General features: G+C 43.8%; 1 protein-coding gene across 2 annotated transcripts; it reads left to right on the top strand.

The window, feature by feature from the left end:
- Positions 1-3864: 3864 nt before the first annotated feature.
- NLRP13 (NLR family pyrin domain containing 13) lies at positions 3865-45833 on the top strand. 2 transcript variants are annotated; one of them, XM_055237871.1, is made up of 12 exons: positions 3865-4208; positions 11181-11249; positions 11557-11625; positions 12237-12302; positions 23195-24782; positions 25755-25925; positions 28527-28691; positions 31367-31537; positions 34577-34747; positions 38567-38737; positions 41392-41519; positions 45404-45833. In XM_055237871.1, the coding sequence occupies exons 1-12, from the start codon at positions 3890-3892 to the stop codon at positions 45427-45429; spliced, it is 3114 nt and encodes a 1037-aa protein (XP_055093846.1). In that variant the 5' UTR covers positions 3865-3889; the 3' UTR covers positions 45430-45833. The 2 variants fall into 2 exon arrangements, with proteins under 2 accessions (XP_055093846.1, XP_055093845.1); XM_055237870.1 differs by lacking the exon at positions 45404-45833 and having other exon boundaries at positions 41392-41566.
- The last annotated feature ends 5974 nt before the right edge of the window (positions 45834-51807 follow it).

Raw genomic sequence — 51807 nt, forward strand, 5'->3', positions numbered from 1 at the left:
ATGTGCCAATACTATATTTTAATCATAAAGGCTTCATGGTATATTTTAATATCTGCTAGGTTTAGTACCTCCTCATTCCTCCTTTTCAGGATTTTCCAGGCCATTGCTACAAATTCGATTTGTTCAGTTGAATTTTATAATCCACTTCTGCACCTCCAGGTAAAACCTTGATGTATTTGTATTAGAGAGAAGTGATATATTTATGAGGTTGAACTTTCCATGCAAAAACGTGGTATTTATTTAAGGCTCAAGTCCACTTTTGGGTCTTGCAGAAATGTATTTTATAGTTTTTCTTACATAAGTTTTGGATATTTGTGAAGTTTTTAAGTAAGCATTTTATTTTCAATTTTTTTGCTATAGTAAATGGGGGTATTCTTTTCCAGTGTTTTATTTTAGTTTGCATATTTGGAGTCTATTGATTTTTGAATACTTATTTTATTACCTGCTGTATTACCAATTTCTCTTGTTGCTGGTGGGAGTTTTCCCGTGCAGTCTTTTGCGTTGTCCAGGTACGTAGTCAAGTTTGCAAATGTAGTTTTACCTGCTGCTTTCCAATTATTATACCTCTGTCTAATTGCTTTCCAATTGCCAGTTTAAAGCCCGTAACCTGAGTCTAAAGCGAGCTAACATTGTTGATAGAATTGGTTGACGTCTCCAGCAGATTGTTGAATAGCAGCGGGGTTACGACTATTCTCGTCTTGTTTCTGACTTCGGTGGAACACCCTCTGTGTTCACGATGGGATGATGGAAGGAGCATTTCTCCTGCACCTGGAAGAAGACACAGTCCTGTAAGTGGCGGCGACCGTGATTTTAGTGTCTCACGACCTCTTTCTCCCTCTCATCTTTCATTGCCCTGTGCGATCTCCCAGATGGTAGGAGGGGTAATCACAGGCATCACTCACATCTGTGGCTCTTTGCCGACGTGGATGGCTCCATTTACGCCAGGATAGTATGGTTTTTAATTAGAAACGCAGTTCTGCCTCCCAGCCTGAATAATCCTGTGATTATCTAGATCTGGAGGAGAAAAACCAGAGATTGTATGTCACAGCTGAGTCTTGTCGGCTTCTCAACTGACCTCGAGTTGTGCTGGGGAAAGGGAGTGGGAAGAGAGCTATAAACCAGGAGGCCCCAAGACACAGCTAAGAGGAGGCAGACGGACCCGAGGGCTGCTCACGGGTGAGGAGGGGGTGGCAGTGACTACTTCCATGGGGTGTCCCGAATCAGAGCCTCTGGAAACTCATGTGAGATTCAGGGGTTGGTAAGAGACGTCTCCTCTCTCTGTTCTAAGGTTTCATCTTTCTCTGGGATCTTTCCCTCCACTGTATCCTGCCGGTGTTTTCTTAGGAGCAAAAGTTGATTGCACACACTTCCTTCTTTGATTAGGAGCTTTCCACCTCCTCAACCAAGGGGATTCCGCAGTTGTGTGAGACTTTCTAGCTGAATTTCTCTGTTCCTGTATTTTTTTTTCCCTCCAGGGCTTTTGCACTTGCTGTTTTCACTGACCGCTCTACCCCCTAATCCTCTTCCCGCCCTCCTTGGCTCAATCTGATGCATGCTTCAAGTTTGGAGAGATTTCCTTGCGAGTCCTATGTACTTGGCCTACTTGCTGTATAACTTCATGGCACCATGTGGGCCTCATACCCAACATGCTTCATCCTAATTACAGTTGATCCTCTTTGTTTGTGGATTCCATGTCTGTGAATTCATCTACTCGCTAAGATCTGCTGGCAACCCCCAAATCAATATTTGCAGAGCTTTCAAAGTCATTCAGACATGCACAGAGCCAGGGAAAATTCGAGCTGAGGTCAGATAAGGCAGTGCTGGTCAGTCTATTTAGTGCCCTGTTTTTGCATTTTTGGGCTTTTCATTGGTGACTTTGCTGTCTAAATCTCCCCTTGTGTAGTGTGGAAGTTCTGTCTGGTGCTCTACACACAAGAAGGCTGGGATGTGAGTTCTGAAGACAATGCATGTGTTAGATGAGCTTTCAGGCATGAGCTATAGTGTTGGTGGCGGTGGGCTCAATGTTAATGAATCAACAATATGTATTAAATTTGGTGTCCTTAAACAGAGACACATAAAAAGCAAGGTTATGTATTGACTAGTGGATGAAAATGTGACGAGAGGCTCACGGGAACCTAACCCTATAATCTTGGAGGAGTTTGTTGGTGGCTGATGTGATACCTCAGTTCCTATCTTCTTGGTTTAAAAATTTAAACAAGAGACATACAACCAAAGAAGTGCAGCATGGAGTAATTTTTTTTTTTTATTGTTTTGAGACAGTCTTGCTCTTGTTGCTCAGGCTGGAGTGCAGTGGTGCCATCTCGGCTCACTGTAACCTCTGCCTCCCAGGTGCAAGCTATTCTCCTGCCTCAGCCTCCTGAGTAGCTGGGATTACAGGCACCCACCACCGTGCCCAGCTAATTTTTGTATTTTTAGTAGAGGCGGGGTTTCACCATGTTAGCCAGGCTGGTCTCTAACTCCTGACTTCATGTGATCTGCCCGCCTTGGCCTCCTAAAGCTAGGATTACAGGTGTGAGCCACCGCTCCCAGCCCCCTTTCTCAGCTTCTACTGGGTGTTCGATGATAGTTCAATGTCATCTGATTCTCAAATAAGCTTTTCCCCTAGTCTTTATCCTCCCTGCTAATACCTGAAAGGGTTTTTCTCCACGATGTTTCAAGTTTTCCCCTGTGTGCCCTTCCCCATCTTTTCTCCAACAATTTCTGGAGTAGTCCAGTAAATTTGGGCTGCCAGGGTAGTTCCTAACATACATCTCTTCTGGAGATTTCTCTTTGGGAGACATTGCGGGGGGGTCACACACCAGTAGCTTCAAGCATAGAGTTTTGGGCCAGACATGGTGGCTCACACCTGCAATCTCAGCATTTTGGGAGGCCAAGGCCAGTGTGCACCTGTAGTCCCAGCTACTCGGACGCTGAGGCAAGAAAATTACTTGAACCTGGGAGGCGAAGACTGCAGTGAGCCGAGATCCAGCCATTGCACTCCAGCCTGGGCAATGAGAGCGAAACTCCATCACAAAAATACAGTCTTTTGTTCTGCTGTCTTTCTGTTGCCTTCAATGCTACCTGGTATTTTGAGATGACCCAGCATACGTGCTGGACCAGGTTCTACGGGGGAATCGTGGCAGATCTGTCTCAATCACCGTTAGCTGCCTGGTGGCCAAAATCATGATGGGCGGAACCTTCTATTTTCTCCGTTACCCCTTCTCCCTGATTAGTTCCCCCGTTCCCATCTCTCAGACGTCTTTGATCTTTACTGTGACTAATTCACTTCAATGTTCTTCTTATTCACATTTCAGGTGAACCCTCTGAATGTGAGTTGGTAAGTACCATCAGGCACCTGATGATCCAGGTTGCCAGAGAAAATACCCAGTAGAGGCCGGGCGCAGCGGCTCACGCCTGTAATCCCAGCACTTTGGGAGGCCGAGGCAGGCGGATCACAAGGTCAGGAGATCGAGACCATCCTGGCTAACACGGTGAAACCCCGTCTCTACTAAAAATACAAAAAAAAATTATCTGGGCGTGGTGGCGGGCGCCTGTAGTCCCGGCTACTCAGGAGGCTGAGGCAGGAGAATGGCGTGAACCCGGGAGGTGGAGTTTGCAGTGAGCCGAGATTGTGCCACTGCACTCCAGCCTGGGGGACAGAGTGAGACTCTGTCTCATAAAAACAACAAGAAAAAACAACAAAAAGATGTACTAACACAAGTAGCAGGAAGTACTGTGAAGTGAAAATACTCAAATGTGTAGGCAAGACAGTGAGAGGAGGTGATATTTATGGCTTATGATTTCAACTCTCTCCTTTTCCATAGGTCCCAAGTGTCCTGTGGATGTAGGAGTCCTTCGCTGAAGTGAGAAATTGCACGTGTTGGGCAAGATGAACTTTTCTGTAACCACCTGTGCCGGTGGTGATACTATCCAAGGGCTTCTGCCTTACCTGATGGCCCTGGATCAGTATCAGCTAGAGGAATTCAAGCTTTGCTTGGAACCCCGGCAGCTGATGGACTTCTGGTCGGCCCCCCAGGGGCACTTCCCATGTATCCCCTGGGCAAACTTGAGAGCTGCCGACCCCTTGAATCTGTCCTTTCTTTTGGACGAACACTTCCCAAAAGGTCAGGCATGGAAAGTGGTCCTCGGCATCTTCCAGACGATGAATCTGACCTCACTGTGTGAGAAAGTTACAGCCAAGATGAAAGGTGAGAGTCCTCAAGAAGGAAGGCGGGAGGGCTGCTTGGTACTCCTGAGAGCAAGGAGGTAGCCGCCGGGTTTTCATGGGGTCATTCCACACTGCCAATCTCCCCCTACAAATCCTCCTTGATAAGCTATGACAGTATGATGTTTAGAGGCATCAAGGCTATAAAGATTTAGTGCTTTAGCCTGGGAAGCAGTAGCAAAGGCAAGAAAGGGAATTGGAAGAGGCACATTCAGTTATGTTATAAGCCTTTTTCTTTTTTTTTTTTCTTTTTCTTTTTCTTTTTTTTTTTTGAGACTGAGTCTCCACTCTGTCACCCAGGCTGGAGTGCAGTGGTGCGATCTAAGGTCACTGTAACCTCTGCCTCCCGGGTTGAAGCGATTCTCCTGCCTCAGCCTCCTGAGTAGCTGGGACTACAGGTACCCACCACCATGCCCGGCTGATTTTTTTTGTATTTTTAGTAGAGATGGGGTTTCACTGTGTTAGCCAGGATGGTCTCAATCTCCTGACCTCGTGATCTGCTCGCCTCGGCCTCCCAAAGCACTGGGGTTACAGGCGTGAGCCACTGCGTCCAGCCCAGGCTTCTTTCAAAAATGCAAATTTGTCCCAATGCGATTGTTGTAGTGGGGAACGGTTTGAGTGCAGCACAAATTTCATGTTAGCTCATGCATGGTTTTGTCCAAGAGAAACACTAAGAAACCACAACAATCCCCCCCCCCCACGCCACCCCCCAACCCACCAACCCTGCACTCAGCTGAGCAGAGCCATGTAGGATTGTACACAATGCACACAGGCATATACCTCAAACATCTACCCGCTTCCTCAGTACGAGCCTTGCCCATTCTACACTTTCTGTCTGATTTCACATCATTGTTCTTCCACTTCACAAAAACTCACAAGCTGTAACACTTCCCATGTTCACAAGCAAAGTTCATGTTTTACTCAAGATAAAGTTTCATGCCACATCTTCTGTGGCATTGCAAGACCTACTGAGGTGTTGCAGGGCCGATTGTGGTGCTGTAGGATTGTGCAGTGTTTATTGTGGTAATAAAGTGTTTTGTAATTAATCAGCAAGTACAAAACTGTGCTGTTTAAGCTTCTGCTTAAAATTATATATATATAATTTTAATATATATAACTTATATATTATATATAAAATTATATGTAATATATAAATATATAATTATATATAACTTATATTTTATATATATAATCACTGATTCTATTTCTCATAAGCCCTGTGGTTTTAGTGCACCATTTAATCTGCTGTGGTGAGTTTTCAGAATGCATATGTCACTTTATAGCAGAACTGACTGCCTATGAGATCTGTTGAAAATAATCATGTTTCCTGGTGCCTGTTATAAACCAGACATTGATTATTATTATTATTATTATTTTGAGATGGAGTTTTGCTCTTGTCACCCAAGCTGGAGTGCAATGGTGTGATCTTGGCTCACTGCACCCTCCGCCTCCCTGGTTCAAGGGATTCTCCTGCCTCAACCTCCCAAGTAGCTGGGACTACAGGCACCCGCCACCATGCCTGGCTAATTTTTGTATTTTTAGTAGAGATGCGGTTTTGCCATGTTGGCCAGGCTGGTCTCGAACTCCTGACCGCAGGTGATCTGCCCACCTCAGCCTCCCAAAATTCTGGGATTACAGGTGTGAGCCACCGTGCCTGGTCATAAACCAGGCATTTATCTTAATGCTGTCTATGCATTTGTACTGATTCTTCACTATATTTATAAGAAGGAGGTCCTATTTGTATTTTACAGAGAAGGAAACTGATGCACAGACAGCTTAAGTAAATTTCCCAAGGTCACAGAGCTGGTGATCAGGAGAGCTGGGACATGAGCCCAGGCAGTGTGTCTCCAAAGGCTCTGTGCTTGACCATATACAGCTTCTCCTACCCCTAAATGAGTGAGTTCTAAGGAAGGAGAGTGGACAATACTGAGTCTTCCATATCAGAACCCTGGACACGGGGCATTCGGAGTCATCAAGTTCGGGCTTTGTGTATCTTCTGGTGAAAAGGAGGATGGGATGGAGACTAGAACGCCACTCCACCCTTTTTCCCTGTCCTTCTCTCATTTTTAAAGCCCCCAGATACCCTTGATTGGAATAGGCAGATGTAAAGCATAAAACTAGGGAATGCAATTTAGAATTCTTTTTTTTTTTTACTGTCTTAATTTTTTTTTTCTCAAAGAACCAACTTTAGGCTTTATTGATTTGTCTCTATTGCATGCTTTGTATTGCATTGATTTCTGATTTTATCTTTATTATTTTCCTCTTTCTACTTTTATTTTTTAGGGTACACGTGCAGAACATGCAGGTTTGTTACGTAGGTATACATATGCCATTGTGGTTTGCTGCACCCATCAACCCATTATGTACATTAGGTATTTCTCCTAATCCTATCCCTCCACTAGCCCCCCACCCACCGACAGGCCCAGTGGGTGATGTTCCCCTCCCTGTGTCCATGTGTTCTCATTGTCCAGCTCCCACCTATGAGTGAGAACATGCAGTGTTTGGTTTTCTGTTCCTGTGTTAATTTGCTGAGAATGATGGTTTCCAGCTTCATCTAGTCCCTGCAAAGGACATGAACTCATCCTTTTTTATGGCTGCATGGTATTCCATGGTGTATATGTGCCACATTTTCTTTATCCAGTCTATCATTGATGGGCATTTGGGTTGGTTCCAAGTCTTTGCTATTGTGAACAGTGCCGCAATAAACATACGTGTGCATGTGTCTTTATAGTAGAATGATTTATAATCCTTTGGGTATATACCCAGTAATGGGATGGCTGGGTCAAATGGTATTTCTAGTTCTAGATCCTTGAGGAATCGCCACACTGACTTCCACAATGGTTGAAATAGTTTACAGTCCCACCAACAGTGTAAAAGTGTTCCTATTTCTCCACATCCTCTCCAGCGCCTGTTGTTTCCTGACTTTTTAATGATCGCCATTCTAACTGGCGTGAGATGGTATCTCATTGTGGTTTTGATTTGCATTTCTCTAATGACCAGTGATGATCTTTTTTTCATATGTTTGTTGGCTGCATAAATGTCTTCTTTTGAGGAGTGTCTGTTCATACACTTTGCCCACTTTTTGATGGGGTTGTTTTTTTTTCTTGTAAATTTAAGTTCTTTGTAGATTCTGGGTATTAGCCCTTTGTCAGATGGATAGATAGCAAAAATTTTCTCCCATTCTGCAGGTTGCCTGTACACTCTGACAGTTTCTTTTGTTGTGCAGAAGCTATTTAGTTTAATTAGATCCCATTTGTCCATTTTGGCTTTTGTTGCCGTTGCTTTTGGTGTTTTAATCATGAACAAAGGATATCAGAGATTGAAAATAGAGATTTAGAACTCTTAAATTCTGTTTCCAACCGAATATCTCTCTTTATAGAGACCTGGAGAGAGGAATTAGCACAGAGGAGAATGCTTTCAAAGGAAGAACTTTCTTGTTGCTGATTTTTGAAAATATAAACTTAAAAGTTTTTGGATACATAGTAGGTGTATATATTTATGGGGTACATGAGATATTTTGATACTGGCATGCATTGCGTAATAGTCACAGGGGTAAATGGAGTGTCCATCACTTCGTGCATTTATCCTGTTTCTTGTCACTGATGTTCTTAAAATTTAAACTTAAATTTTAAAAATTCTGGATATATAGTAGTTGGATATATTTATGGGGTACATGTGATATTTGGATACAGGCAAGCAATGCATCATAACCACATCAGGGTAGATGTGTGCCCCTCCCCTCAAGCATTTATCCTTTGTTTCTTGTTGCTGACTTCAAATGGCAGCATAAACTTCCTGCCTGAAGGCTGCAGGGCCAGGCGGGGCACATCACAGGAGCACATCGAAGGACTCTGTTTCGCTGGCCCTTGTCTGGTTCCTACTTTCTAAAGGCATGGGGCACGTGGAAGATACCTCTCAAGTAGGAGAAAGCCCTGGGTCGCATCCACCTCACCAGCCATGCAGGGGACGATAAAAGCTCAGCAGGTGGATCAGGTGGTTCTTAGTGCCCTGTTAGCCCTGTCGTCTAGGAAACTGTACCATGAGTATCTCTGTACTTGACCAGTGCTGTGGGATATGCATTTGAGAGTGAGTTTGCGGACGCACGTGTGTATACAAAGACCCACGTGTTGTCTTTTGGGGATTATTGGCTTACGGGCTCAGGTTCTAGAGTCAGGATGCCTGGATTTAAAGGCTAGTTCCATCTGACAACTGTAACCTTGGACAAGTGATTTTAATACAGGGCCACAATTCTTTCTTAAACTGGGGTCACTGTTCCACCCTCTATATTTCTAGGGTGAAATGCTTAAAAGGCACTGGGCACAGAGTAGGAACTCGCGTGTCAGTCGATCTTTGGGGTGGTTTTTTATCTGAAAGCATCACTTGCCCTGGTGGTTTATGGATGATTGTTTAAGCATGGTGCCTGGCCAGCAGTATCAGAGATGGGAGAGTGTCACCTCACTACACACACTCCCTCTACCCCACCCAAGGATATGTCTGCAAATTTGCAGTGGAAGAAGCTATTTCAGGCTTCCATAGGTGTACAAATGGAAGTCAGAATTGGGAATTTTTTTTAAGGAATTAGACTTTATTTCATAGACAAAAGAGAATAATCAAAGGCAAATGTGTCATACAGTTTTTACTTTTTTTTTTTCCCCAGATGGAGTCTCGCTCTGTTGCCCAGGCTGGAGTGCAGTGGCATGATCTTGGCTCACTGCAACCTCTGCCTCCTGGGTTCAAGCAATTCTTCTGCCTCAGCCTCCCTAGTAGCTGGGACTACAGGCGCCCACCACCACACCCAGCTAATTTTTGTATTTTTATTAGAGACGGGGTTTCCACATGCTGGACAGGCTGGTCCCAAACTCCTGACCTTGTGATCTGCCCGCCTCAGCCTCTCAAAGTGCTGGGAGTACAGGTGTGAGCCAATGTGCTGGGCTGGTTTTTACCTTTTATACTGAAATCTATTCTCTCTTTGGGGTTGGTTTTTTTTTTTCTCCTGTATAAGGTGTAAAGTTGAGGTTGCTATCCCTTTTCTTTTTATGTTTTCCACCTATAGATATCCGCTGGCTCCAGCACCATTTGTTGAAAAGAGCTCTTTTTCTAGTGAATTGCTTCTGCATCTTTGTCAAAAATCATTTGACCATGCGTGGGTAGAATTCATACTTTTCAGTTATTTCATTATATACATAAAAGTTTAAAATTATATTCTTCATGCATTGCATTTTTACTTATGTAGGAATCATTTCCCAGTAAAGCATTTTTTTTGGGGGGACCCTTAAGACAAGGCCAAACTTTCCCCCACCACCCTCCACACGGGCAGTGAGGTTTAACATGCAATGGGAACAGGGACCACATTGACTTAAGTGCATATCTATGTGTAAATCACCAGTGTTCCCTACATTCAGGGGTTGCTAGGATTAGGATAAAGGCACCACTAAGTAAGTCTATGGAGCCTGAGGGAGTAACGTTGGGTGTAGGAAGGGTAGGCTGGTTACCTAAAACATGCTCCTCTGGCATTTAAAACATTCTCAGATTAGTGTGCCTCACCAGAGAATGGAGGAATGCCTAGGCCTGGTGAGTGGCCGATGGAACTTCCATATGCCTGTTCTTCGCTCTTCCTTCATGTCCTTGCAAAGTTCCCTAAGTATGAGGGAGAATAAGCAAAAACTTACTAATTTTTAACCTTTGTTTTCTCTTTGAAGCCATGTACTAGTCCTGCTTTTCTGACAGGTGGTCCCAGCTAAATCTAGAGTCTTAAATTTAATCTATGAAGATCCAGATGGTGATGCCTGATACTTGACAGTAAAGCTATAACCTGGAAGGCTCACATCATTGGATTCGTTTGCAACAGAGGAATGCCACATGTCAAACAGTTGGCTTTTGGATAAACAGAGCCAGAGAAGAGGGGAAAATGGTCTACTTTTCCTCTGCTTGGGCTATGCCTAGGAAAAGGTCCCACTCCAGTTCCCTGCTTCCAGGAGGGTTAGAATTCAGGACAGACTTCAGCTTGAAGTATGTGGACGTAGGGCTCAGACTCCACAGGTAGGGTCTGTGGAGCTTCAGAGAGCTGGGATTATTTGGCCTAGGCTAACATGTGTGGAGAATGATGAGTTCTTGTTCTTTGAAGGAACATGGAACATCTGGAGGAAGTGCAGGACTCAGCTTGCTAACCAGAACAAGCCATGTAAACAGTGACAAGCAATGGAGTTGTAAATATTAGAGCCATATCTCTTTAGATGCAAATCCCTTACAAGGTATTGTCCCATAGCAGCTATGTACTACACAGTAAAATGAGTTTGGCCACTGTGAGTCATAGAAGAGGTCTTCTAGCTCATGAGGAAGGGGACATTCAGAGTGGTGATGTGCAGCAAATTGAGGGACTTGGTTTGAACCCAATTCTTGGTGCTTTTATTCCTATGGTATTCTACTCCAAAGATATTAGAGTGGCTTCTCTGTGTGGGGTACTGTTCTACACAGTTGGGATGAATCCGTGAACAGACTAGCCATCTCCCTAGACAGGAAATGGACATAATGTATAAATCACATGGTGTGTTAAAAGGTGACAAGTGCAAACAGAGGATAAGGCAGATGGGAAGAGGCTAAGGTATGTGATTAAAGATATAGGTGGTAGTCATGATTAGGCTTATCAGGTACCATTGTGGAGGTAAGATTTCAGCAGAGCCTTGAGAGTGAGCTAAGCAGATGTCTGGGAATCCAGGCAGTGGGGAGGGCTGGAGCCAAGGCCCTGAGGCAGGAATGTGCTTAGCGTGTGCTGCGGACTTTCCAGAGTGCACACTGCATCTTCAGTTGGGCTAATGGAGCTTGAGAAAACTGGAGGAATCAGACCATTAAACTCCAGTTTGTCATAGAAGGAGTTGGTTCTGCTGAGAGCTTCCATTATTGCTGGTCCATTTTCAGTCTGGGTATTCTCATATGTCATCATCACTGTTTATTTCAGAGAATGTGCAGACCCAAGAGCTGCAAGATCCAACCCAAGAAGATGTAGAGATGCTAGAAGCAGCAGCAGGTGTGTACACTACTTTAAGTTGATAATGGACAGGTTGCTTGATGGAGCACTCAGTCACTGGTCCATATCCACTGCCTACTCTGAAATTTCTTGAGTTTATAGTGCATAAAAAATTAAAAACTTTCCAACTAATTATTTCAGTGTTGCTTGTTAAATAATAACTTACTGTAAACTGGGCATACTGATTCCTCCAGTCTCTTCAATCCCGTTTGCTGTAGAAAAAGTTGGTTCTACTGGGAGCTTCCATTATTGCTGGCCCATTTTCACTCTGGGGTATTTTCCATATCATCATCAACGTTTATTTCAGGGAACATGCAGACCCAGGGATGCCAAGATCCAAACCAGGAAGAACTAGAGGAGCTAGAAGAAGAAACAGGTGTGTACATTACTTTGTCAATAATTGACAGGTTGCTTGATGGAGCACTCATTTCATTGGTCCACATTTGCTGCCTACGCTGAAATTTCTTGAATTTATGGTACATAAAAAAATTAAAAACTCTTTCCATCTAGTTCTTCCAGTATTTCTTATTAAATAATAACTTATGGCTGAGTAGAGCGGCTCATATCTGTAATTCCAGCACTTTGGGAGGCCGAGGTGGGCAGATCACTTGAAGTTAAGAGTTTGAGACCAGCCTGGCCAACATGGTGAAACCCCATCTCTACTAAAAATCCAAAAATCAGCCAGGCCTGGTGGTGTGTGCCTGTAATCCCAGCTACTCAGGAGGCTGAGGCAGGAGAATCTCTTGAACCCAGGAGGCAAATGTTGCAGTGAGCCAAGATGGTACCACTGCACTCTAGCGTGGGTGACAGAGTGAGACTCCATCTCTTAAAAATAAATAAAAAATATAAACTGGGCATTCTGATTCCTCCAGTCTCTTCACTCTCAAGTTTGCCATAGAAAGAGTTGGTTCTACTGAGAGCCTTTATCATTGTGGCCCATTTTCAGTCTGGGGTATTTTCCTATCTCATCGTCACTGTTTATTTCAGGGAATGTACAGGCCCAGGAATGCCAAGATCCAAACCAAGAAGAACCAGAGATGCTAGAAGAAGCAGGTGTGTACCCTATGTTGATAATGGACAGGTTGCTCAACGAGCATTGATTTTACTAGGTCCAGAGTACAGTTGCCTCCTACTGACATTTTCTTCAATTTATGTTATGCAAGAAATTAAAAGCTCTTCCCGACTGGTTCTTCCAGTACAATTTATTGAAAAATGCCAGGTCCAACCCGCAGACCCTGGCTGGACAACGGATGAAAAAATGCACTCAGACACAGATATCCAGTGAAAGAGCAGGCTAGGGGACTAGGCTGCCCACAGACACTGAGGAGGGTGCTGTGAAGAGTCAGCAGCTGCTGCCCTGACAAGCCGGCACTGCGGGCATTTATTTAGAACAGATTTAATGACAGAGGCCTTGAGTCAACACACTTGTGGGCAATTCACATGGTTGTGCCCCTTCCACCCCCTACTCCTGCGCCTGGGTGATGAAAGGCAAGGTTTCTGGAGACATGATAAACAAGCTATTCAGATAAACTCCCTTGCATTCTTCTGTTCCTACTTCTTGGCCTTTGCCCCAGGGTAAGAACCACGCCTTCAGCTCATTCTTTCCTGAAGCTTTGCAACCCCCTCTCGCCCGGCCTTCCAAGAAGGTTTGTGTTTTTCCTACAACTTCTCCCATCACCCTGACTGATCTCCTACAGAAAAATAGGTTACTATAAATGGGATTCTCTGTTTTTCCTGTAGGTTCTCACACACTGGTGTCTGCTTCTGGACTTGGTGCTTTTGTTAAATAACTGATACTGAGATTACCTTTTAACAGGTGAATTAATAGGCATCTGTAGTTTTTGTACCAGTGGCCCTATGGAGACTTTCACACAGAGAAAGTAAAACATACATTCTAGTTCTAAGTTTAGTTTTATCAAAGAAGTACATGTGCATGTATACAAGCCCCAAAGAGTCACAGGGATATAGAGCTTGTAATGCAAAGCGTGAATCCTCCCAGCCAGCTCTTGAGGTCTGCTCTACAGAGACATCTACCCACTACTCTTGGGGGCTACTTCTGATATTTGTTTCTATGGTCGTAAGTGATTAATATTTCCTGCTATTTCTTAGTTTTCCGATTGGTTATCTACTGACTTCTTGTCATAGTGTAGGTATCTCTCTTCCCTTCTATCTTCCCATAACATTGTAATTTCTCCTGTGTGTAGCAGCATCAACATCCTGTGTTCAGTATCCTGGGCATATAAATTGATGCTGAGTCTTGCGATGAAGGTTGTATGCTACAGTAGTTTCCTAGGGCCGCAGTTAACCAATTGTATGACAAACTGGATAGCTTAAAACAACTCTGCTGGGCACAATGGCTCACGCCTATAATCTCAGCACTTTGGGAGGTTGAGGTGGGTGGATCATGAGTTCAAGAGATCAAGAGCATCCTGGCCAACATGGTGAAACCCTGTCTCTACTAAAAATACAAAAATTAGCTGGGCATGGTGGTGTGTGCCTGTAGCCCCAGCTACTTGGGAGGCTGAGGCAGGAGAATTGCTTGAACCTGGGAGGCAGAGGTTGCAGTGAGCCAAGATCGTGCCACTGCACTCAAGCCTGGTGACAGAGCAAGACTCCACCTCAAAAAACAATAAAAAAAAAAACCTCTTTGAGAGACAGGCCAAATGATATGGTTTGGCTGTGTCCTCACCCAAATCTCATCTTGAATTGTAGCTCCTGTAATTCCCATGTGTCATGGGAGGGACCTGGTGGGAGGTAACTGATTCATGGGGTGGGTCTTTCCCTGGCTGTTTTCATGACAGTGAGTAAGTCTCCTGAGATCTGATGGTTTTATAAAGGGGAGTTCCCCTGCACACGCCCTCTCACCTCCCACCACGTAAGTCGTGTCTTTGCTCCTGCTTTGCCTTCTGCCATGATTGCGAGGCGTCCCTAGCCATGTGGAACTGTGAGTCCATCAAACTTCTTTTTCTTTATAAATTACCCAGTCTTGGGTATGTCTTTACTAGCACCATGAGAACAGACTAATATACCAATTAACTGAAATCAACGTGTCAGTAGAAAGGCTCTAGGGGAAGATCTGTTCTGGTCTCTTCCAGCTCTGGTGGCTGCCAGTATTTCTTGGGTTGTGGCCTCATGACTCTCATCTCCACCTCTGTGGCCTCATTGCCACCTGCTATGTCTTTTCCTCTGGGTGTCTGTGCCTCATCTCCCTCTGCTCCTACTTTAGGATGATATGTGCAATTGTATTAGCCCCCCAGATAATCCAGGATAAGTTCCTCTTCTCCAGATCCTTAACTTAATCACTTTTTCTGGGATCATATCAGGTAATATTTATTATTCTTTTGCCATATACCTTTGAATGGATATGTCATGGTTTATATTTAACCTTTTCCTGTTGTCAGAAATCTAGGCTTCCAGCTTTTTAAAAAACATTAAACAATACTTTGATAAATGTCCATATCATATTGTGCATATCCACAAATATTTCTGTAGAAGACATTCTTAAACTAGGACTCCTAGACAAAAAGATATATATATAATCTAAAGTTTGTAGTCAAATTGATCCTCTAAAATGCTGTAACAAAATGTCATCCACTATGATATTGTGGGTGTCTTTTTCCTTCCAAGTATCAATAAAAACTCTTCCAAATATTTGCCAAATTAACAGAAATACTATCTTGACTCAATATGTGGTTTGCATTCCATTTTGTTACACAGATATATTGTGTAGTGGTAAAGTCTGAGCTTTTGGTGGAGCCATCACCTGAATAGTCTACATTGTACCTATTGAAGGAATTTCTCGTCCCTCAACCCCCTCCTACCTTTCCACCCTTCTGACGTCTATTATTCTGCTCTATACGTAGATATCTACACATTATTTAGTTCCGACTTATAAGTAAGAACATGCGGTATTTGTTATTCTGTGTCAGACTTATTTCACTTAAGATAATGGCCTCCAGTTCTATCCATATTGCTGTAAGATATATTATCTTTTATGAGTAGTATTCCTGGGTGTGTATATATACGTATACATAAATACATACATACATACACACCACATTTTCTTCAGTCATCCATTAACGGACACTTAGGTTGATTCCATATCTTTGCTATTGTGAATACTGCTGCAATAAGCACAGGAGTGCAGGTATCTTTATGATATGATTTTTTTCTCTTAGAGTAGATACCCAATAGTGAGATTGTTGGATCAAATAGTAGTTCTATTTTTAGTTCTTTGAGAAATCTAATATTTTCATAGATTTTGTACTAATTTACTTTCACACCAACAGTGTACAAGTGTTTCATTTTCTGAATCCTTGCCAACATTTGGGTTTTTTGACTGTGGCTTTAATTTGCATTTCTCTGCCTAGTGGTAATGAGTGTTTTTTTTTTTTTTTTTTTTTTTACGTTTCTTGACTACTTGTGTGTCTTCTTTTAAAAAATGTCTGCTTATGTCCTTTCTCCATTTTTTAATGGGATTATGTTGTTTAAATTGAGTTCCTTGTAGGTTCTGGATATTAGCCCTTTGAATGTATACTTTGTAAATATTTTCTCCTATCCTGCAGGTTATCTGTTCACTTGATGGTACTTCTTTTGCTGTGTAGAAACTTCTTAATTAAGTCACATCAGTTTATTTTTGTTTTTCTTGTGTTTGCTTTTGAGGTCTTAGTCATGAATTCTTTGCCAAGGCAATGTCCATAAAACTTTTCCCTACATTTTCTCCTAGGATTTTTACAGTTTCGGGTCTTACATTTAAATCTCTATTTCATCTTGAGTTAGCTTTTGAATATGGTGAGAGACAGGGTCCAGTTTTATTCTTCTGCATATGGCTAGCCAGTTTTCCCAGCACCATTTATTGAATAGAGTGCCCTTTCCCCAGTGTGTGTTTTTATTGACTTTGCAGAAGATCAGCTAACTGTAGGTATGTAGCTTTATTTCTGGCCTCTCTATTCTGTTACATTGATCTATATGTTTATTTTTGTACTAGTACCATGCTGTTTTGTTTACTATATCCTGGTGGTATAATTTGAAGTCAAGTAATGTGATGCATACAGATTTGTCCTTTTTGCTTCCAATTGTTTTGGCTATTAGGGCTCTTTCTTGGTTCCATATTAATTTTAGGATTGTTCTCTCTAATTCTGTGAAATATGTTGCTGGGAGTTTGATAGGAATTGCATTGAATCGATATATTGGAAAGTATGGTCATCTTAATGACATTTTTTCTTCTGATCCATGAGCATTACTTGTGTCATCTATAATTTCTTAAGTTTTTTGTAGTTTTCCTTGTGGAGATCTTTCACCTCTTTGGTTGAATATATTCCTTAGGTGTTTTTTTTAAGCTATTGTAAATGGATTGCCTTCTTAATTTGGTTCTCAGCTTGATCATTATGGAGTATAGAAAGGCTACTGATATTTGTACATTGCTTTATTTTAATACTAAGACTTTATGAATTCATTTATCAAATCTAGGAGCCTTTTGGAGGAGTCTTTAGAGTTTTCTAGATATAAGATCATATCATCAACAGATAATTTGGCTTCTTTCTTTACAATTTAGATATCTTTTATTTCTTTCTCTTGCCTGATTGCTCTGGCTATGACTAGCCAGTACTGTGTTGAATAGGAGTGGTGAAAGTGGGCATCCTTGTCTTGTTCCAGTTCTTGGGGAGAATGCTTTCAACTTTTTCCCATTCAGTATAATGTGGGCTGTGGATTTGTCATATATGGCTTTTATTAATTTGACATATGTTCCTTTGAAGCTTAGTTTGTTGAGGGTTTTTATCATGAAGGGATGCTGAATTTTATGAAATGCTTCTATGCATCTATGGAGATGATCATATAGTTTTTGTTTTTAATTCTGTTTATGTGGTGAATCACACTTATTGATTTGTGAGTGTTGAACCATCCTCGTATTCCTGGGTTAAAACCCACTTGGTCATGGCATATTATCTTTTTTACGTGTTCTTAGATCGTTTTTCTGGTATTTTGTTGAAGAGTTTTGCACCTATGTTCATCAGGGATAGTGGTCTTTTTGTGTCCTTGTTGAGCTTTGGCATCAGGATGATACTGGCTTAATAAAAGGAATTAGAGAGCACTCCCTCCTCTTGCACTTCTTTTTCTGCAACAGTTTCAGTAGGATTGGTGCCAGTTCTTTTTTGTATGTCTTGTAGAATTTGGTTGTGAAATACATCTGGTACTGGGATTTTTTTGTTATTAATTTTTTTAAATTACTGATTCACTCACACCTTGTCGTTGATCTGTTCAGGATTTATATTTGTTCCTGATTCAATCTTGGTAGGTTGTATGTTCCCAGAAATTTATCTGTTTCTTCTTGGGTTTTTAGTTAGTGAGTATAGAGTTGTCCATAGTAGTCTCTGATCGTCTGTATTTCTGTGGTCTCAGTTGTAATGTTTCCTTTTTAATTTCTGATTGTTTGTTTGAATCTTCTCTTCTTTCATTAGTTAGTATAGCTAGCCATCTATCAATCTTGTTTATTTTTTAAGGTAACCAACCTTTGGTTCTATTGATCCTTTGTATTGTTATTTTGGTCTCTAGTTCTGCTCTGATTTGTTATTTTTCTTCTAGCTTTGGGTTTGATTTGTTCTTATTCTTTTTCCTTGAGTTGCATTGTTAGGTTGTTAATTTGTGATTTTTTTTTAAATGTAAGCATTTAATGCTATAAACTTTTTTTTTTTTTTTTGCTGTATCACAGGTTTGATATGTTGTGTCTCCATTTTCATTAGTTTCAAAAAACTTAATTTCTGTCATAATTTTGTCATTGGCCTGAAGATTGTTTAGGAGCAGTTGTTTAATTTCTGTGCATTTGCATAGTTTCAGGAGTTTCTCTTGAGATTGATTTTAGTTTTATTTCACTGTAGACTGAGAAGATACTTGATATAATTTCAATTTTTAAAAAATTTATTGAGCCTTGTTTTGTAGCCTAACATATGGTCTATTTCAAGGAATGCTCCATGCACTGATGAGAAGAACGTATATTCTGCAGTTGTTGAGTAGAAGGTTCTGTAAATGTGTGTTAGGTTAATTTGGTCTAAAGTCCAATTTAAGTTCAGACTTCCTTTGTTGATTTTCTGTCTTGATGATCTGTCTAGTACTGTCAGTGGGGTGTTGAAGTCTCCCACTATTATTGTTTGCTGTCTTTAGGTCTAATAATATTTGTTTTATTTATTTATTTATTTATTTTGAGACAGAGTCTTGCTCTGTTGCCCAGGCTGGAGTGCAGTGGTGCAATCTCGGCTCACTGCAAGCTCCGCTTCCCGGGTTCACACCATTCTCCTGCCTCAGCCTCCCGAGTAGCTGGGACTAGAGGCGCCCACCATCATGCCCGGCTAATTTTTTGTATTTTTAGTAGAGACGGGGTTTCACCGTGTTAGCCAGGATGGTCTCGATCTCCTGACCTCGTGATCCGCCTGCTCGGCCTCCCAAAGTGCTGGGATTACAGGCATGAGCCACCGCACCCCCCAATATTTGTTTTATGAATCTAGGTACTCTGGTGTGGATGTATATATATTTAGGATTATTATATCTTGCTGAATTGATCCCTTTATCATTATATAATAACCTTCTTTGCCTTTTTTTAAACTGTTGCTGGTTGAAAGTCTTTCAACTAATATAAGTATAGCTACTCCAGTTTGCTTTTTGTGAAGCAAAGGGGGAAAAGTAGAATCTTTTTCTACCCTTTACCTTCAGTCTATAGTGAAGTAAGATGAGTTTTTTTTTTTTAGCAGCATATATTTGGCTTATGTTTTAAAATCTATTCCTCCAATTTATATCTTTTAAGAAGAGCATTTAATCCATGTATATTGAAGGTAAATATTGATATATGACCTTTTTTCCAGTTACAATGTTGATTTCTAGTTGCCTTGCAGATTTTTTTGTTGTTCTTTTTCTTTGTGATTTGATGGAATTCTGTCATGCTATAATTTGATTTTTCTTTCTCCTTTGTGTAATTGCTTTATAAGACTGGTGTATTTTATACTTTTGTGTGTTTTTGTGATGGCAAGTATCAACCTTTTACTTCCATGTTTAGAATTCCTTCATTTCCTGTAGTACAAGTTTAGTAGTGACAAATTCCCTCAGTGTTTGCTTGTCTGAGAAAGACTTATTTCTTCATTTATAAAGCTTATTGTAGAAGGATACAAAACTTGGGGTTAACAGTTTATTTCTTTAAACAAAAAGCCTTTGAAAATAGAATTCCAATTCCTTCTAGCTTGTAAGTTTTCTGCTGAGAAGTCTGCTGTTAGTCTGATGGGATTTGCTTCATAGGTGACTAGATTATTTTCTCTTACTGATTTTTTTTTTTTTTAGGTTTTTTCCTTCACATTAAACTTAGTCTGATGAATAAATAACATAGTGAGGCCCTTCTTGCAATGCATTTTTTTGGAGTTCATTAAGCCTCTTATATTTGGATCCCTGGATCTCTTGCCAGAGTAGGGAAGTTTTTCTCAAGTATTTCCACACTAGGTTTTTAAAACTTTTTACTTTTTCTTCTCCCTCAGGAATACCTATGATTCATAGGTTCTGACATTGTATGTAGTCCCATACCTTTTGAAGACTTTGTTCATTTTCTTAAAATCTTGTTTATTTTTGTCAGACTAAATTAATTTGAAAGACCTTCAAGTTCTGAGATTCTTTCCTCTTCTTTGTCTAATCTGTTGTTGAAACTTTCAGCTATATTTTGTAATTTCTTCAATGAATTTTTCATTTCTAGAAGTTATATTTGATTTTTCTCTCAAAAATATCTCTTTGGTAAATTTCTCATTCATATCCTGAGTTTGTTTTTTGATTTCTTTGTACAGATTTTGATTTCTCTTGTATCTCACTGAGCTTCTTTAAAGTCAATATTTTAAATTATTTATCTGGCATTTTTACATTTTCATTTTGGTTAGGATCCATTGCTAGAGAGTTAGTACAATCCTTTGGGGGTGTCATAACACCCTGGGTTTTTTTTCATATGCCAAGAATTGTACATTAGTTTCTTACCTGAAGAAACTATCACTTATTTTTGCATTTACTGTTGTTTAGATGGGACTATTTTTCCCATGAGGATGTGACTATAATGTATGTTTAGTAGGGTCATTTGGCTTTTCTTCTGAGTGCTTTCAATGACAAAGACTCTGTATGAATTCTTTGGTTATAGACAGTGCAGTGGCTTTCTAAATGTGGTTTCAGTAGCGGTTTACTAGGTGTGTGAGTAGGCTCTTGGTCTCCTTTGGAGCCAGTTTGGTGAGGTCTTGAAGCTTATCTGGTTCCCAAGCACTGTTTACTTGTGTCAGCAGCTTTTGTATTGGGTTGTATAGTTTGACATCTAGTCCAGTAGATGACACTTGCAGGTTAGAGCCAGCTGCAGCAGTTGCAGTAGCTTTTATGCTTGATCTTTGTTTACCAGGAGAAACTTTCTTGTGCATCAGGCAATGGGCTGGTCTGTGGAAGGCATAGTGGCTCGGGCTCCATGATCAGCCATGGAGGGGTGGGAGTGAAGTTGGGTGAAGCTGGACAAGCAAGCTCATCCCAGCTGATCTTTGCTGGCCAAGTTGGCTTCTCTTTCTTTTCTGTGCCCCAGCTACTTCCTATGAGTTCTCTGTTGGGCTTGAGTATTCTCTCCTGATATTCTATTTGAATTGTGATTATCTATTTGTTTTGTTTGTTTTTGAGACAGAGTCTTGCCTTGTTGCTCAGGCTGGAGTACAGTGGTGCGATCTTGGCTTGCTGCAACCTCCGCCTCCCAGGTTCAAGCGATTCTCCTGCCTCAGCCTCCCGAGTAGCTGGGATTACAGGCGTGAGCCACTGCCACCATGCCTGGCTAATCTTCGTATTTTTAGCAGAGATGGGGTTTCACCATGTTGGCCAGGCTGGTCTTGAACTCCTGACCTCAGGTGATCCAGCTGCCTCGGCCTCCCAAAGTGCTGGGATTACAGGCATGAGCCACCGCACATGGCTATAATTACCTATTTGTAATTTTGGTTCTAAGAACTGGCACCCAATGTCTCCAGTCAGCCATCTCGAACCTCTTCAATCCACAATACTTACTTTTTCTTTGTGGCAAGAACACTTAAAATCTACTCTATCTGAAATGTTGAACTATATAACACATTGTTATTAACTACAGTTACATTGCTATGCAATACACCACAGAACTCATTCCTCTTTGTATCCTTTGCTCAAAATTTCTACTTTCCCTCTCTTTTCCCCACGTCATTCCCCAGCCTCTAGTAAACACCACTTCACTCTCTACTTCTGAGTTTTACTTTTTTAGATTCTACATATAAGTGAAATCACCTGGCATTTGTCTTTCTGTGTCTGGCTTATTTCACTTGGCATGAAGAAATCAGTATGTCAAAGAGATTTTCACTCCCATGTTCATTGCAGCACTATTCACAATAGCCAAGATAAGAATTCAGCCTAAGTATCCATCAACAGATGAATGGATAAAGAAAATAAGGCCTATAGATGCAATAGAATACTATTCAGCCTTTAAAGAGAAGGAAATTCTATCATTTGTGACAAGGGCATGGATGAACCTGGATATTATGGCAAGTGAAATAAGTCAGGCACAAAAAGGCAATTACTGCCCCATCTCACTAACATATGGATCTAAAAATCTTGAACTCATAGAAGTAGAAAGTAGAATGGTGATTACCATTCATTCCTAAATTTTTTGCAGATATGTAATAGTTACATATACTTATGGGGTATATTCTACAAATACATTCTAGTCTGCCAGGTGCCCACTTTCACTTAGATGAAGATAGTAGTAGCTTTCTACCTGTTTTCTCTGCCTCCTTTCCTACACTGATGCATCATAATCTATTCTTTATAAAACCTGGAGTTTTAAAAATACAGCGTCTCATTCCTTGGTTTTCGAAGCAAAGATAATCACGATCCAGCCTCCTACCATGTGCCTTGGTCACTATACTCTAGAATGCTCACTTCTGTCTCAGCATACTTAGTAGGCCCCAGAAGGCCTCTAAGAATCACTAGCTCAATCCCTCCTCACCCCAGCCTCTCTAGAGGTCCTGGCCCTTGTGCTGTGACTGGCCCCACAGTAGTCATTTTGGGAAGAAACCCAGGAATGGGGAGAATGGGAGAGACACAAAGCCTTGATCTTCAGGGCAACCTAGAGTCCAAGCCCTCACCAGCTGAAGCTGTCTGCGCACAGGGACCAGGGAAACTGGCAGGTTCTACAGTTACCGATTCCCTTGTGAGTCGAGTCGGGTCAGCCTTTGGTGAGTGGGGGACTCTCACCTGCCCAAATCCCTTGTTGTCCTGAAGTGTTTCGAGGAAGTGAGAAAAACCTGATAGCTGGTGAGAGAAGAGGGCTCATGGGCCCCCTCTACTGGCTAGAAGGTGTTTTTGGGGTGCTGAGCTGGTCAGGCAATGGGGTGGGCCCCCTCAAGAGGCTTGCAGAAAAAAATTCTGGGTGGGCATTCACCTTGGCCTTCCACCCTGCCTGAAAGTACCCCAGACTGACTTCTCTTCTGATGATTCTTCTCCACTCTCAGTGTAGAATCCTCTAGTGAAAGGCTTCTCACTATGATCCCTTCTCTGCCCTCTCTGAAAGGTGTTCTTGATCTCTCTTATGTTATTCTGTATTTTTCATTTGTATATATCATCAAATTATTTGTCTTCATATTTTGCAACTTTTTTAATTTTTTATTTTATTTTATTTTTTTTTTGAGATGGAGTCTCGCTCTGTCACCCAGGCTGGAGTGCAGTGGTGCATCTCGGCTCACTGCAACCTCCGCCTCCTGGGTTCACGCCATTCTCCTGCCTCAGCCTCCTTTTGCAACTTTCTACCACCGCATTCCCACAAAACCCTGGAAGGCAGAGTTTCTCTTATTCAAGTCTTTGGGGTAGGAACTTTGTAACTGAATCATTCCTAACTCTGAAATTTATTCTTACCATTGTTCTCCCCACTCCGCCCTCTCTAGACCACAGAAGAAAATACAGAGAGAAGATGAAGGCCGAACTACTGGAGACATGGGACAACATCAGTTGGCCTAAAGACCACATATATATCCGTAATACATCAAAGGATGAACACGAGGAACTGGAGCGCCTACTGGATCCTAATAGGACTAGAGCCCAGGCCCAGACGATAGTCTTGGTGGGGAGCCCAGGGGTTGGGAAGACCACCTTGGCAATGCAGGCTATGCTGCACTGGGCAAGTGGAGTTCTCTTTCAGCAAAGGTTCTCCTATGTTTTCTATCTCAGCTGCCATAAAATAAGGCACATGAAGGAAACTACCTTTGCTGAATTGATTTCTTTGGATTGGCCCGATTTTGATGCCCCCATTGAAGAGTTCATGTCTCAACCAGAGAAGCTCCTGTTTATTATTGATGGCTTTGAGGAAATACTCATATCTGAGTCACACTCTGAGAGCTTGGATGATGGCTCGCCATGTACAGACTGGTACCAGCAGCTCCCGGTGACCAAAATCCTACACAGCTTGTTGAAGAAAGAATTGGTTCCCCTGGCTACCTTACTGATCACGATCAAGACCTGGTTTGTGACAGATCTTAAGGCCTCATTAGTGAATCCATGCTTTGTACAAATTACAGGGTTCACAGGGGAAGACCTATGGGTATATTTCATGAGACACTTTGATGACTCAAGTGAAGTTGAGAAAATCCTGCAGCAGATGAGAAAAAACGAAACTCTCTTTCATTCCTGCAGTGCCCCCATGGTGTGTTGGACCGTATGTTCCTGTCTGAAGCAGCCTAAGGTGAGGTATTACGATCTCCAGTCAATCACTCAGACCACCACCAGTCTGTATGCCTATTTTTTCTCCAACTTGTTCTCCACAGCAGAGGTGGATTTGGCAGATGACAGCTGGCCAGGACAATGGAAGGCCCTCTGCAGTCTGGCCATAGAAGGGCTGTGGTCTATGAACTTCACATTTAACAAAGTAGACACTGAGATCGAGGCCCTGGAAGTGCCTTTCATTGATTCTCTCTACGAGTTCAATATTCTTCAAAAGATCAATGACCGTGGGGGTTGCACTACTTTCACCCACCTAAGTTTCCAGGAGTTTTTTGCAGCCATGTCCTTTGTGCTAGAGGAACCTAGAGAATTCCTTTCCCATTCCACAAAGCCACAGGAGATGAAGATGTTACTGCGAGACGTCTTGCTTAACAAAGAAGACTACTGGACTTCAGTGGTTCTGTTCTTCTTCGGTCTTTTAAATAAAAACATAGCAAGAGAACTGGAAGATACTTTGCATTGTAAAATATCTCCCAGGGTAATGGAGGAATTATTAAAGTGGGGAGAAGAGTTAGGTAAGGCTGAAAGTGCCTCTCTCCAATTTCACATTCTACAACTTTTTCACTGCCTACGTGAGTCCCAGGAGGAAGACTTCGCAAAGAAGATGTTGGGTCATATCTTTGAAGTTGACCTTAATATCTTGGGGGACGAAGAACTCCAAGCTTCTTCATTTTGCCTAAAGCACTGTAAAAGGTTAAATAAGCTAAGGCTTTCTGTTAGCAGTCACATCCTTGAAAGGGACTTGGAAATTCTGGAGTGAGTATTACAAATCATTTCTTTCTCAACGTTCTCCTATTTTCTCAGGCTCTGTGCAAATTCTTTCATGCAAAACCAGGGATGTGTTGTCATTATGTATTCGTGCTTATTTCCGACCAAATGGTCTGGAGCAGCTCTAACTTGAAAGAATATTGTCCTTTAGGCATCATCTAGTTTCCTAGCTAATTTAATTGATCTACTTAAAGACAAATCTTTATATCTTAGACATTGAATATGGAAGGTTTAAGTACCAGGCATTGTGCTAAGACATCTACTTGTATCTAACTGAATGTCCATGACTGAGTGGTTTATTAGCTGGGTGTGGTGGCACACACCTGTGGTCCCAGCTACTTGGGGGCTGTGGTAGGTTGATTGCTTGAGCCAAGGAGGCAGAGGCTGTAGCAAGCAGAGATCACATCACTGCACTCCAGCCTGGGCAACAGAGTGAGACCCTGTCTCAAAAACAAAACAAAATAAAAAATAACCTCCCCCAAGGTGAGGCTGATATACATTAAAATTTGAGAACCATGGCTCTACACACAGGAACATTCTCCTTTGCTCATCTTTCTCTGTCTCCTTCTGCTACAATGCTGAGTGCTGTCAGCCCTCCCAATGGATCATGGGAGCTAGGGATGGTCTTGCAACCCCCATACCCTGACAGATCTAGGTTCCCAGGTTCAAGTCATTCTCCTGCCTCAGCCTCTCGAGTAGCTGGGATTACAGGCATGCACCACTATGCCTGGCTGATTTTGTATTTTTGGTAGAGATGGGGTTTATCCATGTTGGCCATGGTGGTCTCAAATTCCTGACGGTCTCCCAAAGTGGTGGGATTACAGGTGTGAGCCACCGCACCCAGCCACATGAGGAAAATTCTAATGATTTTGTTAGGGCTTCTTTCTGTGTCCCATAAATTGTGTTCTGGGCGTTGCTTGAGGCTAATTTGCTCTTACCCGTGTTATCTCTCTCATGAAGGACAAGCAAGGTTGATTCCAGGATGCACGCATGGAACAGTATTTGCTCTACATTGGTCACAAATGAGAATCTGCATGAGCTAGACCTGAGTAATAGCAAACTTCATGCTTCCTCTGTGAAGGGTCTCTGTCTTGCACTGAAAAATCCAAGATGCAAAATCCAGAAACTGACGTAAGTGTGAGACGCCAGCAGCTCAAGAAGATACCCTAGGAGAATCTCCCAACTTCTCCCTTTTGATGAGTGCGGTTGGCTATCTATTTGCCAGAAGGCAAGCTACGTGCTCAGGAGGATAAAATAAACTGTGCTTGTATTTATGAAACTGCTACTTAGGCAAAGTAGGCTGAAATTTTAAAATGCTGATCTATCAAGAATGATCTCGCATTAGAGGTACCTGTAGACAAAGTAACTTTTCCCTAGGGCCTCAGTCCTGTTTTGAGCTGGATTTGAAGGAGTAGAAAACTTGTAGGGTATGGTGGAGTCAAAGCACTCAAGAAGAGCTACAGACAAGTGTAGTCTGAGACTGTTTCATGTCTTAAGCAAAAGTAGGTAGTGTTTGATGGGTCACTCCTGCATTCAGTGAGTATTGGGCACCTCCTGTGTGCCAGGTTCTGCTCTCAGTTCTGAGGTTCTAGCAGTGAAGCCAACAGATAACTCCTGCCATTAGGGATCTTACATTGTGTCAGGGAAGCAAACAAAATCATCAGAATAGGACCCAAGAGGGTGGCATCTCCCAAAGAAAACTGGGGGCTCAGAAAGGATGTATGAGGAGGAAGGTGGCTTGCATTTTTTAGGTGGGAAAGGCAGAAGGGTCTCACTGGAAAGGTATTTGGGTAAAGACCCACTTGACTCAGCGTAGGGAAGGAGGAGGGACTGTGCCCGTGGATACCTGGGGAAAAAGAGCATTCCAAGCCAAGAAAACAAGATAGAAGGCACCATGAGGAGAATGTACTTAGTATATTCAAATGATATCAACAAAGCCATCAGGCCTTCTATTACCAATTCTGGACATTTATTTCTGTCCAGTGACATGTTGGAGCCAGCTGCTACAACCTGGTGAGAGCCACTTGTGTGTGTACCTATCTTTGTAACTCCGTTTAGTGACAGCAAGTGGGCAGATCGAAATTGGCCATGAATGGCTTGGAGAATTTACACCACAGAAATTGGAAAAGCTATAAATTAGGACTTTTTTTTTCCCTGGAGATCCAGTGGTAACGTTTATCAGCATACCACTGCATTTGATGTGTATGTCTTTCCTCTTGGAGGCAACACCAGGGTTTCCTAGGCTTGTCCTGGGATGAATTAGGGAGAAAGATGAGCTGCAGAAAAGGGAAAAAGTATGTGAATTAAAAATAGAACCTTTTAAAATAAAGGTGAGCAGGGGGAGGGTCCTCTCTGGAGCTGGAGCACAGCTGTGGACTAAAGCGTATTGGTCCCCTGCTAATATGATCCAAGGAGGAATGAATGACAGGGTCTCAGATCTGGCTTGAAGATAGGAAGGAATTAGCAAATGGAGGTGGACCTTGTATAACAATTAAGGGGGGGAAAACTATAGGGGGGAGAGTAATGCATAGTGTTGAATCTGAGGTGGGATTTGTTTGAATGATCTGGTGTCTAGGCCAATGAATTCTACCTTGCTTTTCCCCCACCATTAGGTCTTACTTTTCAAGGTCTAAAGCCTAGATGCATGCATTGATTCAACCAGATAAGAGTGAAAGGTTTGATCATAATTTTCCTCAAACCTCAGTGTATTGAGTGAGCTGGACCAAACTCATGAGAGGCAGGCATAGGGGGCCACGGCCTTTGTTTATTTTTTTAAAATACATTTAAGTTCAGGGGTACAAGTATATGTTACATAGGTAAATGTGTGTCATGGGGTTTGTTGTACAGATTATTTCATCACCCAGATATTAATCCCAGTACCCATTAGTTATTTTTCCTGATCTTCTGCCTTTTCCCACTTTTCACCTTCCAACAGGCCCCAGTGTTCCTCTCTATATGTCCATGCGTTCTCATCATTTAGCTCCGACTTGTAAGTGAGAACATATGGTATTTGGTTTTCTCTTCCTGCATTAGCTTCCTAAGGATGATGACCTCCAGCTCCATCCAGGTTCTTGTAAAGGACATGATCTCATTATTTTTTATGGCTGCATAGTATTCCATGGTATATGGGTGCCACATTTTCTTTGTCCAGTCTGTCATTGATGAGCATTTAGGTTGATTTCCTGTCTTTGCTATTGTGAACAGTGCTGCAGTGAACATACGTATGCATGTGTCTTTATAATAGAATGATTTATGTCCCTTTGGGCATATACCCAGTAATGGGATTGGGCAGTCTTCTTTTTAAATTTTTCTTTTAATATTAAAATTTTGGTTTTTAGTGCTCAAGGTAGAGAAAGAAGTTCAAGAAAATGCAAGAGAGTTATTCTTGCTGGGCTTTTCTAGGTTGGATTGTATGTGTGTACGGGGAGGTCATTTCCTAGAAGAGTAGGTGGCCCCAGGACCTCTTCATGGCAGGTCTCTAGGAGAGTTGGGGAGAGAGGGAGGGATTCCTGACTTCGTACTTGCAACTGAGCTTACTGATTTTTTGCGGGGGTGGGGGGAGTATATGTTAGTTTTTATTTTCAAGGTCCCGTACCATGGCTCAGCCCTTGTTCTTGATTCCTGTATAACCTTGGCCGTGTGAGTGGTAGAAGGCAGGGTGAGGAGGCAGATGGGATCCTGGAAACCAGTCTTCTCCCCCAGTCCGGCTTTCATGTCCCTTCCCTTCCTCAGGTGTAAATCGGTAACTCCTGAGTGGGTTCTGCAGGACCTCATTATTGTCCTTCAGGGTAACAGCAAGCTGACCCATCTGAACTTCAGCTCTAACAAGCTGGGAATGACTGTCCCCCTGATTCTTAAAGCTTTGAGACACTCAGGTTGTAACCTCAAGTATCTGTGGTAAGTCTTTGGCTCCCTAGATCTGTCAAGGGGGGTTGCAAGACCACCCATAGCTTCCAAGATCCACTGGGAGGGCTGACATCACTCGGCATTGTAGCAAAAGGAGACAGAGAAAGATGAGCAAAGGAGAATGTTCCTGTGTGTAGAGCTGTGGTTCTCAAATTTTAATGTATATCAGCCTCACCTTGGGGGAGGTTATTTTTTATTTTGTTGTTTTTGAGACAGGGTCTCACTCTGTTGCCCAGGCTGGAGTGCAGTGATGTGATCTCTGCTTGCTGCAACCTCTGTCTCCTTGGCTCAAGCAATCCTCCCACTGCAGCTGCCGAGTGGCTGGGACCACAGGTGTATGCCACCAAACCCAGTGAATTTTTGTACTTTTTGTAGGGGTGGGGTTTTGCCACGTTGCCCAGGTTGGTCTTGAACTCCTGGACTCAAGTGATCTGCCTGCCTCGGCCTCTTGAGTGCTGGGATAGATAGGCATGAGTCACTGTGCCCGGCCCAACCTAGCGGGTGTTTTAAAATACAGATTCCAGGCCAGGCATGGTGGCTCATGCCTGTAATCCCAGCACTTTGGGTGGCCAAGCGGGGCAGATCATGAGGTCAGGAGTTTGAGACCAGCCTGACCAACATGGTGAAACCCCGTCTCTACTAAAAAAATACAAAAATTAGCCGGGCGTGGTAGCACGTGCCTGTAATCCCAGCTACTCAGGAGGTTGAGGCAGGAGAATCGCTTGAACCTAGGAGGCGGAGGTTGCAGTGAGCTGAGATTACACCACTGCACTCCAGCCTGGTCAACAGAGCGAGACTCCAACTCAAGAAATGCAGATTCCAGGAACTCAACTGCAGAGATCCCGCATGTTTGGGGTGGGAACTGAGAATGAGCACTTCTAACAGGCTACCATGTCATGCTGCTCTTGCTGGAGCGTGGCCCACACTTTGAGTAGCGTTGACATGCGGGCCGTCCAACCTCTGAAAGGGATGAGGAAAAGGGAGAAAGTCAGCTTTCATTCATGGAGCAGGGGGGTCTGTAAACGCAGATCACTCTTTCGAAAAGTAACGGTCTGTCTTGGGGCCTCTGTGATAGGTTGGAGTCCTGTGGCCTTACCCACCAGATTTGTCAGCTTTTTCTCAATCTCACTGAGAACACAAGTCTCAACTTCCTCAGCCTGGGGGACAATGATCTCTCTGAAGTGAGAAGCCTGAGGGAGTCCTCCACGCTACCAACGTGTCCCCTGAAGGAGCTGTCGTAAGTCTTGCGGCCTTCTCAAAGCATCTTCTTTTCAAGTTGGAGTGGCACAGTGGGGGTGGCAGTGGGTATGTTTTGGGGAACCTCGGGGATCCCCCTACTGCATTTACTTATCACATTGATATACTTATTTTCTTTCTTTCTCTATCTGTCTGTCGTTCTGTCTGTCGTTCTGTCTTTTTTCTTTTTTTTAATTGAGATGGAGTCTCACTCTGTCACCCAGGCTGGAGTATGGTGGCACTATCTCGGCTCACTGCAACCTCCTTCTCCTGGGTTCAAGCGATTCTCCTGCCTCAGCCTCCAGAATAGCTGGAATTACAGGCGTACACCACCATCCCCAGCTAATTTTTGTAATTTTAGTACAGATGGGGTTTCACCATGTTGGCCAGGCTGTTCTTGAACTCCTGACCTCAAGTGATCCACCCGCCTTGGCCTCCCAAGGTGCTGGGATTCCAGGCATGAGCCACCATGCCTGGCCTCTTCTTTCTTCCCACCACCTTAGGTCTCAGTTCCAGCCAGCTTTCCCCTCACTTTGATCATGGCTATCTCACCCGGCAGCCTTTCTTTGCCTAATTTCCTTAGGCTTCTTTGATCCTGCTCAAATCCAGGGGTTTTCAACTGGATTCTATTAAATTAGTTGAAACTGGGATGATTTGGTTTTGTCCCCCAGGGGACATTTGGCAATGCCTGGACAACATGCTTTGTTGTCCTGATGGTGGGGGGGGGGGGTTGCTACTAGTGAGTAACACCTAGTGCGTAAAGGTCAGTTATTATTGACATCCTGTAACGCACAGGGCAGTCCTCTCATTCTGCAACTAAGTGTGATCCAGCCCACACCTCAACAGGACTGAGAAAACCCTACCTTGACTCACCTTTTTCTTTCTTTTTTTTTTTTTTTTTTTTTTTGAGATAGAGCCTCCCTCTGTCACCCAGGCTGGAGTACAGTGACGCAATCTTGGCTCACCACAACCTCCGCCTCTTGGGTTCAAGCAATTCTCCTGCCTCAGCCTTTGAGTAGCTGGGACTACAGATGCACACCACCATGCCCAGATATATAAAATATATATATATATATATATATATATACAAAATATATATGTATATATATTTATATATACATATATATATATATATCTGGATATATATTTTGTATTCTTTTTTTAGTAGAGATGAGGTTTCACCATGTCGGCCAGGCTGCTCTCCAACTCTTGACCTCAGGTGATCCACCTGCCTTGGCCTCCCAAACTGCTGGGATTACAGGCGTGAGCCACTGCGCCTTGCCCTTTTTCTCCTTCTTTAAGCTTTTGTTCTTTCTCCAATTTAATCTTCCCATAATGTTTGGGTCTCGGGGATCAAGTGGTTGAGAGAGAAAAGTAGAGGAACCTGGGCACCATGGCTGAGGCTCACCTTGCACCTGCACCTTCCACAGCCTGGAGAAATGCAACCTGTCAGCAGCCACCTGTCAGCACCTGGCCTTGTTTCTCACCAGCATCCAACACGTAACTCGATTGTGTCTGGGATTTAATCGGCTCCAAGACGACGGCATAAAGCTATTGTGTGCAGCCCTGACTCACCCCAAGTGTGCCTTAGAGAGACTAGAGTAAGTTTTTCCCTGGTTCCATTTCTAGAAATGACTCTTTGGGCACAGATATCAAGAACAATGGTTTCTTCATTTGATATCTATTTATATTATTAAAAAGTAACATTCATTGAGTAATTACTATGTGCCAGGAATTGCTCTAAAACAGATTCTGAGTAGCATCCTGGATTTGTTGATTCCATCTCTGGAGCTTTTGCCAAGAAACTTAATTTCCACGAGGACCCCAGGAAGTAATGAATTTTTTGGTCAACCCATATGTGAGCGCCTAGCAGAGAGAGAACAAGGCCTCAAGGCTGGGGTGGTAGATATGACAGATGTACTTCCTGCCCATGTGGAAGATATAGTTTTATGAGTGACATATAAAAACAAAACAATAGATATGAAGAAAAACAAAATAGAATGAGAGTAGAATGACAGGGATGGGGTTGATTTCCCAGCAGGTCTTCTCTCACTAACCTATTTGAAGAGGTGATACTTGGAGACTCAGATGAAGCAAGGGAGGCAGCCATATGCAGAGAAGGAACAGCAGAGTGAAAGGCCTGAGGTTGGACTGGGCAAGGTGGCTCACGCCTGTAATCCCAGCACTTGGGGAGGCTGAGGCAGGCAGATCATGAGGTCAGGAATTCAAGACCAGCCTGACCAACATGGCAAAACCCATCTCTACTAAACATACGCAAAAAATTAGCGGGGCATGGTGCCTGTAATCCCAGCTACTCAGGAGGCAGAGGCAGGAGAATCGCTTGAACCCAGGAGGTGGAGGTTGCAGTGAGTTGAGATCGCGCCACTACACTCCAGCCTGGATGACAGAGTGAGACTCCATCTCAAAAAAAAAAAAAAAAAGGCCTGAGGTTGGAACAAGCACAGCCTGTTGGAGGAACAATGAGGAAGCTAGCATGGTTGGAGTAGAGTGAGGGCGATAGTGGTAGGAGATGGCAGTGCCTGGGATATGCTGGGCTGTGTAGGAATCTGTGTTTTGTCTGGGATGAGATGGAAAGTCATCCTTGGATTGAAAGTGGGACATTACCTTAATCTGACCTACTTCAAAAGATCACGCAGGCTGCTGTGGCCAGGTGGACTACAGTCAGGACAAAAATACCACTATGAGCAAGAGATGGGGCTCCTATCAACCAGGAGAGAGTGGCCCATGGGGAGTTATAGGATTTCAGGATAGATCGGAAGGTAGAGCCAGTGGGGTTTGCCGATGGATTCGAGGTGAGTTAGGAGGGAGGGTACCAAGAACACCTCCCAGAGGGTGAGGTTGGCAGCTAGGTAAAGAGTGGGACCATTCTCCAGCACACGGGAGATTGGGGGCAGAGCAGGGTCTGGGTAAGAAGAGTTTGGGTTGGGGATATAGGAGCTTGAGATGCCATTCAGAGATGTGATGTGAGCAGTTGTAGGCAGGACTGCGGGAATCTAGAGGATTGCCGTGTGGGGATGAGAGACCCTGTACAGCGATGGACACACGGTGAGATTCTTTAGGTCTCCTCTTGTCTAGCTGCATCGTGCTGCTCTGGTGCAGGTGTGGAATAGAGGGAAGGGTGGGTTTTCCTGAGACTGGACAATTGTCAGGTGAGTATAAAAAGCATAGAAAAGGCCAAGGGCCTTTAGGTGTCACCAAGTTGATTATCCTGGAGAACCACGGACTCTGAACTGGCCAAGGAGCAGGGGGCCAGCGCTCATTCAGCACTGAGCCTCCACGAGCAGGAATATTGATAGGTGATTCATACATAGAATGTGAGTTAATCATACATGTGTAATTATATGTGTATGATCATCATGCAATGCGTAGAATTGTAGCACCATTATAACTAATTAGTATTATAACCCTAATATATTATTACAACTCTATTACAACCTTAATAATTAGTATAATTATAACTTATAATTCTACACATTGTAACATCATACACATATATGTTGTAATTTTAACCACTTATAATTGTAATTATATAATTACAACTAATTATATAGTTATTTACATATTATAACAAATTATTAGTTATAATTTATAATGTAATTGATTGTAATTATATGTATATACATGTATAATTGTAACATATTTCATTATATATTTACATTATGATATATGTATTATGCAATATATGTAATATAGTTAATATTTAATATATTAATGATATACTATTATGTAACTACATATATTTTCATAAAACTTATATGTTGGGCCGGGCGCGGTGGCTCACGCTTGTAATCCCAGCACTTTGGGAGGCCGAGGCGGGCAGATCACGAGGTCAGGAGATCGAGACTACGGTGAAACCCCGTCTCTACTAAAAATACAAAAAAATTAGCCGGGCGTGGTGGCGGGCGCCTGTAGTCCCAGCTACTTGGAGAGGCTGAGGCAGGAGAATGGCGTGAACCCGGGAGGCGGAGTTTGCAGTGAGCCGAGATCGCGCCACTGCACTCCAGCCTGGGCGACAGAGCGAGACTCCGTCTCAAAAAAAAAAACAAAAAAAACAAAAAAAACTTATATGTTAACACATATTATGTAATACATGCATATCTAATATATGCCATCTCTATTTGTGATATAATAATCTATAACCTGCACACTGCCTGTTTGCCAAGTGCCGTCCCAAGCACATGCACTGCTTACGGGCTCACTGGCAGCTCTCTGCCAGACCATCCTACTGCACTTTTGAATGGAAGGCAATGAAGGCTGAAAGGAGTGCGGGAGCTTGCTGAGGGTCTCCCAGCTGCTGACAGACAAGCCCATGTGGACCCACGCCCAGCTGGCTCCAGAGCCTTGGAGCCTTGGAAGTTTTTTCTCTATTTTTTCCTAAACCAATCACTAATGAGAACCACAGACTTGGTGTGCTCACTGTAGAAATCTGGACCAAGGGAGGGTTATGGTACGCAAGATACTGGCATAGTCTGGGTTGGTGTCCAGCTAAAAAGAAAGACCGTGTCGTCCAGGGAGCTCTGCTGCATGTGTAGACTCGGAGGGGGCCTGAGGCTCTGTCCCGGGAGGCTGGGTCTGGGCTGCTTCCCTGAGTGTCCATCTCTGTGGCTCTCACCCTGCAGGCTCTGGTTTTGCCAGCTGGGAGCACCCGCTTGCAAGCACTTGTCAGATGCTCTCCTGCAGAACAGGAGCCTGGCGCACCTGAATCTGAGCAAGAACAGCCTGAGAGACAAGGGAGTCAAGTTCCTGTGTGAGGCCTTGGGTCGCCCAGATTGTAACCTGCAGAGCCTGAAGTAAGTTTTCTTGGCTCCCTCTGAGTTTGCGGATGGAGCAGAGCGATGGGAATTGACCCACCAATGGCTGAGTTCCTGATGGGGTTTGAGTGAGGTGTGGACAAGCTCTTTGCCATAGAGGAGCTTCTGGTTTTGTTGGGGGTGTGGGATGGGGAAAGTGGGAGGACTGTGAATGTGTGTGTGTCTGGGGGACCTCGAGACCAGCCCCCAGGTTTGATGTTTCACTGGGAGGAGCTTCTGGTTTTGTTGGGGGTGTGGGATGGGGAAAGTGGGAGGACTGTGAATGTGTGTGTGTCTGGGGGACCTCGAGACCAGCCCCCAGGTTTGATGTTTCACTGGGAGGAGCTTCTGGTTTTGTTGGGGGTGTGGGATGGGGAAAGTGGGAGGACTGTGAATGTGTGTGTGTCTGGGGGACCTCGAGACCAGCCCCCAGGTTTGATGTTTCACTGGGAGGAGCTTCTGGTTTTGTTGGGGGTGTGGGATGGGGAAAGTGGGAGGACTGTGAATGTGTGTGTGTCTGGGGGACCTCGAGACCAGCCCCCAGGTTTGATGTTTCACTGGGAGGACTCGGGATCCAGCCCATAGTGTATTCACGGCTACACTTCATCAGTGTGAAAGGACACAAGGCAGATCAGCAAAGGGAAAGGGGCTTGGGACAGAGTCCAGAGGAAACCAGACATAAGCTCCCAGGAGTCCTCTCCCCGTGCAGTCACGTGTGGGATATGACAAGGTTTCTCTTCAAATAGCCTGATCAATCCTTTATTCTTTAATCCACAGTACCCCTCCCCTTCCCTTTCCTTCTCTTTCTTTCTGCCTTTACTACATGCCCAGGCATGTTGACAGCACCAGTGGCTTATCAGTATTAGCTCACCTTCCTTTCCTTATTTGGGAAGAAAACTAGCTCTCCAGCTCATCACACACTACCTTTTCCCCCTCTCCCCTCTCTCCCTTACTCTCCCCTCTCTCCCTGACGTGCCCACATTATCTAAGAAAAAGTTCAAACATTTAGCCAATCGGGTCTAGTTAAGATTGTGCGGTCCGACCCCAGCCAATGGGGAAAGGACACGGGGTCAGGATTTGCATCAGGGATAAAAACTTTCATTCTCCTTTGTTCTATGTGCTCTCATGGCAACTGGCCAAAGAGAAGCACCCTCTGTGCAGAAGTAAATTTGCTTTGCTGAGAAATCGTTTGTGTGAGTGCATCTTTTCCTTAAGACTCCAAGCTTTGTCTCTGACGTCACACAAGACACACAATTCCTCCAGCCACCAGCTGTGGCAATCATGCCAAGTGTGGTCTACCAGGGCAGCCCGTTAGAAACCCTGAGCCCAGGGTTTTTACTGGGTGCTGGTTATGTGCGGTCTAGCATGTACCAAGATGTGAGCCACCACGCCTGACCCAACGGATTTATTTTTCCAGGGGAATTTGAAAAGAGTAGAGAGGAGGCCAGGCGCGGTGGCTCACACCTGTAATCCCAGCACTTTGGGAGGCCGAGGCGGGTGGATCACGAGGTCAGGAGATCGAGACCACCCTAGCTAACACGGTGAAACCCCATCTCCACTAAAAATACAAAAAATTAGCCGGGCGTGGTGGCGGGCGCCTGTAGTCCCAGCTACTCGGGAGGCTGAGGCAGGAGAATGGCGTGAACCCTGGGGGGCGGAGCCTGCAGTGAGCCGAGATCACGCCCCTGCACTCCAGCCTGGGCGACAGCGAGACTCTGTCTCAAAAAAAAAAAAAAGAGTAGAGAGAAGAGCATATATTCCAATCCATGCTCAAACTTCAACCATTACTGATTTATGGCCTATCTCCTTTCATCTAAAGCTTCACCAGCACTCAGTAATGGGGATTGCTGGGTCAAATGGGATTTCTGGTTCTAGATTTTTTTTTTTTTTTTTTTTTTTTTTTTTTTTTTTTTTGAGATGGAGTCTTGCTCTGTTGCCCAGGCTGGAGTGCAGTGGCACGATCTCAGCTCACTGCAAGCTCTACCTCCTGGGTTCAAGCCATTCTCCTGCCTCAGCCTCCTGAGTAGCTGGGATTACAGGCGCCTGCCACTATGCCTGGCTAATGTTTTGCATTTTTAGCAGAGACGGGGTTTCACCATGTTAGCCAGGGATGGTCTCGATCTCCTGACCTCATGATCCACCAGCCTCAGCCTCCCAAAGTGCTGGGATTACAGGCGTGAGCCACCGCACCCGGCCTGGTTCTAGATTCTTGAAGAATCGTCACACTGTCTTCCACAATGGTTGAACTAATTTCTCCCTCTAAAATTATTTTGAGGCCCATCCCGTGGATCATATCTCTTCCTTTGTAAACACAAAGTAGTTTTATATTTGCATCTGCATTTATAAGAATGAAGTTGAGTATGTTTTCAGATGCTGACAACCATTCACAAAAACTTCCAGATAAAAAAAGCCTGTTGATACAATTTGCTGATTTTTTTTTTAAACTATTACATTTTGTTTTTCCCCAGTCACTTGCAGGGAATTCTTTGTTTTTAGGACTTTAATCTTTTTATTGTAAATGTACCATCTGTATATGTTTTGGGGGTACAAAGTATTATGATTATGAATACAATGTGGAATAATTTAGTTAACGTGTCCATCACCTCAAATACTTAACACTATTTTTGTGGTGACAATATTTGAAATTTATTATGTTAGCAATTTTGAAAGGTACAATATTCTATTAAGTACATTTGCCATGCCGTGGAATAGATCTCAAAAAAAAAAAAAAAAAACACAAAGCCAACAATTATATTCCTGTTGAGATTTTTGTACGCTTTGACCACCATGTCTAAACTCCAGGGAAATCTGACTGTCTTTGGTCTGATTTGCATGTATCATTTATCAGGCTGGCAGTTCTCTTACACTTGGCCTTTGATGGGTTAGCCGCATGGACATTTTTCACATAGACAAAACTTTTTAAGACTCTTGCTCTGTCGCCCAGGCTGGAGTGCAATGGTGTGATCTTGGCTCACTGCAACCTCCGCCTCCTGGGTTTAAGCAATTCTCCTGCCTCAGCCTCCTGAGTAGCTGGGATTACAGACACCCACCACCATGCCTGGCTAATTTTTGTATTTTTAGTGGAGACGGGGCTTCACCATGTTGGGCAGGCTGGTCTCGAACTCCTGACCTCGTGATCCACCCGCCTCGGCCTCCCAAAGTGCTGGGATTATAGGCGTGAGTCACCATGCCAGGCCAAACCTTTTTTTGGCAGGGAGAGGGAGGCTTAAGGATTTTGGATTGCCATGTGCCTTCTCTGCATAAGGGTATCACCTTCCAATGTTCCTCTCTCTCATCCTGTCTTCCTTGTCCCTCCTCTCCTCATCCCTCCCCGCCTCATCCCTCCCTGCCTCATCCCATATTTTCTCCAAATAGTCACCTGGATTAACTATTTTGAACTTATTATGGTATAGTAATTTATTCTGGGAAATTCAGACCTGCCATTATGGGAGATTCCTGGTATCTTCAGCTCAACTGTTGAGCTCGAAGGCTGAGAATTGTGCGCTGTGATAACCAAGCCAGCTCTGGGTGCTGGGGGGTAAACACCACAGAGAGGCCCTTCACGCTTATGCACCTGCGGGGGGCGTGGGAGGGAGAGGGCTGTGCTGCTGTGCCCTCGGCTTTCTTTCTATCTCAGGTAAATAGAGCACCTGGAGGTATCTCGGCCCTGCTGACTCGCACCTTCCTCATTCAAGGCTTGGGACAGAACTCTGGCTTCAGGGTGTCTCCTTTCCTTGAAAGTGAGATGGGCAGGTGTAAACACAGCACAGCTTTGGGACGTAATTACTTTCCCCTCTTTTGTATGTTTTTATTTTGCAGTTTGTCAGGTTGTTCTTTCACAAGAGAGGGCTGTCGAGAGCTGGCTAATGCCCTGAGGCATAATCATAATGTGAAAATCTTGGATTTGGGAGAAAATGATCTGAAGGATGATGGAGTGAAGCTACTGTGTGAGGCTCTGAAACCTTCACCTCGTGCGTTGCACACACTTGGGTGAGTTGATGCTGTTCTCGCAGAGTCTCCCTTCTCTACTCTTGCGGGTGGGGAGATATAATGATCGGATCCCATCAGGGGTTAGAAAGTGAGGCAAAGGAGATAAGTCCTCCTCTAAGAAATCTTGGCTGCCCGCGGTGGCTCATGCCTGTAATCCCAGCACTTTGGGAGGCCAAGGTGGGTGGATCACCTGAGGTCAGGAGTTCAAGAGCAGCCTGGCCAACATGGGGAAACCCCGTCTCTACTAAAAATACAAAAATTAGCTGGGAACAGTGGCTCACATCTGTAATCCCAGCATTTGGGGAGGTCGAAGCTGGTGGATCACCTGAGGTTAGGAGTTCAAGACCAGCCTGGCCAACATGGGGAAACCCCATCTCTACTAAAAATACAAAAATTAGCTGGGTGTATAGGTGGGCACCTGTAATCCCAGCTACTCAGGAGGCTGAGGCAGGAGAATTGCTTGAACCCGGGAAGTAGAGGTTGCAGTGAGCTGAGATCATGCCATTGCACTCCAGCCTGGGAGACAAGAGCAAAACTCCATCTCAAACAAAACAAAACAAAAACTCTCCTGCTAGATGATAAGCTTGAAGTTTTTCATGTTTAGAGAAGTGTTTTACTCTTGTTACCACCATCCTTGGTACATTGTAAATATTGTTTCTCCCAATCTGCCCATGGTGGGTGCCAGATGCTGGGGTGGAGGAGGGGGTGGGGATACAGCCTGCTCTCTGCACTGTGAATCTCCACTTCACTGTTGTTAACCATCATGCAACGTGTACTCAGCAGACTAAGATGAGTTGCTCTGAAATGTAGGATTTTTTGCTACATATGGCTTAAATGATAGCAATTTCTCATGTAGGGAATGGTTCCAGGGTTCGTTAATATGATAGCTCAGTGATGTTTTCAGAAAAGATGTTTGTTAGGATTTGTTAGTATCAAATGAACCAACTCAAACTGTAAACCACCTCCAGCATTGTTGGGGTTTACCAGCCACCTCAAACCTCTATTCAGAGATTGTTAAATCTATATAGACACCACAAATTAAATGATTGGTTTAAACATAAACTAGACTTGTTCTCTCATAGGCCTGAAAGAATGAATAGGTTAAGGTTATCTGCAGTGCCAAATTTAAGATAGTTTGGCATAAATGCATTCTGAATCAAGTTCATCTTCAAAAAAAAATCAGTTAATGAAGCAACTTATCAAACTATTTTCGTAAGAGAGAGACTCATTCCGACTTTTTTCTTTCTAAAAGAAAGGCTTTATGGTTTGTTTTGATGGGGTCTCACTCTGTCACCCAGGCTGGAGTGCAGTGGTGCGATCTCAGCTCAGTGCAACCTCTGCCTCCTGGGCTCAAGCAATCCTTCCACCTCAGCCTCCTGAGTAGCTGGGACAACAGATGCACACTACCACACCCACCTATTTTTTTGTATTTATTATAGAGATGAGGTTTCACCATGTTGCCCAGGCTGTTCTCAAACTCCTAAGCTCAAGTGATCTGCCTGCCTCAGTCTCCCAAAATGTGGGGATTACTGACAGGAGCCACTGCGCCTGGCCAGCGTGTAATAGTTATTTATGAACTCAGGTGGAGATCTCTGATGTGTTAAACTGATCTAATGTACTTTCTCACTTTTGTCTTTGTGTTTCTAGTAGCTAGCCAACCATATGTTCAAATTTTGTATTGTTGAATTTAGAAATAAGATGGAAAAAAGTGTAATGAAGGAATAATAGTGCTATTTCAGTTCTTTCAAAGATCTAATAAACTCATATCCGTTGTATGCTAAAATGGTTTGTTTCACATTCTGGCAGGTTAAATTTTTGTTTCCTCCTCCATCAAATACAGTGTAAAATAGTATCTACCTTTGATAAGATTGATAGATGGGTTAGATGAGTTATGTGTCAGTATTTAAAAGGTGTCTGGCATGGAGTAAGTACTCCACTTTTTTTTTTTTTTTTTTTTTTTTGTGAGATGGAGTCCAGGCTGGAGTGCAGTGCCGCAATCTCGGCTCACTGCAACTTCCACCCCACGGGCTCAAGCAATTCTCTGCCTCAGCCTTCCGAGCAGCTGGGATTACAGACGCCTACCATCACGCCTGGCTAATTTTTGTATTTTTTTGTAGTAGAGACAGGGTTTCACCATCTTGTCCAGGCTGGTGTTGAACTCCTGACCTTGTGATCCACCCACCTCAGCCTCTCAAAGTGCTGGGATTACAGGTGTGAGCCACCGCGCCTAGCCCGTTTTTTTGTTTGTTTTTTTTGGAGACAGAATCTTGCTGTTGCCAGGCTGGAGTGCAGTGGCGCAATCTTAGCTCACTGCAACCTCCACCTCCCGGGTTCAAGCAATTCTCCTGCCTCAGCCTCCCGAGTAGCTGGAACTACAGATGCGTGCCAACACGCCTGGCTAATTTTTGTATTTTAATAGAGACAGGGTTTCACCATGTTGTCCAGGATAGTCTCCATCTCTTGACCTCGTGATCCACCCACCTCGGCCCCCCAAAGTGCTGGGATTACAGGCGTGAGCCACCTCGCCCGGCCAAGTGCTCCACCCTTAAGCAGTCTGCTTTAGTAATAGCTTTTTCCTGTAGATGTGGTATCTCTTTTCTAACTTCCCAGTCTCAGAGGACTATCTGTTGTGCTTTCTTCCTGCCCGCCCCTAGGTTGGCAAAATGCAGTCTGACGACTGCTTGCTGCCAGCATCTCTTCTCTGTTCTCAGCAGCAGAAAGAGCCTGGTCAATCTGAACCTTCTAGGCAATGAATTGGATCCTGATGGTGTCAAGATGCTCTGTAAGGCTTTGAGAAAGTCGACATGCAGGCTGCAGAAACTCGGGTAATCCTCACTGACTTTTCCACGGGGAAGAACCTACAGGGACAAGGCTAGATTGACTAGGCTTCTAGAGCTTGCATCAGGTTTCCATTGCACTCGGCTTCCTCAGGCAGTGTTGGCCAATGGAACCTCCAGTGAGGGTGGGAGTGATCTCCATCTGTGCTGTGCACCTGCCGCGTAGCCACTAGCGGCATCTCGTCATTGGGCACTTGAAACATGGTTAGTGTGACTGGGAACTGAATTAGTAGTTTTTTTTTTTTTCTTTCTTTTTTTGAGACAGTGTCTCACTCTGTCACCCAGGCTAGAGTGCAGTGGTGTCATCTTGATTCACTGCAACCTCCACCTCCCGGATTTAAGCAATTTTCCTGCCTCAGCCTCCCGAGTAGCTGGGGCTACAGGTGCCCACCACCATGCCCAGCTAATTTTTGTATTTTTGTAGAGACAGGGTTTTGCCATGTTAGCCAGGCTGCTCTTGAACTCCTGACCTCAGGTGATCTACCTGCCTTGGCCTCCCAAAGTGCTGGGATTACAGGTGTGAGCCACCGTGCCCAGATTTTTTTTTTTTTCTTTTTTTGAGATGGAGTCTTGCTCTGTCACCCAGGCTGCCATGCAGTGATATGATCTCAGCTCACTATAACCTCCTCCTCTTGGTTCAAGCAATTCTCCTGCCTCAGCCTCCCCAGTAGCTGGGACTACAGGTGCATGCCATCATGCCTGGCTAATTTTTTGTTGTTGTTGTATTTTTAGTAGAGACAGGGTTTCACCATGTTGGCCAGGCTGGTCTTGAACTCCTGACCTCAGGTGATCCACATGCCTCAGCCTCCCAAAGTGCTGGGATTATAGGTGTGAGCCATGGCTCCTGGCTAGCAGCCTTTAATATAAATTTAAATTTTTAGTTTTATTAGGATGGTGCAATGTAATTATGGTGTTTGCTATTACTTTTAATGCAGTGGTTTTAAAGTAATGGTTTTTGCCATCACTTTTAATGGCAAAAACGGCAATTACTTTTGCATCAACCTACTAATTAAATCTTAACAGCCACTTGTGGCTAATGACTACCTGGATGGTGCAGTCCTGGAGACTTCTGGGTATTTTGAGAGCCCGCTTGTGTTTGTCATTCTTGTACCTACTCTACTATGTCACTCCATAGCCATTAACTTATGGCTTCTTTTTCAATACTGACTCTGGGCCAAGCACCATGGCATGGTAGACAGCGGGGAAACAAATGGACATGAGCTTGTCCTCGTGAGTCTTGAGTTCTCCTCCAGGAGATAACAGATCTGAGACATAAAAGCAATCTCTGTTGTCATGAATGCTGTGAAAGAAACTCTGGGTCGAGATAAGACAGGAGGGTGGCCAGAATAGCAACGGGCTTGCCTGAGGTGGTACCATTGATCCTGAGTCCCAAGGAGGCTGGAAGGAGGAGTCCCTATATCAGGAAGGGAACATGAGAGGTGACTAGAGATGAAGGGTGGAATGTACAAAGGATGTTTCACAGTAGCATGTGCAAAGGCCCTGAGGTTGCACCAAGCTTTATGTTGCCCCGTTGAGGCATTGAGAGAAGAGCATTTAATTAGAACACTCTCCACCCCATTCAGTATTCTGGGAGGAAATCAGAAAGGTAAGCAGGTTGGCTGCAGTTGCTCATGCCTATAATCCCAGCACTTCGAGAGGCCAAGGCAGGAGGATCACTTGAGGCCAGGAGTTCAAGACCAGCATGGGCAACATAGGGAGATCCTGTCTCTACGAAAATGAAAAAACAATTAGCTTGGCATGGTGGCACACACCTGTGGTCCCAGCAACTTGGGAGACAGGTGGGAGGATTGCCTGAACCCAGGAGTTCGAGGCTGCAGTGAGCTATCATCATGCACTCCAGCCTGGGTAACAGAGCAAGACCCTGTCTCCAAAAAAAAAAAAAAAAAAAAGTTGGGGCATGGAGAAAGGTAAAGAGTTAACAGTTGTTACCAGGTACATTTCAGCAGAAATCATCCCAGATGCCAAGGAACCTTGCCTACTTTAGGAAGTGAGTCACAATCTGCACCTTTAGATTTAAGATTTGATGTTGCCAATGTCACACCTCAGTGGTGCGTTTTAAAAAGGGTCTGGGACAGCAACCGTTAAAGATGAAGCTTCTCTGCTGTCTGTCATGCATGTGTGCAGAAGGGGCTTCTGACTGGGTGCCCAGACCCTCGCCGCCTCTTGTAGAATGCTCAGATTTTATTTTTCAAAGTTGCTAGATGCAGATTAATGAGAAGTTCTTAGATTTATTCATACACAGTGACAATGGCCTGAGTTACCCTGGCCTGCCCACAAGGTCCCTTGTGTCATCTGCGCCATGGTTTTCTCATCTTCTACCTTTGTGGTTGTGCCTTTTCTCTATGGAAAGGGGTTCCTGTGCCATCAAATCTTCTCCCCGACCTTTGTGGGTAAGGCTAGGGTGGTGGGAGGTCCCAGTCGAAGGGTAAACAAAAGATATTCTTCATTTGTTAGTCTTTCTGTAGGTTGGTGCCAGAGTAATTGTGTTTGCTATTTCTTTTAATGCAGTGGTTTTAAAGTAATGGTTTTTGCCATTACTTTTTTTTTTTTTTTTTTTTTTGAGATGGAGTTTCACTCTTGTTGCCCACGCTGGAGTGCAATGGCATGATCTTGGCTCACCGCAACCTCTGCCTCCTGGGTTCAAGCGATTCTCTTGCCTCAGCTTCCTGAGTAGCCGGGATTACAGGCACGAGCCACCACGCCCGGCTAACTTTGTATTTTTAGTAGAGACGGGGTTTCTCCATGTTGGTCAGGCTGGTCTAGAACTCCCGACCTCAGGTAATTCGCCTGCCTCAGCCTCCCAAAGTGCTGGGATAACAGGTGTGAGCCACCGTGGCTGGCCGCCATTACTTTTAATGGCAAAAATGGCAACTACTTTTGCCTAAACCTTTATTTTGCTTTATGTCAGTTTGCCACTTCACACTGCACCCTGCCTGTACTTCACTGCTTCCATCCAGTCCACTGCTGATGAGCACCTAGGTTGGTTCCATGTCAATGCTATTGTGAACAGTGCTGTGAGGAACACACATGCATGTGGTCCATATATACCATGGAGTACTACACTGCCCTAAAAAGGAATGAAACCATATCTTTTGTGGCAACATGGATGCAGCTGGGGGCCACTAGCCTAAGTGAACTAATGCAGGAACAGAAAACCACATACCATGTGTTCTCACAAGTTGGAGCTAAACAATCAGTACATGTGGATTTAAAGATGGTGACAGTAGGCCAGGCATGGTGGCTCATGCCTCTAATTCCAGCACTTTGGGAGGCCGAGGTGGGCAGATCACCTGAGGTCAGGAGTTCGAGACCAGCCTGGCCTACATGGTGAAACCCCATCTCTACTAAAAATACAAAAATTAGCCGGGCGTGGTGGTGTGCACCTGTAATCCCAGCTATTCAGGAGGCTAAGGCAGGAGAATCGCTTCAGCCCAGGAGGTGGAGGGTGCAGTGAGCTGAGATCATGCCATTGCACTCCAGCCTGGGTGACAAAGTGACACTCCGTCTCAAAAAATATGTATATGTGTGTGTATGTGTGTATATATACATATATACACATATATTTGTTGACAACAGACACTGGGGACTACTAGAGGGAGGAGAGTGGGAAGGAGGCAAGGGTTAAACTACTTTCAGGTGCTATACTCACTACCTGGGTGATGGGATCCTTCACCCACCAAACTTCATGTCACACAATAGACCCATGTAACAAAGCTGTACATGTTCCCCTGAACCTTAAAAATTAAAAAAAAAAATTTACTCTAAACTTCTTCACTGCTTCTTAACTGCAGTACTTCTTATTCTGCAGGCTTCAGAAAGACTTGCACAATGTAGTGAGAGAGGAGATACAGACCTCACAGGAGGAGCTGTGTCTGAAACTCAAGTGTGCTTGGGATTTTAATGACCTTGAAGACAAGTGGTGGTGGTGATCCCACGGATTGGATGCCACATGGCTTGACCATGGATCTTGGGAGAAAGCCACCAGGACGTCCTGGCCTGTGTGTCGCTCTGATGTCACCATTTGTGGGGACAAATGAGCTGTTCCCTGCAGGAGGCTTTGTCACGGTTGTTAGAGGCAGCCCACTACACGCCCAGGTCCGGAATCCTAGTCTAATACTGTGTCTGGTCCCAAGATCATAAGTTGGCTGTGCCTTCGGTCTTGTCTATGTCTTCCTTGGTGTAGTGTTTTTAATTCTTGGAGGTGTTGAGAGAATTCAATAAAGCAAAGAATATAAAAATACCTCAGGAAAGCCCAAAGCCTCATTTCTCATGGATTCAGAAGTGGGATCGATGTGTTTATAATTCCATAATTATTATACTGTGATTAAACCACATAGACATCCAGAACTCCTCATATGCCTTTATCTTCACTTATATTGATTCCCCCAAGAAGTATTAGACTCTGCATTGATTTTTTGAGACAGGGTCTCACTCTGTCACCCAGGCTGGAGTGTAGTGGCACCATCTCAGCTCACTGCAACTTCCACCTCTCGAGTTGAAGTGATTCTTCTGCCTCAGCCTCCCAAGTAGCTGTGATTACAGGCATGTACCACCAGGCCTGGCTAATTTTTGTATTTTTAGTAGACATGGGGTATTACCATGTTTCCCAGGCTGGTTTTGAACTCCTGGCCTCAAGTGATCCACCTGCCTCGGCCTCCCGAAGTGTTGGGATTACAGGCGTGAGACACCGTATCTGGCCTGGATTGATTCCTATCTCCCACTCTTCATTACAATGTACTTTTCTGAGTTTATTCCATCTCCTGCCCTTCTTCACCCGAAACCTTCTCACTGTGCTCTTTGGAAACCAGCAAACCTATATTTAGAGAATAGGTTGAAACGGTCCCTTTTATCTCCCTCTCTCTGAAACCTGCATCTCCTCTGAGGACATTGCTTCTCTTACACCTCTTTCGGGCGTGGCTGTCTTGTCTAGGGAGCCTAGTGGTTAATTGGGTGGGTGGTCTCTTCCTCACCTTCTGCTCTGCGACCGTTCTCTTCACCCCTCTGTCTCCCTCTCAGCCTCTATCCTCGTGTCTTTAGATTTAGACCTCTTGTTCTTCGAAGCCACTTCTGGACTGCCAAATTAGACTTCAGTTAAAAGACTTTAGCTCCTGGCCCCCCCTCAGCCCCTCCAGTGGTACAAGTTGAGTATCCCTTATCTGAAATGCATGGACTTTGCATTTTTTCAGATTTTGGAATATTTGCGTTGTACTTACTGGCTGGACACACAAAATCTAAAATGCTGAATTCTGAAATGCTCCGGTAAACATTTCCTATAAGCATCATCTCAGTGTTCAAAAGGAACATTTTATATTCTGGATTTTTGGATTTGGGATGTTCAACCTGTATTCTTTACACCTAATGTTAATCTCCATGCTTGTCCAACCCACGGCCTGGATCCACTTTTAATGAGGTCCCAACACAAATTCATAAACTTTTGTATGCATGGACTTTTTTTTTTAGCTCATCAGCCATCAGCGTGTGGCCCAAGACAATTCTGCCAAAGTGGCCCAGGGAAACCAAAAGACTGGACGTCCCTGCATGACTGCATCTTCAATGACAGTATCTTCTGCTGTATCTAAGCCTCTTTCATGCTCAAACCCCAGAAATTCTTATTACTCATGACTGCAATTATTTCGTTTTTTTTTTTTTTTTTTTTTTTTTTTTTTTTTTTTTTTTGAGATGGAGTCTCACTCTGTCACCCAGGCTGGAGTGCAGTGGTGTGATCTCGGTTCACTGCAACCTCCACCTCCTGGGTTCAAGGAGTTCTCCTGCCTCAGCCTCCAGAGTAGCTGGGACTACAGGCGTGTGCCACCACACCCGGCTACTTTTTGTATTTTTAGTAGAGCTGGGGTTTCACCATGTTGGCCAAAATGGTCTCGATCTCTTGACCTCGTGATCTACCCACCTCGGCTTCCCAAACTGCTGGGTTTACAGGCGTGAGCCACCATGCCTGGCCTAGTAGTTTCACTTTTAATTGGTATTTGCCTCTTCCAACCACCACCTCATATCTTCCTGACTTACTGTTTCTAACCAGGGTTTAATCTTTAGATTCCATTGATAACTCACTGATACATTATAGCAAGAGGCTGTTTATCATGGGCCCTAAACACCCCTGTACATTCTTTATGGGTATGCAAAAAATGTTGGAACCTGACTTAAATTTCTTTTTTTATTTCTGTTTTTTTGCCAAGGACTTCTGCCAGGTTGTTTGCACTGAGCAAACTTGAGGGATAAGGTAACTTTCTACCCCAAACAAAAAGCAGGCTTGTTCTGCTTATCGAAAATCGGCAGATTCCCTAAGCTCAGCGTGCTTCTCTTAATCCAGTCTACAGCAGGTACCGGCATCTATCATGGACCCTTTATAGCACGCAAACTTGTGAGACTTGGGAAGTATGAGGAACTGATTAAAAGCAACAAGAAATACTGACTCATGCTTTTGTCATGGATCATAAAATTATTTGTTTCTGGGCCAGGAGTCTCATATCTTCTGCTAGCTTCCGTGAAACAGGAACAGGCTAGCTTTTTGGCTCATAAGTAGAATAAAATCCCAAACCCTTCTCAGTTCCTGAAGACAGCTGCCTTTTCACTATACTTCATCCCACTTAGAGTTTATCTATTTAGCTGACAGTACTCCAAACGGCCCCTCAAATTTGTCTAGTCAACATCTTCCATGTAAAACCACAAACCTTTTTCCAACGTTCTACATATTCCACACTTGTATCCAGATAGCTGAACATGCTGAAGAAGGATGCTCAACCCTGCTTAAATTTATGGCTAATCCTAAGAGTTTTCTTACCGTTGGTCATGATACTGTTGCACGCGATACTGTAACCTACTGGTTCAACCCATTCTACTCAACTTCCGTTGTCCTCACAGTTCTCCATTTTCATGCTCAGTTGATTTTACATATTTCTTGAAGAAATAAGAATCAGGGTCTTCCACAAGTACCTACTGCCACATCTACCAGCATCTGTACCCTGATAAGACAAAAATAAAGGCTCTGAGACATAGAAAGTGTCAACCTGAGTTAGCTGCAGGACAAGAGAGGCAAACCCTCTAATACACAAAGGACTGGATGCTATGGGTTGAGCCTTAAGACTGCTGCTCAAGGAGACTTGAAATAAATTTTCTCCGGAAAGTAAGCCTTCCTTCTCTATTCTGCAGATGTAGAATGGGACCCTGTCTACAGGAATCATAATATTCAGGTTAATACAAAACCATCGTAAGGACCACCTCCCTTTCACTTATTTTATCCATCTGAAATAGTTTTGTTTTCTTTTTTGAGACAGAGTCTCGCTCTATTGCCAGGCTGGAGTGCAGTGGTGCAATCTTGGCTCACTGCAACCTCCATCTCCCGGGTTCAAGCGATTCTCCTGCCTCAGCCTCCTGAGTAGCTGGGATTACAGACATGCACCACCATGCCCAGCCAATTTTTGTATTTTTTTTAGTAGAGATGGGGCTTCACCATGTTGGCCAGGATAGTCTCGATCTTTTGACCTTCTGATCCGCCCACCTTGGCCTCCCAAAGTGCTGGGATTACAGGTGTGAGCCACTGCGCCCGGCCAAAATAAAGTTTTTCTTAATCATTTTGGTTGTTAGATGCCAACAATGTGGTCTTCCGTCCTTCCTCCATGAACTAACCACCACTCTGTCCTACCCACTTGCACAGAAATATGGTCTGCCTCCGGCCACAGACTCTGTCTTTACACCCCAGGATAATTCCTTATGTTGTTACTTTTAGGTCAGTCACTTCCCCTCTCTGGACCTAATTGCCTCATATTCAAAATGATGAGGGCAGAAACAATTTGTAATTAAATTAGACCCAATTTTGGCTTTCACTTCTGCCTTGGTGAGCTCTGTGGCTAAGTAACATTTCTAAAATGTACTTCACCCACCTGAAAATATAAAACTGTATCCTGCACAGGATATGTGAAATCAATGTGTCATGGATGGAAATCTCTATGAAGAATAAGATCTTATTAAATTGCAATTTTCTCTCCCCCACTCTAACACCAAGAGTCTTTCTTGTACTATTTTATTATTCAATAAGCAGACGCTATCAGAAGCAGTCTTACAGAATAGCTGGAGATCCATTTAGCATTTCCTAGCTTATAAAACACCTTCCTAGAGGTTCTAAATCCCCATCAAAGCCCTGTAAGATAGGATAGCCTTACTTTACTGATTTAAAAGCAAAGATACCAAAAGAAAATGCTTTACAACAGATTAGAGATAGTAAGTCAAACTGGCGTATAAATCCAACTTTTCTATTTTAAAGATCTGACCCACTTTACAACACCTGATGGGATCTTTCAATAAGTTGAAGGCTATAATCCTTCTATCCATCCATGTCCTCACTATTAGACATAGTAAAACCCAGAGTCCTTGAAACAAATACTTCATTCTCTTCCTTTTTCTATATCTTTACTGCCCTTTGTAGATGAAATCTGGGATAGAAAGAGTGGGAGACGTATGTGAACTAATTTAGAAAATATTGTCAGGGCAATAAAGGTTAAAAATAAAATCAAAGGTTAATTGCCTTAATCTTCATCTCATTGATTCATATTCAGTTACCAGCTATTAAAATGGGCCATATTTTATTTTGAGACAGGCCCTCATTCTGTCACCCAGGCTGGAGTGCGGTGGCACCATCTCGGCTCACTGCAACCTCTGCCTCCTAGGCTCAAGGGATCCTGCCACTTCAGCCTCCCGAGTAGCTGGGACTACAGGTGTGTGCTACCATGTAATGTTTTTAGTAGAGATGGGGTTTTGCCATGTTGCCCAGGCTGGTCTCAAACTCCTGAGCTCAACCAATCCTCCAGCCTTGGCCTCCAAAGTGTTGGGATTACAGGCGTGAGCCACTACAGCTGGCCAGCCATGTTATTTCTGATAATCTGACAAGATAAATAAAGACTATCCCAAGATTTCTCCATTGTTTCTTTAAAAATAACAGGGACGGGATGGGCTGGGCACAGTGGCTCACACCTGTAATCCCAGCACTTTGCAAGGCTGACGCAGGCAGATCACGAGGTCAGGAGATTGAGACCATCCTGGCCAACGTGGTGAAACCCCGTCTCTACTAAAATACAAAAAAATTAGCCAGGTGTGGTGGTGCATGCCTGTAGTCCCACTTACTCAGGAGGCTGAGTCAGGGGAATTGCTTGAACCCGGGAGGTGGAGGTTGCAGTGAGCAGAGATGATGCCACTGCACTCCAGCCTGGTGACAGAGCGAGACTCTCAGGAAAAAACAACAACAACAACAACAAACAACCAGGGATGGCCTGGCATGGTGGCTCACGCCTGTAATCCCAGCACTCTGGGAGGCCGAGGTGGGCAGATCACAAGGTCAAGAGATCGAGACCATCCTGGCCAACATGGTGAAACCCAGTCTCTACTAAAAATACAAAAATTAGCTGGGCATGGTGGCGGGCACCTGTAGTCCCAGCTACTCAGGAGGCTGAGGCAGGAGAACTGCTTGAACCCGGGAGGCGGAGGTTGCAGTGAGCTGAGATCGTGCCACTGTACTCCGGCCTGGTGACAGAGTGAGACTCCATCTCAAAAAACAAACAAAAACACAGGGATGTCCTCTGTTTGATGCTTGATCCACAAATTCTCAATTACTAAATTTTCAATTTATTGATCAATATTCAAGTCAATCATATTTAGTCTACTCAATTACTAAATTTTTAGGAATTTTTTGTTATTCTACAATTTCTAAGTTTGTCCTAGAATTCAATTACATCAAAGTGTCTTAAAGCAACATTTTTTTTTAGAGTAGACAGATGATTTCAAAGCCACTGTACAGTCAGGCCAATGTTACTTTGTAGGACTTGGGGGGTCCATAATAGGTCTTGGAGGGGTTCTGGAAGGGGTAATTTGTGATTCAGGAAAAGAGAAGAGATGAGATAGAAGGGATTCCAGTGTACCTTGACTGCTCAACTTTCTTCTAGGCTGCCTCCAAATTATGAAGCCGGTGAACCAAGACAGACCAATTAGCTTGTGACCAATTGTCTAACTTCAAGCCTATACTTATGAGGAAGGTAGATGGATTATTTGTGTCTCCAGCTTCATTCACCTTTCCTCCCTCTCCTTCTTTTACCCACCCTGCTTGCTGTCTTTTTTGACACTCACCTATCACCTTGCAATTTTTTTAAAGACAGTCTCGCTCTGTTGCCCAGGCTGGAGTGCAATGGTGTGGTCTCAGCTCGCTGCAAC

This window comes from Symphalangus syndactylus, chromosome 13 (assembly GCF_028878055.3).
Source record: "Symphalangus syndactylus isolate Jambi chromosome 13, NHGRI_mSymSyn1-v2.1_pri, whole genome shotgun sequence".
Lineage (NCBI taxonomy): Eukaryota > Metazoa > Chordata > Mammalia > Primates > Hylobatidae > Symphalangus > Symphalangus syndactylus.

Bases quoted from the DNA above. Each gene is read 5' to 3' on its own strand.
- NLRP13 (XM_055237870.1), top strand. From the start codon at position 3,890: ATGAACTTTTCTGTAACCACCTGTGCCGGTGGTGATACTATCCAAGGG. The intron at 12,303-23,194 runs GTGTGTACCCTA...CGCCCTCTCTAG, and splicing joins AGAGATGCTAGAAGAAGCAG to ACCACAGAAGAAAATACAGA. The intron at 25,926-28,526 runs GTAAGTGTGAGA...TCCCTTCCTCAG, and splicing joins TGCAAAATCCAGAAACTGAC to GTGTAAATCGGTAACTCCTG.